This window comes from Oncorhynchus keta, chromosome 23, assembly GCF_023373465.1.
Source record: "Oncorhynchus keta strain PuntledgeMale-10-30-2019 chromosome 23, Oket_V2, whole genome shotgun sequence".
Lineage (NCBI taxonomy): Eukaryota > Metazoa > Chordata > Actinopteri > Salmoniformes > Salmonidae > Oncorhynchus > Oncorhynchus keta.
Window position 1 is genome coordinate 34,383,158 of NC_068443.1, and position 66,558 is coordinate 34,449,715.

General features: G+C 43.3%; 2 protein-coding genes and 1 long non-coding RNA gene across 11 annotated transcripts; 1 reads left to right on the forward strand and 2 right to left on the reverse strand.

Annotated features, from left to right (window-relative positions):
* Nucleotides 1-22,951: 22,951 nt before the first annotated feature.
* On the forward strand, nucleotides 22,952-26,073 carry LOC118402205 (uncharacterized). Its single transcript, XR_004829453.2, has 2 exons — nucleotides 22,952-23,584; nucleotides 25,368-26,073. It is a non-coding gene; the product is annotated as an uncharacterized LOC118402205 (long non-coding RNA).
* Nucleotides 25,723-60,119, reverse strand: LOC118402206 (probable serine/threonine-protein kinase kinX). Of its 9 annotated transcripts, none has more exons than XM_052477075.1 (12): nucleotides 59,909-60,119; nucleotides 57,055-57,102; nucleotides 46,244-46,399; nucleotides 45,228-45,272; nucleotides 43,596-43,664; nucleotides 33,707-33,784; nucleotides 32,465-32,536; nucleotides 31,261-32,319; nucleotides 30,572-30,685; nucleotides 30,405-30,443; nucleotides 30,180-30,224; nucleotides 25,723-29,342 (listed from the first exon to the last, which is right to left on the reverse strand). In XM_052477075.1, exons 3-12 carry the CDS (start codon nucleotides 46,320-46,322, stop codon nucleotides 29,287-29,289), a joined length of 1,656 nt encoding a protein of 551 aa, XP_052333035.1. In that variant the 5' UTR covers nucleotides 46,323-46,399; nucleotides 57,055-57,102; nucleotides 59,909-60,119; the 3' UTR covers nucleotides 25,723-29,286. The 9 variants fall into 9 exon arrangements, with proteins under 9 accessions (XP_052333035.1, XP_052333038.1, XP_052333037.1 ...); XM_052477078.1 differs by lacking the exons at nucleotides 57,055-57,102; nucleotides 59,909-60,119 and adding an exon at nucleotides 47,557-47,718 and having other exon boundaries at nucleotides 31,261-31,714; nucleotides 31,949-32,319; XM_052477077.1 differs by lacking the exons at nucleotides 57,055-57,102; nucleotides 59,909-60,119 and adding an exon at nucleotides 47,557-47,718 and having other exon boundaries at nucleotides 31,261-31,762; nucleotides 31,949-32,319.
* On the reverse strand, nucleotides 35,745-37,231 carry LOC118402207 (uncharacterized). The gene has a single exon (XM_035800223.1). The coding sequence runs from the start codon at nucleotides 36,590-36,592 to the stop codon at nucleotides 36,212-36,214; it is 381 nt and encodes a 126-aa protein (XP_035656116.1). The 5' UTR covers nucleotides 36,593-37,231; the 3' UTR covers nucleotides 35,745-36,211.
* Nucleotides 60,120-66,558: the final 6,439 nt, after the last annotated feature.

A 66,558-nucleotide genomic window follows, 5' to 3' on the forward strand; every position in this document is an offset into this window, starting at 1 on the left:
GTTTTCACTGACAAGTGGACTCTCCTTGCTCTAACTCCACCTGCAAGGGATATGGCCGGGTTATGTAAATGACATGTTATAAGTGTTTCCACTTGAGTAGCCGACAGTGGCAAAGCAATGCTTGCAGACTGTACTTTGTTGTTTAAGGTCTTCTTACCCTCGTCATTGTATTGAACGCTGAAACCAAAATGTTCCCACACAGTGGATTTGAAAGACAATGGTGCCTCCTCAAATTTGCTTCTCTGCCTCGCTAGCGCTTGCCATTGTAAAGTTGGAGCTGAGAGAATATTTGTTTTTAGTTCCCCTCTCTTCATGGGGCCCCTTTAGGGAGGTTTCCTACTGAGATGTCATTGCAAATCGTCCATTGGTTGTTTAAGGGGAGGGGGTTGCGATCTCTGTGGTTGCCACATATTGAGGCATTGCTGTGAGGTAAAGTTTGTCAGCCCTCAGGAGCCCCTTAACGGCTTGGGGCCCCAAGCTGTTGCCTGCCAAATCTGGTCACAAGCTGTATGTCTGGTTCTGTGGATCTGAATGTACAACGTGCGTGTACGGTTCAATACGCACATGTGAACTGCGGAATTACGATATTCCTGTCATTTTCCTAAACTTGCTTACTATAAGCAAGTTTAGGAAAATGACAGGAATATCGTAATTCCGCGGTTCACATGTGCGTATTGAACCGTAGGGGGTGTACTGAACAGTTCGACAACATATGTGTTGTTGTATGTGTTGAACTGCTTTGCTTTATCTTGGCCAGGTCGCAGTTGCAAATGAGAAGTTGTTCTCAACTAGCCTACCTGGTTAAATAAAGGTAAAATACTGAGCTAAAGGGTAGAGCTGCCACATTCAAAGACTGGGACTCTAACCCGGAAGCTCATAAGAAATCCCGCTATGCCCTCTGACGAACCATCAAACAGGCATTGCGTCAATACAATACGAAGATTGAATCGTACTACGCCGGCTCTGACGCCGTTGGATGTGGCAGGGCTTGCACACTATTACAGACTACAAAGGGAAGCTACCCAGTGAGACTACCAGACGAGCTAATTTACTTCTATGTTCGCTTCGAGGCAAGTAACACTGAAACATGCATGAGAGCATCAGCTGTTCCGGACGACTGTGTGATCACGCTCTCTGCAGCCGATGTGAGTAAGACCTTTGAACAGGTCAACATTCACAAAGCCACAGGGCCAGATGGATTACCAGAACGTGTACTCCGAGCATGCGCTGACCAACTGGCAAGTGTCTTCACTGACATTTTCAACATGTCCCTGACTGAGTCTGTAATACCAACATGTTTCAAGCAGACCACCATAGTCCCTGTGCTCAAGAACACAAAGGTAACCTGTCTACTTGTCTTGGTCATGGCTCACATCCACACCATTATCCCACTCCAATTTGCATAACGCCCCAACAGATCCACAGATGCGATCTCTATTGCACTCCACACTGCCCTTTCACACCTGGACAAAAGGAACACCTATGTGAGAATGCTATTCATTGACTACAGCTCAGCGTTCAACACCATAGTGCCCTCAAAGCTCATCACTAAGCTAAGGACCCTGGGACAAAACACCTCCCTCTGCAACTGGATCATGTACTTCCTGACGGGCCACCCCCAGGTGGTAAGGGTTGGTAACATCTGCCACATTGATCCTCAACACCGGGGCCCCTCAGGGGTACGTGCTCAGTCCCCTCCTGTCCTCCCTTTTCACCCATGACTGCATGGCGAAGCACGACTCAAACACTATCATCAAGTTTGCCGATGACACAACAGTGGTAGGCCTGATCAGCGGCGAGACAGCCTATAGAGAGGAGGTCAGAGACCTGGCCATGTGGTTCCAGGACAACAACCTCTCCCTCAACGTGATCAAATCAAATCATTTAAAAAAAATATATAGCCCTTCTTACATCAGCTGATATCTCAAAGTGCTTTACAGAAACTCAGCCTAAAACCCCAAACAGCAAGCAATGCAGGTGTAGAAGCACGGTGGCTAGGAAAAACCCCCTAGAAAGGCCAAAACCTAGGAAGAAACCTAGAGAGGAACCAGGCTATGAGGGGTGGCCAGTCCTCTTCTGGCTGTGCCTGGTGGAGATTATAACAGAACATGGCCAAGATGTTCAAATATTCATAAATGACCAGCATGGTCAAATAATAATAATCACAGTAGTTGTCGAGGATGCAGCAAGTCAGCACCTTAGGAGTAAATGTCAGTTGGCTTTTCATAGCCGATCATTAAGAGTATCTCTACTGCTCCTGCTGTCTCTAGAGAGTTGAAAACAGCAGGTCTGGGACAGGTAGAATGTCCGGTGAACAGGTCAGGGTTCCATAGCCGCAGGCAGAACAGTTGAAACTGGATATGATTGTGGACTACTGGAAATGGAGGACCAAGCACGCCCCCATTCTCATTGACGGGGCTGTAGTGGGGCAGGTTGAGAGCTTCAAGTTCCTTGGTGTCCACATCACCCAAAAACTATCATGGTCCAAATGCACCAAGACAGTCATGAAGTGGGCACGACAAAACCTATTCCCCCTCAGGAGACTGAAAAGATTTGGCATGGGTCCTCAGATCCTCAAAAGGTTCTACAGCTGCACCATCGAGAGCATCCGAAATGGTTGCATCACTGCCTAGTATGGCCTCCAAATGCAAGGCACTACAGAGGGTAGTGCGTACGGCCCAGCATATCACTGGGGCCAAGCTTCCTGCCATCCAGAACCTCTATACCAGGTGTCAGAGGAAGGCCCTAAAAATTGTCAAAGACCAGTCAGCCTAGTCATAGACTGTTCTCTCTACCACCGCACGGCAAGCAATACCGGAGTGCCAAGTCTAGGTCCAAAAGGTTTCTTAACAGCTTCTACCCCAAAGTTATAAGACTCCTGAACAGCTAATTAAAGGGCTACTCAGACCCCTCTTTTACGCTGCTGCTACTGTCTGTTATTTATCTATGCATAGTCACTTTAACTCTACATGTACATATTTCCTCAATTACTGCTGATTAATTCTTTGTTAAATACTTTTTAATTAAAAAAAATGTTTTTACTTAACACTTATTATTCTTAACCTCAAAGCATTGTTGGTTAAGAGCTTGTAAGTATTCGGTACAATCACATTTTATTAAATGAGAACAATATTCAGTCCTAAACCTGCCTTCCTGCCTTTGGGACAGAGTCCCATTGGTAGGGCGGAGGTATGAGCATCTCGTCATTATATACAGATCTCTGGTTTCAACCTACTGCGAATTGGACATAAAAGTTGGCGAGTGCACTGTTAGGATGCTGGACTGCCCTAAAGTAAATTGATGTTTAGCCAAAATGATATAATTACTTCGGTCTAAATAAAATCGTTCAAAATACGCACTACTTCATCAGGGAGCATGATTTAGCCACAGAAAATCATTAGCTTCCTACATTTTGTTGATGTTGCTGTGAATTATTTCACATCACTATTCTGTTTGGGGAAACTCGCGATTTGGGTAGTGCGCATGGCAATAGGTCTAGCTGATTGAGTTGCGGTGGTCAGTGAAAAGCGTCTAAAATATGTGTGTGGATAATGTCTTGAGTATAATTGAAAATGTTCCATCAATTAGAAGGGGAGGGGGATGTGACGAAGATATGGTGCGTCCCTCTCAAGAATGCATGCATTTGTTGTTAAGTGCCATCTTGGCAGTCTGATTTCTGATTGTCTTTACTCACCACGTACACCGCTAATTTTTACTTTGCCTCACACAAGTCAACAAAGTATGTTTTTTAAACATCCATTGAGAATGATAGTTCCTCAGTATTTGAAAAATCTTCCCAACACGCCCGGCCTCGATAATCACCAAGCCATGTGAAAGAGCAAAATATCATGATCAGATGATCACATACACTACCAGTCAAATGTTTTAGAACACCTGCTCATTCAAGGGTTTTTCTTTATTTTTACTATTTTCTACATTGTGGAATAATAGTGAAGACATGAACTATGAAATAACACATATGGCATTTTTATTTTACCTTTATTTAACCAGGCAAGTCAGTTAAGAACATATTCTTATTTTCAATGACGGCCTGGGGGCCGGAAGGTTGCGAGTTCAAACCCCCGAGCTGACAAGGTACAAATCTGTTCAGGGGCAGAACGACAGATTTGTACCTTGTCAGCTCGGGGGTTTGAACTCGCAACCTTCCGGTGACTAGTCCAACGCTCTAACCACTAGGCTACGCTGCCGCCCCATGTAGTGACCAAAAAAGTATTAACCAAAAAGTGTTAAACAAATCAAAATATATTTTATATTTGAGATTCTTCAAATAGCCACCCTTTGCCTTGATGACACACTCTTGGAATTCTCTCAACCAGCTTCATGAGGTAGTCACCTGGAATGCATTTCAATTAACAGGTGTGACTCGTTAATTTGTGGAATTTCTTTCCTTAATGCGTTTGAGCCAATCAGGTGTGTTGTGACAAGGTACGCTCCACGTTACCTCATTGGTTTTTAGGAACATATACCATATACCTACGTGTGTGATTTGAAAGATTAACTGGAGGGCCGCACTCCAGTCGGTTGTAGTAATGCTGTAAAGTTGGTTGCCAACCGTCATGTAAAGTCCAAAGACAAATAAGCCTGAAGGAAGGAGGAGAGATGAGAAATGAATGCAGTTTAACCAGTTGATCCTATGGGGGTGCTGTGTCATTATTGGATAAAAAGACGTGCCCATTTTAAGCGCAATATTTTGTCACAAAAAGATGCTCGACTATGCATATAATTGATAGCTTTGGAAAGAAAACACTCTGACGTTTCCAGAACTGCAAAGATATTATCTGTGAGTGCCCTAGAACAGAAGCTTCAGGCAAAACCAAGATGAAACTGCATCCAGGAAATGAGCAGGATTTCTGAGGCTCTTTTTTTCATTATCTCCTTATATGGCTGTGAATGCGACAGGAATGAGCCTGCCCTATCTATCGTTTCCCCAAGGTGTCTGCAGCATTGTGACGTATTTGTAGGCATATCATTGGAAGATTGACCATAAGAGACTACATTTGCCAAGTGTCCGCACGGTGTCCTGCGTGGAAATTGGTGCGCAAAACTCAGCTGCTGGTATTTTTCCATGGGATTCTGAGACGAAAGCAGGCTTCCACGAACGGCATATCAATGAAGAGATATGTGAAAAACACCTTGAGGATTGATTCTAAACAACGTTTGCCATGTTTCGGTCGATATTATGGAGTTAATTTGGAAAAAAGTTTGACGTTTTGGTGACTGAATTTTCGGTTCGTTTCGGTAGCCAAATGTGATGTACAAAACGGAGCGATTTGTCCTACACAAAGAATCTTTCAGGAAAAACTGGACATCTGCTATGTAACTGAGAGTCTCCTCATTGAAAACATTCGAAGTTCTTCAAAGGTAAATTATTTTATTTGATTGCTTTTCTGTTTTTTGTGAAAATGTTGCGTGCTAAATGCTACGCTAATGCTATGCTAGCTATCAATACTCTTACACAAATGCTTGATTTTCTATGGTTCAAAAGCATATTTTGATAATCTGAGATGACAGTGTTCTTAAGAAAAGGCTAAGCTTGAGAGCAGGCATATGTATTTCATTTGCGATTTTTAGAAATCGTTAACGTTACGTTATGGTAATGAGCCTGATGGTGTATTCACGATCCCGGATCCGGGATGGGTAGGATCAAGAAGTTAATGTTTTATCTGTGGAGTAATTGTCGGAGCAGTGGACCTTGTGCATTTCAGGTAAAATAACAACCCAATGTTTATATCCCAGGACAAATTAGCTAGTAACAGCAAGCTAGCTAGCTAATTTGACATACATGTTTAACCTCTTGGATTTAGGGGGCGCTATTTTAATTTTAGGATGAAAAACGTTCCCGTTTTAAACAAGATATTTTGTCACGAAAAGATGCTTGACTATGCATATAATTGACAGCTTTGGAAAGAAGACACTCTGACGTTTCCAAAACTGCAAAGATATTGTCTGAGTGCCACAGAACTGAGGATGGATCCTAAACAACGTTTGCCGTGTTTCTGTCGATATTATGGAGCAAATTTTGAAAAAGGTTTGCGTTATAGTTGTAGCATTTTCCATTTACATTACATTTAAGTCATTTAGCAGACGCTCTTATCCAGAGCGACTTACAAATTGGTGCATACACCTTATGACATCCAGTGGAACAGCCACTTGCATCTAAATCTTTTAAGGGGGGGGGGGGGTGAGAAGGATTACTTACCCTTACTTACCCTATCCTAGGTATTCCTTGAAGAGGTGGGGTTTCAGGTGTCTCCGGAAGGTGGTGATTGACTCCGCTGTCCTGGCGTCGTGAGGGAGTTTGTTCCACCATTGGGGGGCCAGAGCAGCGAACAGTTTTGACTGGGCTGAGCGGGAACTGTACTTCCTCAGTGGTAGGGAGGCGAGCAGGCCAGAGGTGGATGAACGCAGTGCCCTTGTTTGGGTGTAGGGCCTGATCAGAGCCTGGAGGTACTGAGGTGCCGTTCCCCTCACAGCTCCGTAGGCAAGCACCATGGTCTTGTAGCGGATGCGAGCTTCAACTGGAAGCCAGTGGAGAGAGCGGAGGAGCGGGGTGACGTGAGAGAACTTGGGAAGGTTGAACACCAGACGGGCTGCGGCGTTCTGGATGAGTTGTAGGGGTTTAATGGCACAGGCAGGGAGCCCAGCCAACAGCGAGTTGCAGTAATCAAGACGGGAGATGACAAGTGCCTGGATTAGGACCTGCGCCGCTTCCTGTGTGAGGCAGGGTCGTACTCTGCGGATGTTGTAGAGCATGAACCTACAGGAACGGGACACCGCCTTGATGTTAGTTGAGAACGACAGGGTGTTGTCCAGGATCACACCAAGGTTCTTAGCGCTCTGGGAGGAGGACACAATGGAGTTGTCAACCGTGATGGCGAGATCATGGAACGGGCAGTCCTTCCCGGGAGGAAGAGGAGCTCCGTCTTGCTGAGGTTCAGCTTGAGGTGGTGATCCGTCATCCACACTGATATGTCTGCCAGACATGCAGAGATGCGATTCGCCACCTGGTCATCAGAAGGGGGAAAGGAGAAGATTAATTGTGTGTCGTCTGCATAGCAATGATAGGAGAGACCATGTGAGGTTATGACAGAGCCAAGTGACTTGGTGTATAGCGAGAATAAGAGAGGGCCTAGAACAGAGCCCTGGGGGACACCAGTGGTGAGAGCGCGTGGTGAGGAGACAGATTCTCGCCACGCCACCTGATAGGAGCGACCTGTCAGGTAGGACGCAATCCAAGCGTGGGCCGCGCCGGAGATGCCCAACTCGGAGAGGGTGGAGAGGAGGATCTGATGGTTCACAGTATCGAAGGCAGCCGATAGGTCTAGAAGGATGAGAGCAGAGGAGAGAGAGTTAGCTTTAGCAGTGCGGAGCGCCTCCGTGATACAGAGAAGAGCAGTCTCAGTTGAATGACTAGTCTTGAAACCTGACTGATTTGGATCAAGAAGGTCATTCTGAGAGAGATAGCGGTAGAGCTGGCCAAGGACGGCACGCTCAAGAGTTTTGGAGAGAAAAGAGAGAAGGGATACTGGTCTGTAGTTGTTGACATCGGAGGGATCGAGTGTAGGTTTTTTCAGAAGGGGTGCAACTCTCGCTCTCTTGAAGACGGGAGGGACGTAGCCAGCGGTCAGGGATGAGTTGATGAGCGAGGTGAGGTAAGGGAGAAGGTCTCCGGAAATGGTCTGGAGAAGAGAGGAGGGGATAGGGTCAAGCGGGCAGGTTGTTGGGCGGCCGGCCGTCACAAGACGCGAGATTTCATCTGGAGAGAGAGGGAGAAAGAGGTCAGAGCATAGGGTAGGGCAGTGTGAGCAGAACCAGCGGTGTCGTTTGACTTAGCAAACGAGGATCGGATGTCGTCGACCTTCTTTTCAAAATGGTTGACGAAGTCATCTGCAGAGAGGGGAGGAGGGGGGATTCAGGAGGGAGGAGAAGGTGGCAAAGAGCTTCCTAGGGTTAGAGGCAGATGCTTGGAATTTAGAGTGGTAGAAAGTGGCTTTAGCAGCAGAGACAGAGGAGGAAAATGTAGAGAGGAGGGAGTGAAAGGATGCCAGGTCCGCAGGGGAGGCGAGTTTTCCTCCATTTCCGCTCGGCTGCCCGGAGCCCTGTTCTGTGAGCTCGCAATGAGTCGTCGAGCCACGGAGCGGGAGCGGAGGACCGAGCCGGCCTGGAGGATAGGGGACATAGAGAGTCAAAGGATGCAGTAAGGGAGGAGAGGAGGGTTGAGGAGGCAGAATCAGGAGATAGGTTGGAGAAAGTTTGAGCAGAGGGAAGAGATGATAGGATGGAAGAGGAGAGAGTAGCGGGGGAGAGAGAGCGAAGGTTGGGACGGCGCGATACCATCCAAGTAGGGGCAGTGTGGGAAGTGTTGGATGAGAGCGAGAGGGAAAAGGATACAAGGTAGTGGTCGGAGACTTGGAGGGGAGTTGCAATGAGGTTAGTGGAAGAACAGCATCTAGTAAAGATGATTTCAAGCGTATTGCCTGCCTTGTGAGTAGGGGGAAGGTGAGAGGGTGAGGTCAAAAGAGGAGAGGAGTGGAAAGAAGGAGGCAGAGAGGAATGAGTCAAAGGTAGACGTGGGGAGGTTAAAGTCGCCCAGAACTGTGAGAGGTGAGCCGTCCTCAGGAAAGGAGCTTATCAAGGCATCAAGCTCATTGATGAACTCTCCGAGGAACCTGGAGGGCGATAAATGATAAGGATGTTAAGCTTGAAAGGGCTGGTAACTGTGACAGCATGGAATTCAAAGGAGGCGATAGACAGATGGGTAAGGGGAGAAAGAGAGAAAGACCACTTGGGAGAGATGAGGATCCCGGTGCCACCACCCCGCTGACCAGAAGCTCTCGGGGTGTGCGAGAACACGTGGGCGGACGAGGAGAGAGCAGTAGGAGTAGCAGTGTTATCTGTGGTGATCCATGTTTCCGTCAGTGCCAAGAAGTCAAGGGACTGGAGGGAGGCATAGGCTGAGATGAACTCTGCCTTGTTGGCCGCAGATCGGCAGTTCCAGAGGCTACCGGAGACCTGGAACTCCACGTGGGTCGTACGCGCTGGGACCACCAGATTAGGGTGGCCGCGGCCACGCGGTGTGGAGCGTTTGTATGGTCTGTGCAGAGAGGAGAGAACAGGGATAGACAGACACATAGTTGACAGGCTACAGAAAAGGCTACGCTAATGCAAGGAGATTGGAATGACAAGTGGACTACACGTCTCGAATGTTCAGAAAGTTAAGCTTACGTAGCAAGAATCTTATTGACTAAAATGATTAAAATGATACAGTACTGCTAAAGTAGGCTAGCTGGCAGTAGCTGCGTTGTTGACACTACACTAATCAAGTCGTTCCGTTGAGTGTAATAGTTTCTACAGTGCTACTATTCGGGGGCTAGCTGGCTAGCTAGCAGTGTTGTTTACGTTACGTTGCGTTAAAAGAACGACAATAGCTGGCTAGCTAACCTAGGAAATCGCTCTAGACTACACAATTATGTTTGAAACAAAGACGGCTATGTAGCTAGCTATGTAGCTAGCTACGATCAAACAAATCAAACCGTTGTACTGTAATGAAATGAAATGAAAATGTGATACTACCTGACCGGTGATTGAATTCGAATCAGAAGACGTGTGGTGACGTTGGCTAGCTGTTAGCTGTTAGCTGTTGGCTAGCTAGCAGAGTCTCCTACGTTAAGGACGACAAATAGCTGGCTAGCGAACCTCAGTGAATTAAGATAATCACTCCAAGACTACACGCACTAAACTACACAATTATCTTGGAAACAAAGACAGCTATGTAGCTAGCTAACACTAAACTAATCAAGTCGTTCAGTTGAGTGAATAGCACTACAGTGATGCTAATCTGTGTGCGTTAGCTAGCGTTTGCTAGCTCCTGGGCGAATAGCAGTGAAGGCTACGTTAGGGCGACGAAATACGATAATTATGCAATTATCTCTGATACAAGGACGGCTATGTAGCTAGCTAAGAAGAATTGCTAAGATTAGACAAATCAACCGTTGTACTATAATGAAATGTAATGAAAAAGTTATACAACCTGCAGAGCGAAGTGCGAATGCGACCGCTCGCTCCAACCCGGAAGTGCTACTTTTCCGGTCGATTTTTCAGCCATGCATGCAATATAATATTTTTGGAAAAAAGGAACATTTGCTATCTAACTGGGAGTCTCCTGAGTGAAAGCATCTGAAGTTCTTCAAAGGTAAATTATTTAATTTGGTTAATGTTGCCTGCTGCCAGCAGAGCCTAGCATAGCATTATGCCATGATAATCTTACACAAATGCTTGTCTAGCGTTGGCTGTAACGCATATTTGGAAAATCTGAGATGACATTGTTGTTAACAAAAGGCTAAGCTTGTGTTTGAATATATTTATTTCATGAATAGGAAAAGTTTCTAGGGTTATTTATCTCTGTTGCGTTATGCTAATGCATTTGAGGCTATGATTACGCTCCCGGATACGGGTTTGCTCGTCGCAAGAGGTTAATGCTTTTTGACCTGTCCCCAAATTAATATAATTGGTTGAGTTTATTTTGATATTTCAACCTACGTGTCCTGGTCTCTTCTCGTGCTGGTGAACAAAATCAATGTGCGGACGTCCGGTTTGGTTAGCATGTTAGAGTTACTCGCCTCAGAAATTGCAGCCCAAATAAATGCTTCACAGAGTTCAAGTAACAGACACATCTCAACATCAACTGTTCAGAGGAGACTGTGTGAATCAGCCATTCATGGTCGAATTGCTGCAAAGAAACCACTACTAAAGGACACCAATAATAAGAAGAGACTTGCTTGGGCCAAGAAACCCGAACAATGAACATTAGACTGTTGGAAATGTGTCCTTTGTCTGGAGTTAAAATGGGAGATTTGTGCTTCCAACTGCTGTCTTTCTGAGATGTGGTGTGGGTGAATGGATGATCTCTGCATGAGTATTTCCCACCGTAAAGCATGGAGGAGGTGGTGAGATGGTGTGGGGGTGCTTTGCTGGTGACACTGTCTGATTTATTTAGAATTCACTTAACCAGCATGGCTACCACAGCATTCTTCAGCGATACGCCATCCCTTCTGGTTTGGGATTATTGAGACTATCATTTGTTTTTCAACAGGGCAATGACCCAACACACCTCCAGGCTGTGTAAGGGCTATTTTACCAAGAAGGAGAGTGATGGAGTGCTGTATCAGATGACCTGACCTCCAAGATGGTTTGGGATGAGTCTGACTGCAGATTGAAGGAAAAGCAGCCAACAAGTGCTCAGCATATGTGGGAACTCCTTCAAGACTGTTGAAAAAGTATTCCAGGTGAAGCTGTTTGAGAGAATGCCAAGAGTGTGGCAAAGGGTGGCTATTTGAAGAATCTCAAATATAAAATATATTTAGATTATTTAACACTTTTTTTTATTACTACATGATTCCATATTTGTTATTTCATAGTATTCACTATTATTCTACAATGTAGAAAATAGTTTTAAAAAACACAAAAAAATAAAAACCTTGAATGAGTAGGAGTTGACCGCCGTTCTGTCCCAAGCTCACTGGCGCTGGAAACTCTGAGGGCCCGGAATAGGCTAGTTGATAGAATGTAAGTTCGCTATAGAGACAGAGTCTGGCAGGACCAAGTGATGACTTGATACAATATTGCACTTCACTATCAATAGCTCAAATCAAGACAAAAAGGAAGGCTAACCACTGGCCTAGAACAACACATCACCACAGTTGCTCAAGGCAGTACCCTGCCCAACCACAGGTTACTGTTGTGAGGGAAGGGTAGCACCAAGCACATCTAAACTCACACTATGAGGGTCAGCCACATTTACCTGGTAAAACATTGCAACGGTACTGGGCGATAACAGCTGGCAGCCGCTCATATGTCCGAGAGAGGGACTCCCTTAAGCAGTGCCCAGGAGGTGGTAACTCCCCTGGTGGAGTGCACTACCACAGAGGATGGGGGTGGGTGGCCAGCTAGGCTATACGCTTGCAGGGTAGTGTCTACAATCCAATGTGACAACCGTTGTTTTGAGAGAGAGTACAGGGTAAGCCGATCTCCAAAGTACACAAACAGCTGATCAGAGTGACAGATCGCCTGAGTCCACTCCATGTACGCATTTAGGAATCTCCCAGGACACAGAGTGCGAACATCAAGAGCCCCAGGGTGCATGGAGGTGTACAAGGCTGTCAGCACCATTTCCTGGCGGCAGGAGTAGGATTAGGTAGGTAGGTAGGATTAGGCCGCAGAGTAACGCTTGTCTTACCCGGCCTAGATGATAACACTCATCACGTACAGATAAAGCATGGAGCTTGCCAACCCAGAAATGCTGTCTTAGTAGTTTTGGTTTACAATAAAGAACCTTTTTGTTTGGCCTATACCTGTTGTTCGTGTCCCCTCATTTTTGTCACAGGCTACGAGCCTGCCTGTGACAGTGTGGCCCCAGCATCGGCCACTTCTTGTGGAGTCCCCCAGGGTGCTGGATACCAGTTTCAGAGGGGTTTGGTGAACTACAACCACTGACCCCCTGAGAAGCTCTCCAACTGGAGATTGCCTCCCTTCTGGAGAAGAATGCAATCAGACAACTGGAACCATCAGAACAGCTCAGTGGGTTCTATGGAGAATATTTCCTAGTCCCCAAGAGGGAAGGCGGCTTTCACCCCATCCTGGACTTGAGGCCTTTCGATCAGTGGTTGAAAACCCACCCCTTCAAGATGCTATCTCCGTCCCGCATCCTACAGCCTATCATCCCAGGCCAGTGGGCTGTCGACATTAAAGATGCCTACTTCCACGTTCTCATTCACCCGGCTCACAGGAAGTTACTGCGCTTTGCATTCAGCGGCATAGTGTACGAGTATCAAGCGTTACCTTTCGGCCTCTTCCTGGCACCAAGAACATTCACAGAATGCATGGATGCCACTCTAGCACCCCTAACATCACAAGGGATGATAGTACTAAATTACCTAAATGACTGGCTAATCTGCGCTCAGTCACGTGAACAGACAGCAGCAGACACAACCTCTCCTGAGGCACATCTCAGAGCTAGGCCTCAGGTTGAACATGCAAAAAAGCCATGTGGTCCCCACACAAACTTTGATGTTCATGGGCATGTGGATCGACTCATTTCTATTGAGGGCTCCCTCACCGAAGAGAGAGAGTCCAGAAAATTGTAGATCACCTCAATCCTTTTGTCCAAGACCAGAAGATGACTGTTCTTCATTGTCAGAGACTAATAGGTCTCCTCTCCGCAGCCTCTCTTTGACCCCATTAGGCTTTCTACACTTGAGATCCCTGCCAAGGTGGTTCAATGCTCAAGGTTTACATCCCAAGGAACACAGGTATTGTTGCCTGACTGTGTCCAAGGAATGCACACGAGCACACTGGCAAGATGGTGATCCCTGAATTTCCTTTCAAGTGGGATACATCTTGGCAGAGTCCATCGTAGGAAACTGGTTCAAACAAATTCGCCCTTGAGAGACTGGGGAGCAGTATTGAGAGGGAGGGTGGCCATCGAGACATGGAGCCCCAGCTGGTCCAAACTCCACATCAACATGCTGGAGTTGAGAGCAGTCCAACTAGCTCTGCTCAACTTTCTCATACAACTGCGGGATAAATGTGCTGGTACAGACAGACAGCACCACAGTGGTAGCATAATAAACTACCAAGGAGGTCTGGGCTCCATCTGCCTCCACCAGATGGCACATACCCTTCTGCTGTGGTCACATAAGAATCTGGCCCCACTACAAGGGGTATACCTCCCAGGGGTCCTGAACACTGCAGCGGACATGCTGTCCAGGGAAGGCCCTACGGAAGAGGAGTGGTGACTACATCCCCGAATAATGTGGGGATTCCTTGGGAAAGCGGAGGTGGATCTGTTGGCCTCAGAGAGAAACACACAGTGCTCCCTCTGGTTCTCGATATCCAAACCCTCCTGGGCTTCTTGGCCTAGATGCAATGAGGAAGAGGCCATACACCTTCCCCCTGATCCCGCTGTTTCCAGTGACTCTGGACTGAATTTTTGCCCTAAGATGGCCGAGACGCCACTGATTCAGCAAAATACAGTCACTCCTAGCGGGGACATCATGGGAACTATTTTAGCCTGTGACCCGCAGGGGACGTAAACAAAATAATTAGCATAGTCGTCGCTACACAAACCGCACAAATAAAATATAAAACATTCATTACCTTTGACCATCTTCTTTGTTGGCACTCCTAGATGTCCCATAATCACTATTGGGTCTTTTTTTCGATTAAATCGGTCCATATATAGCCTAGATATCGATCTATGAAGACTGTGTGATAAACGGAAAAAAATAGCGTTTCATAACGTAACGTAATTTTTTTAAATTCAAAAAGTCGACGATAAACTTTCACAAAACACTTCGAAATACTTTTGTAATGCAACTTTAGGTATTAGTACACGTTAATAAGCGATAAAATTCATCAGGAGGCGATGTAAATTCTATAGGTGTCCGTCGGAACATATTGTCTGAAGAAATCTCAACCAAAACATCCGGTCGGTGACCGGAGGGAATCGGTTCCCTTGTGTCGGTTTGACCAAGAATCAAAGCCGAATCAAATGACAATACTCTAGACATCGTGTGGAAGCTGTAGGCACTGCAACCTCGGCCTCATTTAATCCGGTTCACTTTGAACAATTCCTGGAAGTAGCGCATGGATATTTATTTCCATTTTCAGTGATCAGATTTTCCTGCACTTTTCGATGAAACGCACGTTCTGTTATAGTCACAGCCGTGATTTAACCAGTTTTAGAAACGTCTGAGTGTTTTCTATGCACACATACTAATCATATGCATAGACTATATTCCTGGCATGAATAGCAGGGCGCTGAAATGTTGCGCGATTTTTTACAAAAAGCTGCGAAAAGCTGCTTAAATTCTCGACTTCCCTAACTTTAAACAAAGAAAAGGGAATGAGGTGTGAAAGTATCATAATGTAAGGTGTGTGGCAAAGAAGGGGGTCGAGTGATAAGTGGCAGATATGTGAGAGCAGAACTAATAAACGGGCTCTGCCCGATCACTAAAATGACCACCCCTTTCAGAACTACAGATCACAAAATGGCCGACCTCCAAAACTACAAGTCCCAGAAGCAAGGGGAACCCTCAGAAGGTGGAGCCGACTCACAGATAAAGGGTCAAGAAAAACCAGGAAGAGGAAGAGAGAGTGCTGGAAGGAGCTATGAACAATAGAGAAAGACTATAGAGATTGGCTGGATTTACCGTGTATGAGCTGGATTGTTTTGGACTTACCTGTTGGCGTTTGGACCTGGACCTACCGAGAACCCGATTCGTGTACCGAACCCTGCTATCCTTGACCTCGCCTACGGCCTGGGTGGACCAGGACGGAGAAACAAACACACAGGTACTGACTGTCCTGTTCGAAAGAACTCTCATTCTTGGGTGATTTGGTGACAGTTCACCACTTAGTTTGTGACAAACGCTCCTAACCTTGAAGAGGTTTGCCACAGGTGTATGTAAAGTGCAGGGATGCGTGAATCTGTGTGTGTGAATATGACCGAGTGAAAACTATGCAAAACTACAATGGAAGAAACAAAACAGGATCATACCTGGAGGAGCAGAGAGACAAGAGTGATTAGTGAAACAGTTTAAATACTTTGAGCCCAGGTGACTCCATCCACTAACGACCCTTCTCTGCCTGCAGGAGGAACCGCCCCTGCACTGCAGAGGAGCGGCCGTGAAAACACCCATCAGGATGAGTGAGGTGGCCCGTCTATCTTCGGAGCAGAGGGACGGTGCTTGTTATGCCGCTGCCTGTGCTGGTGTTGGCGTGGCTGGTCAGGACGTGGCTGGTTTGGGGGTGGGCCCAAGCGGCCTTTCATGACAGGGGAGAGCTGAGGTCTAGACTGAATGGTCTCTGGGTAGGGTAACGCGGTGCAGAGGGACCCATGAAAGACTGCAGGGTCTCTCTGTGCTTCTGCAGCTTCGCCGTTTGGTCCAAAATGGCGTCCACACCAGGACCAATAACTTGGCCTGTGGAGTTGGGGAGCTCCATAAATGTTTTCTTCACGGAGGCTGACATCTTTGTCTGTGAGAGCCAACAATAGATGAAATGACAGTATGCAGGGCTTTTCCATTAGCACGTGACATCTCAGCGTTTAATAGGGAACGAAATGTGGACACCAGAGTCATTTCAGTCGTCAGCTCAGGGCGACCATCGGTGGACAGGCAAGCTATCAGACTGTGTAGGTATGCCTGCAGAAGAGTGGTTTCATTCATGAGGTGAGCCACCATTGCCAAGGTCATGAACGTGTGATCGTCAGCAGCCCAATGAGCTCCCGGAGGACAGCGGGGAGACCTACTAATGATCTTCCTGTCTGGGAGGACCGAGTTCACCTAAGCCCAAGTTTGATGCAGTTTATTGAATAACTTGGGGCACTGAGGAATATACACTCTTCCCGGGCAGCTGTTAGGGTCTAGATTAATATCCAGAGCTTTCAGAACCCTAGAGAGGAGCTCCTGCATATTAGCTGATGAACAGGGCGCTTCACTCTCAGCCCTCTCTGAGCCGTGGTTCGCTGACCCAGAACCGGTCTCGGAGGTCGCTCTGTCTAGGTCATTACAAGCTAGGTTGGAGATAGCATCAGGATCTTGTCTTAAGTCTTCAACTTGCATTATTATGCACCATAGTGGTATTTTTGCATTTTCGTGCTGGGAGAGTTCAACCAATTACGTCGTTGGTTGATTGAGCCTGCTGTCTGATCTAAAAATTAACGGAGTCATGTTTTGTAGCAATTAGTGTGGCCTTTGTGTTTCGCCGATTGCAAGAGCACGCTAGCAGGAAGTAGATATGGGTGGCATTGTTCAGTAGAGCCATTGGACTTGTCTCAATGATGTTCCCATTGTTCACAACATTGCAGGATATCTAGGTTGACATTTCTTCTTTGACTTTGTGAAGACTACTGCCTGACTGGAGCTCTATTATTTTATCCAATTGTGTTCCAACCCTCTAAGTCAGGCTTTTCAAAACGGGGTACTAGTTTCTACAGGTTCATCGGAGCTATGTTACCGTGCACTGTCTATCTGAGATGGCAGAGAAATAATTACAAACAATGACTGCTTCTGATGATTACTCTTTCTAAGAAGAGCTGGATAATGAACCCGTTTATAACCAGTTATTATGCTGTATTTAGTATATTCCTTGTTTTTGTATTGTTTTTAAGCTTCTGCATTGCCTTTGTCTAAAGTATACTACAATTCCAAGGGTGCATTTTTAATCTCCAATGATGCAATGCTCCGCCTAGTTAGCTTAGCTGGCTGGTGGTGCACGACTCCAGGCTTTTTGGAGTCGACCCCGACTCCTGTGATTGGAGTCAAAAGGAGTCGACTCCCACAACACGGATGCGCACACACACACCAGTGGAGGGAGGGGAGGACCATCCTCCTCAGTGAAATTTAATAAAAATAAAAATGGTGAAAAAACAAAAAAAAGTTATCCTTTTTAGATAAAACTATACTAAATATATTAATATGTCACCAAATAGCTGATTAAAACACACTGTTTTGCAATGAAGGTCTAAAGTAACTTCAGCACTCTCTGTGGTAGCACCAGGACAGCTAGCTTCTGTCCTCCTCTGGGTACATTGACTTCAATACAAAACCTAGGAGGCTCATAGGCCTCACTCCTTCCATAGACCTACAAGGTAATTATGACCACTTCTGGAGGACGACCTCCAACCAATCAAAGCTTTTGCAGTATGAACTGACATGTTGTCCATCCAGTCATAGGATTAGGATCATGAACCTAGTGTATTGGGGTTGTGCTGCAAAGCATTATTGCGGTGTTCTTATTTTTATAAATGTATATTTCATGTATTTTGTTTATATTATCAAAACCTTACACCCCTACATCAAAAATGAAAATACTAAATACATAAACTCAGCAAAAAAAAAAAACATCCTCTCACTGTCAACTGTGTTTATTTTCAGCAAACTTAACATGTGTAAATACTTGTATGAACATAAGATTCAACAACTGAGACATAAACTGAACAAGTTCCACAGACGTGACTAACAGAAATGTAATAATGTGTCCCTGAACAAAGGGAGGAGGGGGGGGGTCAAAATCAGAAATAAGCCCGTATCTGGTTTTGCCAGTTCTTGCTGTGAGATGTTACTCCACTCTTCCACCAAGGCACCTGCAAGTTCTCTGACATTTCTGTGGGGAATGGCCCTAGCCCTCACCCTCCGATCCAACAGGTCCCAGATGTGCACAATGGGATTGAGATCCGGGCTCTTCGCTGGCCATGGCAGAACACTGACATTCCTGTCTTGCAGGAAATCACGCACAGAACGAGCAGTATGGCTGGTGGCATTGTCATGCTAGAGGGTCATGTCAGGATGAGCTTGCAGGAAGGGTACCACGAGGGAGGAGGATGTCTTCCCTGTAACGCACAGCATTGAGATTGCCTGTAATGACAACAAGCTCAGTCCGATGATGCTGTGACACACTGCCCCAGTCCATGACAGATCCTGCACCTCCAAATCGATCCCGCTCCAGAGTATAGGCCTTGGTGTAATGCTCATTCCTTCGACAATAAATCCGACCATCACCCTTGGTGAGACAAAACCTTGACTCGTCAGTGAAGAGCACTTTTGGCCAGTCCTATCTGGTCTAGCGAGGGAGGGTTTGTGCCCATAGGCGACGTTGCCGCTGATGTCTGGTGAGGACCTGCCTTACAACAGGCCTACAAGCCCTCAGTCCAGCCTCTCTCAGCCTATTGCGGACAGTCTGAGCACTGATGGAGGGATTGTGTGGTGTAATTCAGGCAGTTGTTGTTGCCATCCTGTACCTGTCCCACAGGTGTGATGTTCAGATATACCAATCCTGTGCAGGTGTTGATACACGTGGTCTGCCACGATCAGCTATCTGTTCTGTCTTAGGTATCTCACAGTATTGACATTGCAATTTATTGCCCTGGCCACATCTGCAGTCCTCATGCCTCCTTGCAGTATGCCTAAGGCACGTTCACGCAGATGAGCAGGGACCCTGGGCATCTTTCTTTTGGTGTTTTTCAGGGTCAGTGAAGGCTTCTTTAGTGTCCTAGGTTTCCATTGCTGTGACCTTAATTGCCTACCGCCTGTAAGCTGTTTGTGTCTTAACGACCATTCCACAGGTGCATGTTAATTAATTGTTTACAGTTCATTGAACAAGCATTGGAAACAGTGTTTAAACCCTTTACAATGAAGATCTGTGAAGTTATTTGGATTTTTACAAATTCTTTGAAAGACAGGACCCTGAAAAAGGAACATATCTTTTTTTGCAGAGTTTATAAATGATTGGAGACAGGCGCAGGAATACGTAATAGGGTTTTTTAATACTCCAACCAAAGATACAACATGCCATGAAAGGCACGGGGAGAAGCCCAAAACAAACACGTATACAAAAACACAGGGATGTAACCCAAACAAAAGAGTGAGGTTAAACCTCTAATAAATACACGGGACGAGACCCATAACAACAAGTGCACAATACACGCAGCACGAAAGCTGAAACCACAGGTAGTCAGTCACAAGACCAACCCGACATAGGAACAATAACCGGCCAAACAATGGTGCACAGAGGGTACATATACACAATTACTAATCAGGGGGAATGGGAACCAGGTGTGCATAATGAGACAATTCAGTGACGCCTAGTGGCCAGTGACATAGAACTCCGGAACTAGTGCACAGAATGAGCATCATTGCCGGGGGAATCTGTGACAATACCCCCCCCACGGGAATCAAGGAAATGCAACAGATTTTCCAACTGTCCTTATTCCACTTGTTATGTCCTGGTTAGTAATTTCTCAATACTTAGGATAGCATTCATTATTAGTTGTACATAGATTGGATGAACGTTGACTGAATTGAAACTGACACTGGAGAATTCGGATGCATTTGTTATTTTACAAGACTAAAGGTGAAATGTATGTTTACCTGTATTGTGGTTACACGTTCACTTTTTCTCAGACACACCTCTCCCCCACTCCTCTCTGTACATCAGAGCTCCAGTGCCCTGCCCTCTCTTTATGGCCATGTCTGGAGCTCTTCTACTAGTCTAGGCTTTGAGTAAGTCCCTGTATCGGTCTGCAGTTGTGCCAAAAATACATGCTCTTGTTCTCTTACAGATTGCACATTGATTTTTACACGCACACACCTTTTTCAATTGTTTTTATTTTTTGTAACCTTTTAACAACACACGTGTACCTGTCATGTTCTTTCCTGTACTTGAATTCATTCTAATGTTTCCTAGTCAGTTGTTAAATTTGTTTATTTAGACTTTTTAAAAAAAAAAAATTTTTTATTTCACCTTTATTTAACCAGGTAGGCTAGTTGAGAACAAGTTCTCATTTGCAACTGCGACCTGGCCAAGATAAAGCATAGCAGTGTGAACAGACAACAGAGTTACACATGGAGTAAACAATTAGCAAGTCAATAACACAGTAGAAGAAAATGGGCAATCTATATACAATGTGTGCAAAAGGCATGAGGAGGTAGGCGAATAATACAATTTTGCAGATTAACACTGGAGTGATAAATGATCAGATGGGCATGTACAGGTAGAGATATTGGTGTGCAAAAGAGCAGAAAAGTAAATAAATAAAAACAGTATAAAAACAGTATGGGAATGAGGCAGGTGAAAAAGGGTGAGCTATTTACCTATAGACTATGTACAGCTGCAGCGATCGGTTAGCTGCTCGGATAGCTGATGTTTGAAGTTGGTGAGGGAGATAAAAGTCTCCAACTTCAGCGATTTTTGCAATTCGTTCCAGTCACAGGCAGCAGAGTACTGGAACGAAAGGCGGCCAAATGAGGTGTTGGCTTTAGGGATGATCAGTGAGATACACCTGCTGGAGCGCGTGCTACGGATGGGTGTTGCCATCGTGACCAGTGAACTGAGATAAGGCGGAGCTTTACCTAGCATGGACTTGTAAATGACCTGGAGCCAGTGGGTCTGGCGACGAATATGTAGTGAGGGCCAGCCGACTAGAGCATACAAGTCGCAGTGGTGGGTGGTATAAGGTGCTTTAGTGACAAAACGGATGGAACTGTGATAGACTGCATCCAGTTTGCTGACTTAATCTTCTTATTTCTTCTTTGCAGATCTTTGCAGATCTAAGACAAGATGAAAGTAAAAACACTTCCAATTTTTTTTCCACCTGTATTTTGTCAGACCAGTGAAGATGGTGGTAAACTGTACTATTTGTATGGACCCTAGGTTACCCTTTCCACATTGTTATCATACTAATTAGGGGGCTCCTAAGAGTCGTTTCACTCCACGGCATACTGCCATGGGACTGCACCTGCTGGCGATGAGAAGTTAGGTGGTCAGCTTCTCCCTCACCTGGAGTGTCTGTCTGGGGGCGTTGTTGGCACCTGCCCTGGTGACATCAGGAAGGGAACCATTTGGAGCGGCTACTGGAATGACCTCCGCAGGTAGTTGTGGAGAACACATGTGGCCTTCACGCAGGCATCGACATTTGAGGAGCTGAGACCAAGTCCTGCCTCTCCCATCGCCTCATTGGTTTATAGAAGCAGGTACCCAAGTACCATCTCCTCATTGGTTATACGCATGTGGATGACTGAAGATGATCTGGGTCAGTGGCAGTAATGCACCTAATTTATGAAAGCTGCCAATCGCAATATAGAGTCAAGATAAGAATGGATTAATTGTTGGAGTAGAGGACCTTGTGCATTTCAGGTAAAATAACAACTCAATGTTTACATCCCAGGACAAATTAGCTAGCAACAGCAAGCTAGCTAAATAGGACAAATTCGCTAGTAAGTGCAGCAGCCTAGGCTACACCTAAATGTTAGAGATCTGACATGCTATATGGTATGAAAACGAGACCATTTTTCAGTCTGATCAACTGTAGGCTACTAATAAGAGCATGTGCATACAGCCTATGTGCACTGTCCGTTTGGTCAGGGTAAATAGTTGGTAACTTTATGTATTTCTAGTCCATTTGTGTGTCAGGAGAGAATGTGATTGTGATCCAATTTGGTTTATATTCAAAATTGGGCTGTCTTAATTTAATCCAAAATTATTAACTGGAATTAATCAATCAACATACGTGATGACAGATGTGAGTACATTTTTTTTTACAAGGCCGACAGTTGCATATGCCTGCATGATGCAAACACATAGAGCAAGCTCAGCCCTGTGAGTTATATTGCCTATCAGTTGTCTCTGTGTCTGGATAGCAGAAATCCCCCTCCTAAATCTAAATATAATTTATATGAACAAGAATAAGGTTGCTGCAGTTTGACAGAGGACTGACATGAGCATGATGCTACCTATAAAATGCCTATTTTTCTAATATGGGTGTTGTGTAGGAACTAGAATATTTCAGTGATATTTCTGCTGTGTGCAGTCTTGACGGATCCAATGGGATGATGTGGCGCACTCTTCGCTGATCAACGTATTCTTTGCCATGTTAAACTGTAGCCATATTCGGACCGGTATTATTCAAGCACGTGCGTTATTCCAGGGGACGATTCACACACGATTCGTAATTCTTATTTTTTTCAAATTGAATTGACTCTTATGACGGACTTTATTGCATCCGTGAAGATATGTCAACGTCATTTCTAGACGATAATAGGTTACACACTGACAACTCGTGCTTGGCTGCCAAATGTATAGGTCTCCCCATTATATTTAAATTGATTAAGTGTGATCATAATTATTTTAGCTATACATCCATGGTATACGTCCTTCCTAATAGCGATGCCCTACATCCTGATGATTTGAGCTGCTGAACAGTGGCGGTTGTAGACCATTTCAACTGGGGGGCCAAGCTGGGGCCAGTTGTACTGTTACGGGGCCAGTTACATTAGACGTTATTGTTGTCACTGTTTTCTTCACTGGTATTTCTTCAAAATACCATGTTCATAATCATCTTTGCCACTGTCTAATAATGGATGTAAAAAAAAAAAAACGATAAAGATAACTAATCTTTGCTATGTAAAAATGATTTCATACTCCACATTTAGGGGGTCCAAAAATGTTGTCACATGGGCACTGCATATTTAGGCCTAATTAAACATGCATTTGGCGACGTTCAACTTCAATTCACTGGTACTATGAAGAATAGCTGAGCCATACTCACTGATAGCCTAATATATACTTGAATACAGTTTTGGTGAATTTACGAAGCATTGTTAGATACAGATTCCCACGATATAGCCTACGTGTACGGTTCTCATCCTCTCTCTCCAGCAAAAAAAGCTAGTGTTTGGTCTTCGGACTGTTGCTTGTAAAATAGCTCAGTTTAGTCATTGATATCCCCTACTTTAATTAATTTGCGCGAGAGATTGCAAGCCAAGAAATTTCGAAAAACAGCATTGCGATAGCCTATATTTCTGATTACCGATACACGATTCTGTTGTGCTGCCTGGTGGCCGACATACCTACCTATGCCCCTCTATCTCTCTTTCTTTGCTGTGAAATGTTCTCGAAATAGACTACGGAGAATAGTTTCCTCCGTTGCAAAAATACAGAAATGTAGGAGTAGATCGAAGCTTGACATCCAGTAGTGGGAGTCGACGGACTCCACACCATATAGCAGGTAATCAAACCAAGATTAAGTTTGTCATACATTGAGTGCATTTCACATTGCTCTTGGGTTATAATCGTATTATAATGCTTGCATGCACGTTGTTTCACAGAGTCAGCCATAATAGTACGGCTTCAGATTGAACAATGAGACGATATTAGATGCCAACAATAAATTGGTGTCTGATGCTGGTTAGCTAGCATGCTAGCCAGCCGACTGCTACATCTGAAATAATAGATTACAACAATTTCACCCCAGTTTAATCTTAGCGACTGTCTTAAACAACAGTCCAAACAACATGTATTATGATTGAAGACTTCTGCATCTTTGGTGCTAACATTGACAACGCTAGCTAAGTAGCTAACCCTGTTGCCTCTGTATTTGTGTTTTCAAAAATTATCTGCCAAATACAGCCTTAGCTACTGTCCAAGCAACCAACAACACTGTAGGCATATTGGAACTAATACAACAATATGCATTTCACAAGTCATTTACTACGAAAATATAGGCTCGCTCGCCTGTAGTCTTAAACCCCGGAAATAAGTTACATCTGGTCTGTTCAGCCATCCCTATGGGGAAAGAATAGGGTTCCGGGAATAAACACCGAAAATAAAGTCAGAGGTTAACACGGGATTTTTTTAAATATACGTTTAGTTCTGAGATAAGAGGTCAGTTAACATGAACGTTATGAATTAAGAAGCCTTTATGGGATTTGTTTTAGTACTACATAAATTCTTCAAAATTCACAAAAAGTGAAGTTAGTTGATGAAGATTATCCGATAGAACACAACATATAAAATCTTCTAAACCTAATTTTCTGCGTTAATCCATGGGCTATGTCCAACGAACGATGGCGGAGTTAGTACCTACTAAAAAGACACCATTACTATTTTTCTCTCTTTGGAAAGGGCTTCGACAGTGATTGTGCCGAATGGAATCATGGGAGTTTGAGCCTTGAACAACAGAAAAATATTGTAGCAAGCCAACTATAAATATCATACTATAGGTTTTTGAGCGTCTATTTAAAAATGTTATTTGAAGACAACCAGAGCAACATGTAGCAGGGAGTTCCAATATGATCAGAAATCTATAGACTGGTTATATAAATAGCTGAAAATGACTGTCCATAATTTACTTTCTTAGTTATCTCAGGGATTCTACTTGAAAACCTCACAGAGAAGCAATATCTGGTTTTTGCTCGCGACTAAACAGTCAATAAACATGAAAACTACACTAAAACCGTGTAGGACATCACTAAATAAGTCATAATAACAACCCAAATGTTAAGTGGCGAAGTTGCCCTTCAAAGGTCCAAAGCAGCCATTTTATCTCTTTGGAACTCTTTCTTAGTGATGTCACCAGGCAGACCAAAACCCCATCCCACCAAAACAGGCTGAATTTCAGGCAGGCTATTCAAACAGCTCTTACATTAAAAGGGCATTATCATTTTCACAATTTCACTGTAATTATTCCAACTCCATAGTGTGGAAATTCACTGAGTATATAAAACATTAAACACCTACTCTTTCCATGACAGACTGACCAGGTGAAAGCTATGATCCCTTATTGATGTCACTTACTCCACTTCAATCAGTGAGATGAAGGGAAGGAGACAGGCTAAAAAATATTTTTAAAGCCTTGAGACATGGATTGTGTATGTATGTATGCCATTCAGTGGGTGAAGGGGCAAGACAAAATATTGAAAATGCCTTTGAACGGGGTATGGTAGTAGGTGCCAGGTGCACCGGCTTGTGTCAAGAACTGCATCACTGCTGGGTTTTTCCACACTCAACAGTTTCCCGTGTGTATCAAGAATGGTCACCACCCAAAGGACATCTAACCAATTTGACAACTGTGGGAAGCATTGGAGTCAACATGGGCCTGCATCCCTGTGGGACTCTTTTGGCACCTTGTAGAGCATGCCCTGACAAATTCAGGCTGTTCTGAGGGCAAAAGGAGGGCATGAAACTCAATATTAGGAAGGTGTTCCTAATGTGTGGTATATATAAAACACAAGCAAATCACATTGACAACACCGGGCCTTTAAAGGGTACCTTAGTGAAGTGTTATCACGCATGGGATGGCGGACTAACTATGCCCATGTCAAGGTATTCCAATAAACAGTTACACAATGATAAACGACACCATGGTGTTGTCCCAAACCTTTATTGCAGCCATCGAACAGAACATTTACAGCACGTGTCAAACTCATTCCACGGAGGGCTGAGTGTCTGCGGGTTTTCGCTCCTCCCTGGGTGTCTAGGTCCTCATTGAAAGAAAAAAAAAAAACTAAAACCTGCAGATACTAGGTCCTGCATGGAATGAGTTCGACACCCCTGATTTATAGAAACTGTGTCAGCCGTCCAACTCTGCATACAGAATGCATTTTCACAAACATTTAAAAACCTGTTAGCCTATACAGCTGTTTACCTCTATGTATAACATGTTTTTGTGTGTAAACCCCTGTTCATATGTGAACTGCAATAAAAAATAAACACTGAGATTGTAGTGATGTTTTCGGTTACTGCTGGTTGTGGAATGTCCATTCTGAGCAGAAGAGCCTCAACTGTCACATATGGCTTTGAAAAAGTGAAGCACTTTTTATTCATTTAAATTTTCATAATTAAAAAGATCTGATCCTAAAGTGTATTTTTATTTAAAAATCTAGAACAGATCTATCTTGTAAAGTTTTGTATAATGTAAAATTAACACCACGTTAAAAATTCACATTGACTTCAAAAGTGTTAGGGAATAGAAAAAGACCCACTAGTGTTATAGAAAAAAGACAAAATAAGTCCTAAGAACTAGATTGCAACCTTGTTTTCGTGTACATCGAAACAAACCGTTATTTGGTTTCCTCAGAGAAGATTTGCATTGCAGCATTCCCTACAGTCCATCACCTTATCACCATTATATCATCCGGCAGGCCCCTTATTACCACAATGTACAGAAAACTTCTACAATGGAAAAATGTCAAACAAAAACGCACTCATCTGAATTCACAGAAACATTACATCGTTGGAGGAACACAAACTAAGCACACGACTGAGTTTCCTTGAAAAAAAAAAAAATCATTTTTCTTTTTCTTCACCTTAAGTTCAAAGCATGAGCTAGCATCATCCTTGTAGTAAAAACAAACCATGACAATATCAATATTAAATACTAGCACAAGTCAAGTTAGATGTCGCTAGGACAGAGTGAGCAGGTTACACTGTCAAGTTCCCTTCTAGATGTACAACAGTGTTTCTCTTTGAACAGTTGGTGTGGGGGGTCACGCACTGAAACACATGCAGAGGGACAAAAAGAGGTGGTCTGGGTGTCTGCTAAATCAGCAACAATTACAGACATTCAAAAACCTTTGTTCCAAATGAAGCACTTACCCTGGGCTTGAGCCAGTTAATAGACAAGTGAAAGTGGAACTGTACATTTAGAAAGAAAGGGAACAAAAGTTTATGAACATTACTGACGCAGACTTTAAATATATATTTTTTTACAGTTTACGTGTACTGAATGATGAATTTCGAATAATCATGTTCCTGTTGGACCACGTGTGTGCGTGTGGAGAGCAGATCTATTGGAGGACCTGGGACAAGGCACAGCAGCCTGTTTTATCAGGAGACTGGGTTGGGTCAGACCATTAACCCATAACAGCTACGCCCACACTGAGCTGCACCTAAGAGTTACTACCAGACCCTGAGACATGCCCTTCCTTCGTCTCCAGGTAAAAATCTGTTTTCCCCAGAACAAATGGCATATGCCAACATTTCTCCCATTTGGAGAGTTTACATCCAACCCAAATACAGTATTTTTTTTTTTGAAAGACCACAAAATAAATAAAATAGTAAAAAAAATGGACACAAGCCTGGCTTGGGGATAACTCATTGTGTTCCGTTAGATGTTCACCGTTCTGGCTGGAGGTATGAGTAAGTCAAAAACACTTTCAGTATTAAAGAAGTAACAGTGAGAGCGAGGTACTAGGAGTTGGAACAAACAAAACTGAAATTGAAACGAGTCTCAAACGCATCTTAATGAGAACTACGGCTCATAGGATTGTTTTATAGACATACAGTCTATAAAATGCACACACGCAAACATACACTATATATACAAAAGTATGTGGACACCCCTTCAAATTAGTGGATTCGGCTATTTCAGCCACTGCCGTTGCTGGCAGGTTAATAAAAATTGAGCACAAAGCCATGCAATCTCCATAAACAAACGTTGGAAGTAGAATGGCCTTACTGAGCAGCTCAATGACTTTAAACGTAGCACCGTCATAGGATGCCACCTTTCCAAAAAGTCAGTCAAATTTCTGCCCTGCTAGAGCTTCCCCAGTCAACTGTATGTGCTGTCAGCACAATAACTGTTCGTCCGGAGCTTCATGAAATGGGTTTCCATGGCCGAGCAGCCACACACAAGCCTAAGATCACCATACGCGATGACAAGCTTTGGCTGGAGTGGTGTAAAGCGGACCGCCATTGGACTCTGGAGCAGTGGAAACGCGTTCTCTGGAGTGATGAATCATGCTTCACCATCTGGCAGTCCAAAGGATGAATCTGGGTTTAGGGGATGCCTGGAGAACGCTACCTGCCCCAATGCATAGTGCTAACTGTGAAGTTTGGTGGAGGAGGAAAAATGGTCTGGGGCTGTTTTTATTGGTTCGGGCTAGGCTCCTTAGTTCCAGTGAAGGGAAATCATAATGGTACAGCATACAATTAAATTCTAGCAGATTCTGTGCTTTAACTTTGTGACAGCAGTTTGGGGAAGGCCCTTTCCTGTTTCAGTATGACAATGCCCCCATGCACAAAGCAAGGTCCATATAGAAATGGTTTGTCGAGATCAGTGTGGAACAACTTGACTGGCCTGTACAGAGCCCTGACCTCAACCCCATTGAACACCTTTGGATGAATTGGAACACCGACTGCGAGGCAGGCCTAATCGCCCAACATCAGTGCTCAACCTCACAAATGTTCTTGTGGCTGAATGGAAGAATGTCCCCGCAGCCATGTTCCAATATCTAGTAGAAAAGCCTTCCCAGAAGAGTGAAGTGGTGGCTGTTATAGCAGCAAAGGGGAGACCAACTCCATATTAATGCCCATGATTTTGCAATGATATGTTCGACGAGCAGGTGTTCACATACTTTTGGTCATGTAGTGTACATCTATAAACATTCTCAGTCATACACATATGGAAGCTCACACACTCACCCTACATCACCAGACTCGTCTGTTCACCTGTCAGCATTACTTTGCCCTAGATATACAACATCTTGACATGTAGACTCAATACATACTGGTAATACAAAACTGCAGCTTTGCATCTTCACATTTAACAAAAAACTGAACTCGGCTCAGACGTGAAGTTCTTTGACTAGCAACATGTACCTCTGCTTGCTATACACAGGAAATGGAAAATAACCTACATTCCATTAGCGAAAAGCTACCCTCCCATTATCTACCTACATTTGTAAGAGAAATTCATTGCTACTTGTCATTATAAAATAAAATAAAAATAAAAAATATACATAGGGTAAATGAAAAAAATCTAACAAGTTCTGGATGTGAGAAAAACAAGTTTCTGGGTATGCGAGTGAGAAATAGGACAAATAGGAGAGAGTGTTGAAGGCCGTGATGGCGCTTTTCATTCTCTGGAGGTGGGAAAGCGCGACTGCATGCGCTCAGTGGGATGCGATGTGGGCTGGTCCTCAATCATCCTTACCGCGCTGAGACCGCAGGCTCTGCGTTTCTATGGAAAGAAGATACTGACCTCACTAAGTGACAGTGAAGGAATAAAAAAGCAGTTACCATTCCATTTCATTCATAATACAATTACATGATGTAGACAAAACATTTTGACAATATAACACTTTACACGATTGATACATCATATAATGAAGAATTCACCACACAATCTAACAGACAAAAACAGGATGGAGGCCTTCTATTTCAGTTGTAGTCACATCACAAGTCATTTAACAAAAATCCTCAAACAATATCATGATATGGAAAATGCATGGAATGACTAGTTGACTAGTTAGTCGACTCCTGTGAGAGCCATTTCATAAGCTGTGTTTCATAAACCAGCCTCAAGGGGGAGCTATAGCATACTCTACAAATAGCTTCACTGGCCTTCATTACTCACCACAAGGGAGAGTTAAGTCTACCTGCCTTGATAGGATTAATCCACAGACTACATGTGGCCTACACATATTAGAGCACACGCTACCTACTAATCACGTGTTTCCTCACTGGCATGGGCTTCAAAGTCAGGAATATCTTATTGTACGACATACAAAGAAAGACCGCCTATTTGTGTCTGCTGTGGATACATGCCCACAGGTCAGCTTCACTGAGAAAGCTGGGCATCTTAGATGGCATGAAACCATACAGCTAGTTATTAGCCAAAGTGGAAACTGTCTATTAAACAATGATTATGGACTAATTACAGTAGGCCTGCATTCAGCTGTGAAATGTCGATTCTATGAAATGATGATTCTGAACTTGTTGAATGTCTGATTCTAAACTTCCTGCTGTGCAGTCATACAATAGAGTAAAAAGGAATGAGAAGATGCAACTGCGTTCTGACAAGTTTTTAAATTAAAGTGTACCTGTTGGCTCATCTTCCATCTGTTCTTCTGCCTGGGAAAGCTCTTCTGTTGAAACGAAACAAGCCAAAGTTAGAATAAAAAATCAAATAAAAATGCTTCAACACACATGCTTTTTACTGGACATGCTTTCAGAGAACAGGGTCAATGACCACCATGAAAGCTTATGCAGGAGAACTGTTCATAGTAATAACATTGGACTGGAGTTAAAATAATCTTATCACCAACCCATCAACGCCTCCAGCTCATCTACTTCAGCTTCTTCCTCTGCAACAGAAAACCAGCAGTTGCAGTTAGTTAAAACGGAGAGAGGGGAGGCACTGAAGAATGACATCTGAATATTCTTGCCCTCAACTGAGTGGAGGTATACGTACATAAAATCACCCGACACGTACCTGCATACTCTTCCCGAAGAGCTTCCTCCTGTTGAGTTTCTTCTGACTCAGCTTCTGATTCTGCTTCTTCTGTTTGTTCTGAATCATCTGCTGCTGTTTCTTCTACCAGGTCTTCTGTGGAGCAAAGGAACAAGTTGTATTAGAACACTGTTTTTCTAAAGACAATGAATGACAGCCTCACATTGAGAATTGACGAATTCATCCACAAAATGAGCAGAGAGACTTAAGTTTCAAGTTTTATTAGTCCTATGTACGGGATACGCATGGTATACATTATCCAACGATATGCTTACTTGCAGGTTCCTTCTCCACTATGCAAAAACAATAAGAAATAATACAAAATGAGGTGACATGAGCAACACAAAAAGCAGATAGGAGAGACAGAAAAGTGAGTACCCTATCCACTACCCCAAGATTAGATGGGAAAGGGGCCACTGCCCGACCTCTACAAACATGTAGCTACTCTTATCAGAAAAGACAATGTGTGCATACACTTCTGCAATGCAGCACCTGGTGTTCAACTGTGCTCGTTTTAAACTGTGTGAAGACAAACACCTCATCAGCAAAAACCGAGGCCGTGAGAGGATTTTCTTTCAATAATTTCTGGACCCAGATTAAGCCTACCCCTGGATTAAGCCTACCCCTGGACTAAAAACCTTTTGTTCTGTTCCTGGATCATTTTTCCTTACCCTCTGTTGCTGGCCCCTCCTCTGCCTCTTCCGCCTCCTCCATGGCCTCCTCCTCAACTGGTGCAGCCTCTTCCTCAACAGCGACTTCCTCCTCAACTGATGCAGCAACTTCCTCCTCAGCGGCCTCCTCCTCAACAGCTTCTTCTGTGGGAGAATCCACTTCCTCAACCGGGGCAGCCTCTTCAGCAACTTCCTCCTCAACTGGTGCGGCTTCCTCCTCAATGGCGGCGACATCCTCCTCGACTTGGGCGGGTTCCTCTACCTTTTCAATGGGGGCAGCGTCTTCCTCCTCGACTTGGGCGACTTCCTCTACCTTTTCAATGGGGGCGTCCTCCTCCTCCTCGACTGGGGCGACCTCCTCCTCGACTGGGACTGCCTCCTCCTCCTCGACTGGGGCGGCTTCTTCCTCCTCCTCGACTGGGGCGGCTTCTTCCTCCTCCTCGACTGGGGCGACCTCCTCCTCCTCGACTGGGGCGGCCTCCTCCTCCTCGACTGGGGCGGCCTCCTCCTCCTCGACTGGGGCGGCCTCCTCCTCCTCCTCGACTGGGGCGGCCTCCTCCTCCTCCTCGACTGGGGCGGCCTCTTCCTCCTCCTCGACTGGGGCGGCTTCTTCCTCCTCCTCGACTGGGGCGGCTTCTTCCTCCTCCTCGACTGGGGCGGCTTCTTCCTCCTCCTCGACTGGGGCGACCTCCTCCTCCTCGACTGGGGCGACCTCCTCCTCCTCCTCGACTAGGGCGACCCCCTCCTCCATGACTGAGGCGACCTCCTCCCCCTCCAGAACCACAGGATCTTCCTCAATGATTTCAGGCTCATCCACCTCAGGCTCTTCTTCCTCCTCCAGAACCTCAGGCTCTTCCTCAATGATTTCAGGCTCATCCACCTCAGGCTCTTCTTCCTCCTCCAGAACCTCAGGCTCTTCCTCAATGATTTCAGGCTCATCCACCTCAGGCTCTTCTTCCTCCTCCAGAACCTCAGGCTCTTCCTCAATGATTTCAGGCTCATCCACCTCCGGCTCTTCTTCCTCCTCAACCACCTCAGGTTCTTCCACAACCTCAGGCTCTGTAAGGAAGTGAAAGCATTATGCAACTTAGCTGATAACTGAAAATGACACTATGTGATATATGTCTGATACATGTCTATGATATTGGCTGACTTTTTCCTTTAAAAAAAAGACAATTTCAATGTCTTCTTCAAGCTTACAGACCTGGTAGGGGAGCAGCAACTTCCTCTGCTTCTGTGGCCTCGATCACTTCTTCAACAACGGGTTCTGGTGCGGCTAAAGCAAAGGGATGCGGGGAAAGAGATAAGGGGGGTAGAGGGGAACAGTAAAGACCACCCTGATCGCAGTTGATCCTTTTACTTGAACTACGGCCTTATCTGGCATACTTCATAATTTTCTTCTCGCACAGAACATTCCAAATGTCTTACGGCACATTTAAGAAAGTGCACTAACTTTATGAGGTGACTTTCCATGGAGTGTCAATAATGAAAAAAAAGTGTATGCTCCTTCAAATATAGATTTCTAACCCGTAGCCCTTCAGAATAGAAACCGCTGACTTAAACCATGGTATGTACAGTGGGGCAAAAAAGTATTTAGTCAGCCACCAATTGTGCAAGTTCTCCCACTTAAAAAGATGAGAGAGGCCTGTAATTTTCATCATAGGTACACTTCAACTATGACAGACAAAATGAGGGAAAAAAATCCAGAAAATCACATTGTAGGATTCTTAAGGAATTTATTTGCAAATTATGGTGGAAAATAAGTATTTAAAAATCCTACAATGTGATTTTCTGTTTTTTTCCCCTCCTCATTTTGTCTGCAAGCCAACCACAGAATGTGACAAATGAACTGAAGCAAATCGTACAATCTGGCCAGGTTGACGTCAAGATTTTTTAAAATTCGGTAACGTCACACAGTGCGGCATCTAATAATCGTAAAAGACGGAATCCGACGTACATTGCAGGAAGGCCTTAACAGCTCGTGACGTTGTAGATGGATGCTGTTGTCTAGTCAAGCCCACAGTTCAAATCCAATGAGAATAGTGATGAATAACTTGCATGTTTAAGCAATTAGGATACTGCATAAACATCTGACAAAGGGATGTTGAATGGAATTGTAATGAAGAAATTAAGTAGTAGGCTATGTTTGAGTATAAAAAATTTAAAAAATGGTCACATTGTTTATGTACAGATGAGAACAGTGTAGAAGATGCCTTTGTTGTATCCAGTACGGTGCTACTGGAGCCTTCTCCTGTGTGTGTGTGTGTGCGTGTGTTTCATTACACACATTTCCTCTCATGACCTTTACCATCAACCACAGTTAAGGTGTGTGTGTGTGTGCGCGTGTTTTATTACACACATTTCCTCTCATGACCTTTACCATCTACCACAGTTAAGGTGTGTATGTGTGTGTGTGTGTACACGTGTAGACCAGCAGGAGTTCTACCTTCTTCCACAGGTGCTGCAGGAGCCTCCTCTGGTGCTGCATCTCTGGTAATGACGACGGTAGCCTTCTCTTTCAGCCCTGAGGGTTTTACAAGTGACGCAGGGGGATGAGGACGACATGGCAACAGCTCTTGTTCAGGAGAAGTGCCTTTACAGAGACTACAACTCTGTATAATGTATACTGTATTTGGCATAGTAATATTCATGTAAACTCAGCAAAAAAAAGAAATGTCCCTTTTTCAGGACCCTGTCTTTCAGAGATAATACGTAAAAATCCAAATAACTTCACAGATCAGCCTAGTTAAATAAAGGTAAAAAAAAATATATAAAAAGTTTTTATGAACATGCACCCGTGGAATGGTTTTAAGACACTAACAGCTTACAGACGGTAGGCAATTAAGGCCACAGTTATGAAAACTTAGGACACTAAAAAAGGCTTTTCTACTGACTCTGAAAAACACCAAAAGAAAGATGCCCAGGGTCCCTGCTCATTTGTGTGAACGTACCTTAGGCATGCTGCAAGGTGGCATGAGGACTGCAGATGTGGCCAGGGCAATACATTGAAATGTTTGTACTGTGAGACACCTAAGACAGCGCGACAGGGAGACAGGACGGACAGCTGATCGTCCTCTCAGTGGCAGACCACGTGTAACAACACCTGCACAAGATCGGTACATCCGAACATCACACCAGCGGGACAGGTACAGGATGGCAACAACAACTGCCTGAGTTACACCAGGAACGCACAATCCCTCCATCAGTGCTCAGAATGTCCTCAATAGGCTGAGAGAGGCTGGAGTGAGGGCTTGTAGGCCTGTTGTAAGGCAGGTCCTCACCAGACATCACCGGCAATAACGTTGCCTATGGGAACAAGCCCACCGTCGCTGGAACAGACAAGACTGGCAAAAAGTGCTCTTCACTGATGAGTCACGGTTTTGTCTCACCAGGGGTGAAGGTCGGATTCGCGTTTATCATCGAAGGAATGAGCGTTACAACGAGGCCTGTACTCTGGAGCGGTGTCGTTTTGGAGGTGGAGGGTACGTCATGGTCTGGGGCGGTATGTCACAGCATCATCGGCCTGAGCTTGTTGTCATTGCGGACAATCTCAACGCTGTGCGTTACAGGGAAGACATCCTCCTCCCTCATGTGGTACCCTTCCTGCAGGCTCATCCTGACATGACCCTCGAGCATAACAATGCCACCAGACATTCTGCTCGTTCTGTGCGTGATTTCCTGCAAGACAACAATGTCAGTGTTCTGCCATGGCCAGCGAAGAGCCCGGATCTCAACCCAATTGAGCACATCTGGGACCTGTTGGATCGGAGGGTGAGGGCTAGGGCCATTCCCCCAAGAAATGTCAGTTAACTTGCAGGTGCCTTGGTGGAAGAGTGGGGTAACATCTCAGAGCAAGAACTGGCAAATCTGGTGCAGTTAATGGGAAGGAGATGCACTGCAGTACTTAATGCAGCTGATGACTTATTTTTGATTTTGACCCCCCCTTTGTTCAGGGACACATTGTTCCATTTATGTTAGTCACATGTCGGTGGAACTTGTTCAGTTTATGCCTCAGTTGTTATGTTCATACAAATATTTACACATGTTAAGTTTGCTGAAAATAAATGCAGTTGACAGTGAGAGGACGTTTCTTTTTTTTGCTGAGTTTATATGGCTAGAAACAATACAGTAATGTACATTGGGATTTAGGTCTAGGAGGTCATATGCATAAACTTTTAGAAATTAACATAATTAAAAACAATAATATAACATTGAAAGACTGATTTGGGTTTACATTTGCACTTAAACACTGAATTGGTATTGTGTTCTGATATGCTGTGAAAAGGTGAGGTCTGCAGTGCTAAGAGATAGCAAAACAGGGGAGCAAATAAAAAAGGAGAGAGTATTCCAATAGAAACGACTGGGAGGGAATGCCCATTTAGGCACAATGTCTAACCCAAACCGTGTGGATGTATGCATACAATTGGCCATTTGTGTAACACCAAAACATCTTATTAAAAAGTATTAAAAAACAGGAAACCTGCCAGAATCCAGCAACTTTATTAACAAAGAACAAGCACATAGCTGATCCTTTCAAATCCACTTCTCCACCAAATGCAAAATAAATCATTGTCTAATTCTACAAATATCTTGTCTAGCGACTTTAAATAAAGCTATATTTTCTGATGTAAATTAACACAAAACTAAACCACATCGGAAACTAAGCTTACAGCACCTTGCCATCCTCTTGGCGCCTTTCCTTGTCCAGTTCATACTTCTATAGAGGACAGCATTATGATTTTTACCACAAGCAGGAAGTGGCTAAAACACTATGCAATATACATTGCGGAAATGGCTGTCCTGCACAGTATGGGGTTTCCTACTCTCATTCGCAGGGGTCTGTCACTGGAGACCTCTCACAGGTGGTGTTTCTCCTGAATCTTTTAACATCTGTGTCAGCAGAGGGAGTGAAAGATCACCGACATCAGTGCAGGTGTGAAGAGTTTAGCAATCATTTCCGGACCCCCTTACCAGACATCTTGAGCTTTTTAGCAGCCGCTTTGGGGGACTCTTTAGTTTTGGAGACTTTGGGGACCTCCACCCTCTTACCCTTCACCTCTTTCACTGACTTCTTGTCTGGCTTTGTCACATTCTTCTTAGCTTTCTTGCCCTGTTCCTGTTTCTTATTTTCTCCCCCTTTCTTATTTTCTCCCTCCTTCTCTTTGTCTCTCCTAATCTTGCCCAAGGCCTTCTTAAACTCCCCCTTCTCTGGCTTGTCCTCCATCCTAGCTGCCGTTGCCACCTTAGCCTTCTTTGCCACCTCGTCCCTCGTCACCCCTTGGACCTTCTCCTTCTCCCTGGCCAGGATGTTCCTCACCTCGGCCAGCGCCATCTTGGCAATCTTTTTGGCCTCCAATCGCTCATGGATGATGGCCAGCTGCTGGTTCAGGGCCTCCCTTAGCTTCCAGCCCACGTCTTTGGTAAGAGGGTTTTCTGGGACACGAGAATACCATTTAGCGGCTTTGACAGTTTTTTCACTTGCCAGGCTGCTAGGGCCACAACGCAAGCATATTGCTGACCACACTTAAAGCGTTTAGTAGGTTGCAAAGCACCCTGGGTAATTGGATTTGCTGACTGGGTATGTTAGGATAACAACAACTGGCATTTTGCTGCACTTTGGAAAGGTTTTGCTTTCCAGACAACATCTGTGGTCAAACACGTTTTACTACACAGATGGGATTCAGTTGGTCCAACAGTTATATGATGTTGTCCAATATTACACCCAGCACACCACGCAGACATAATGGATTTCAATGATTTCATACCAAATACCTTATAACTACAAAAGGGGTAGTCAAATACAGCATGCGGCTAGAAAACAATTCATGATTGTATGTCAAGAAGCAATCATATTTTTTTCTACTAGTACACTTAAATTCAAAAGATCCCAATGTGGTTATTAGAACTATGGTAAGCAAGATCTTCATAGCTCAAACTCTACTGCACACTGGAACCCACACGGTTCCTCATGCAATACCTTTTTTGGCTTTTCTCTTGGAAACATGTCCTGGATTTTCATCTGAGGTTTAGGAAAACAAATAGTTAAAATATGGATATAGTCTCAGTAAGACTGATGTATCTGCTTGGTGCTCAACCGCCAATAGGAATAGCCGAATCGCAGAGCTTGCCTATAGTAGGGGAGAGCAACCGTTACAACAGAACAAAACCAGGCTCAACCAATAACAGATGGAGGGAAGTCTTGTACCTCTCTCAGCTTTCATTGACACCCGTGGCAAGCTCACTCATGGATGGGGCTAAGATTTTCTCTCACAATCTAATAGTAAAGCCTTTGACATAGAGCTTTCGGGAGTATTGGTAGTAATAATGCAGGCAGAATCTACTTGGGTCGCCCCTCGTCTGGCATTGCCAAATAGTGGCTGCGGGTGAAGTCACGAAATCAGGGGCAAATTCAGTACGAATTAACAAAACTAAAAACCAGCCAGACCTCAAACAGATTCTAAGTTACCCCCCCCCCCAAAAAAAACCTAAATGTGCATGTTGATAACATGGAAACGCAGACAAAACGCTTCAACACATTTTGAGAGCATCGACTAGACTACAAAGCAATCTGGACACTCATCCACAACAAAGTACCTTTGGTCTCAGTAGACACCTCTTTTTTCTTGACCTTTGTTTTTGGAGATTCTGGTTCGATTAAGCTGGAAGAAACTAATGACCACCAACATAAATCAACACTAACCTAGCAATGTTCTATTTCAAAACTTTAGCAGAATATACAGGTTTCTTTAACGAGCAGACCTGCTTTCCATGAATGGAATGCCATGCATTCACGCATCTGAAAATTGACATGTGGCGTAGTCGGCTACTCAGAGCTGCTTGAAGTTTTGCTCTCAGCAGAGAATAAAAAAGGGGAGCAGGTGAAGTACCTCTGTGTCTCGCTCTTTTCCGATCGGGTCGAGGTTCATCTGATATTTTTCAAAAGGAATATGGCATTAGAATCTAACAATGACCATTACTTACTGTGACCATTACTAATGAACACCAGGCAAAACTAATATCCAAAAATGACCAGAACAAAATTTGACAACTCAAAACATGCCCATGCCAAACCCCAAAGGCAGACGGACAGATGCTACCATTCAGGGCTCTACGCTGACCATGTTTACGAGCAGCATGTGCGCCTAAGTTGAAAAATGTAGGAGCACACCAGGAAATTTGGGAGCACAATCCAAAATATTTTGAGGTAATATAGCTAGAATCCTTCATTTTTCTAGGCGCACTGGTGCTCCTAAATACAATTCCAGGTCTTACAGCAAAATATTTAGGTGCAAAATACAAGTAAAATGGTCACACTGTGGACCCCTGCCACACATTCATGATTGCATTGTGTTTACCCGTACCACCTATTCTGATGGTTTTATTACATTACTTGTAAGAGAATGACTTGGAAATGATGACCATGTGAGTGTGACATTACTGTATAACTCATTTTACACTTTATCAATACATTTGGAATCATATTTGTCAATGGTGCCAAAGACCAATCATCATCAAAGCCCAAACAATAGATACAGTGCCTTGCGAAAGTATTCGGCCCCCTTGAACTTTGCGACCTTTTGCCACATTTCAGGCTTCAAATATAAAGATATAAAACTGTATTTTTTTGTGAAGAATCAACAACAAGTGGGACACAATCATGAAGTGGAACAACATTTATTGGATATTTCAAACTTTTTTAACAAATCAAAAACTGGAAAATTGGCCGTGCAAAATTATTCAGCCCCCTTAAGTTAATACTTTGTAGCGCCACCTTTTGCTGCGATTACAGCTGTAAGTCGCTTGGGGTATGTCTCTATCAGTTTTGCACATCGAGAGACTGACATTTTTTCCCATTCCTCCTTGCAAAACAGCTCGAGCTCAGTGAGGTTGGATGGAGAGCATTTGTGAACAGCAGTTTTCAGTTCTTTCCACAGATTCTTGATTGGATTCAGGTCTGGACTTTGACTTGGCTATTCTAACACCTGGATATGTTTATTTTTGAACCATTCCATTGTAGATTTTGCTTTATGTTTTGGATCATTGTCTTGTTGGAAGACAAATCTCCATCCCAGTCTCAGGTCTTTTGCAGACTCCATCAGGGTTTCTTCCAGAATGGTCCTGTATTTGGCTCCATCCATCTTCCCATCAATTTTAACCATCTTCCCTGTCCCTGCTGAAGAAAAGCAGGCCCAAACAATGATGCTGCCACCACCATGTTTGACAGTGGGGGTGGTGTGTTCAGGGTGATGAGCTGTGTTGCTTTTACGCCAAACATAACGTTTTGCATTGTTGCAAAAAACATTTTGGTTTCATCTGACCAGAGCACCTTCTTCCACATGTTTGGTGTGTCTCCCAGGTGGCTTGTGGCAAACTTTAAACGACACTTTTTATGGATATCTTTAAGAAATGGCTTTCTTCTTGCCACTCTTCCATAAAGGCCAGATTTGTGCAATATACGACTGATTGTTGTCCTATGGACAGAGTCTCCCACCCAGCTGTAGATCTCTGCAGTTCATCCAGAGTGATCATGGGCCTCTTGGCTGCATCTCTGATCAGTCTTCTCCTTGTATGAGCTGAAAGTTTAGAGGGACAGCCAGGTCTTGGTAGATTTGCAGTGGTCTGATACTCCTTCCATTTCAATATTATCGCTTGCACAGTGCTCCTTGGGATGTTTAAAGCTTGGGAAATCTTTTTGTATCCAAATCCGGCTTTAAACTTCTTCACAACAGTATCTCGGACCTGCCTGGTGTGTTCCTTGTTCTTCATGATGCTCTCTGCGCTTTTAACGGACCTCTGAGACTATCACAGTGCAGGTGCATTTATATGGAGACTTGATTACACACAGGTGGATTGTATTTATCATCATTAGTCATTTAGGTCAACATTGGATCATTCAGAGATCCTCACTGAACTTCTGGAGAGAGTTTGCTGCACTGAAAGTAAAGGAGCTGAATAATTTTGCACGGCAAATTTTTCAGTTTTTGATTTGTTAAAAAGTTTGAAATATCCAATAAATGTCGTTCCACTTCATGATTGTGTCCCACTTGTTGTTGATTCTTCACAACAAAATACAGTTTTACATCTTTATGTTTGAAGCCTGAAATGTGGCAAAAGGTCAAAGTTCAAGGGGGCCGATTACTTTCGCAAGGCACTGTAGGTAGCTGCAATGGAAATATTTAAGATGAGTAAAGTTCATATTCAGTTTAGAGTGATTAACAAAATGTTTAGCAAATGTATATATTTTTCCCTTTCTGTAACGCACATGATATCCAGTGTTCTGTTTTTAACACACTGGTTGGTCACATGTTATGGATTAAACTCATATCTGTTGATAGTGATTGGAGGTACAAGGACCGAGGACACTGATTATTATTGTATTCTGTGAAACAATGATTCTGTAGCAGCTGACAGTCACTGCCTTTAGTTTTTTGCTTCCTTCAAGCATCTTGGGCTGGTGTTGTCTCCCCGTTGCAGCTTGTATTAAACCAAATGGATTTATGATCGACTTTATGTGCGACTGCTCTTCTTTTGTTCACCTGGAAATATATTTTTACAGTTGTCCACAATCAAAAGGGGCGTCAAAAGCACCATTTGTACAATGGCCACCCAGGAGTCACTGGTTGTGCGCATACTCCACTTGCCTCTTCGCCAGCCCCGACAACATCAAGTCCTTCAGGGCTTGTTTGACAGGGTAATGCTAATAACCCAAAAGGCCACGCAACATGACCACACCTCACCAATTGGGTCACTTGTCTAGTTCTATTTTAAAATGGGCAGTTAAGTATTACATGACCCGCTTGAGCTGCGGCGACATAATCTACTACAGACACTATGACTTATTTTCACACGAGAGCATGAATCTCACCAGTTCAACCTGTTCCTAGCTATAAGGTCAATGCTTGGTCATTGTACTTGAGTACTAAGTCAAGCCTCTAAATGAGTGAAAGCCCATACGAAATCCAAATGGATTCCACCCAAAAGCTTGCTCAGCAGGTTTATTGTATCTTTGACAGTGCCATTCCTTATACCTTTTGTGCCAGACATGTGTTTGCGAGAACTTACAAGAAACCTGTCTTCGTTTGCTTTCAATGTTGTCATAGACAACACATTTTTGACCATACATACCATTACAAATGACTGGAATTTCTTGAGTTCCATCTATAGACCGCAATGTTTAGAGTTTGAAATCTAAACGAGCTGGGTAAGTCTCTTTAGGGCGAGTGGGAGTCAGCATTGACCCATTTCAGAGATCTGGGGTTCAGGTTATGATCTGCGTCTCAAAGCAGGTAAAAGGTCCACGGAGTGTGGAATTCGGTAAAAGTCCTTGAACTCATAGTCGGGCTCAAAAAACATGGAATCCTCCACATCGGGGAGCACGATTTTCCAAAACCACCTCGGGCTAAGTATGCAACATCATATTTCCTAACCCTGTCCCAGGACGTCTAGAAAATTGGTTGAAGGAACAGTCGAAAGCTCGTTTCTCAAAGGGTTGGCTTTAACAAAAGTGGACAGCTAACAAGAAATGATTTAACACCTGTGCAGTGCTCCAGCAAGCCGGTCTCTAAATATCTTATGTGCAAAGTTTCAACCCCCCAAAAATCTATACTTTACCATGCAAGGAAAAAAAGAACATTCACAAAAAAACACATAAACCTTAGCGAATACATCATCTGAAAAACACGTTTTTAATTGTGTTTAACGAAATGGATGATGAAGACCGGGATTGGGGACAAATAGCAGACCTGAATACGTTGAAAAACCAACAAACACAGAACATGAATAGTAATCCTAATATGGACAACAGAAAAATAAACATGATAATGAGGGAATGCTTCACTGATAAAGAAAAAATATAATCTTCCAAAAAACTTTCAATAAAGTAAAAACTTAGACGAAAGGTCAAACTAAAGTAAAAAAAAGTATAAATATAATTCCTGCTAAGTGGATAAAAATGTGCTTAACGTTAGGGCCCTAGGGCATGCAGTACTGTGGTTGGAAAAAAGAGAACCGATCTGTTACCCAAGTGCAGCTGTTCATTGCATAAAATCGGGTGTTTGCAGTCTGTTAAGTGGAAATGCACATCATACAAAAGCTGGCTGGCATTTAAAACTGCTGCAAAAATCCTGAAGGCATAGTCTTCATCCCACCGTCGAACACCTTCAAAAAAGACTTGAGGGGTCAACATCTACACGACTTAAACCTTCAAATGATTCTTCCAGGGAATGGTGATTTTTACGGAGTGTTTTTCAACAAACGCACCTCAAGCAATGGGAAACAAGTCTAAAGGAGCAACAAGTCCACTTGGGACTTCATGCCACGGGGGATATGGCTACTGGTTATGGTAAGCAAGGCCTACTGGTTGTGGAGGCCTAAGATCACACAACTCTTTCCCTGAACCCCGTCAGTCTGAGAAGTGCCAGCACTTTCGTCCTCCGCCGCTCCATCCTCATCCTCAAACGGGTTTATGAGGCCATAGAGGAAGGTGAAGAAGCCTTGAAACCAATCGGAGCCCTCCTCCACTAACATATCCGGGACCTCCTCGAGGGAGTCCGACCTTTCCTGACTGCCATCTTTGGTCAGGCCTACGTAAACAGAGGGGAAAACAAGGAAAGGGAGATAGGGAGAAGAAGAAAGAAGAGAAAAAGGTGGTAGAGCAGGGGGAAAAAGGGAGGAAAGGAAAGGGTGGAAAGTTTTAAGCGAGGTCAGGCAGTGAGGGAAACTATGCAGGTCTAAGATTGCATGAAGCAGGGTTGGAGACTAAAGAGAGGAGAGAATAGCAATATCATAGCCTAGAGGGGGGTAGGCGGGCGGGCATGCAGGGGGACTCTATAGAATCTATCACTAGCAGCAGGGACCACAGCTGTGCCAGACAGGCAGTGGCCTGGGTGACAAAGCAGAGCAGTAGTCTTTATGGCAGACAGCAGCAGAGTAGACCGAGTACCAGAACATGGAACCAACTCATTGGACCAAACACTCCTGAAGTAGGTTCTTCCCTTTTGATTAGAAAGAAATGAGCAACTTTAAGATCGTATAACAAGTGACTTAGAGATGAGAGAACACAGAAGTCTTTGTTATGACTGAGTCATGCAGCAATAGGTGTTATGTCAGTGGAAGTGAAACGCAACAGTCAGTATGGAATCAAACTCGAAACCCCTTTTCACAACAGGCACATGCAGACTTTGTTGATTCATTGTCCAGTTTGGTAGAATTGACTAAAATACTATCTTGTGGCAGAGATCGCTTAAACCAGTCAGTCATGCAAAAGAAAACCCAAATCAGTTATGTAATCACACAAACACAATAAATAACAATCCAGTTCAAATCGATGAACTTGCCTAGCAGTACTTTAGCATCCTCCACATCGAAGTCACCATCTCCATCAGCATCATAGGACGAAAGTTGACCTAGTAAAGTAATTGGAGTTAGTCTTTATCCCCGGGTCAGTGGGATAAAGAAGTTGTTAATGTTCTTTGAAAATAGACACGTGAAAAGATTCTGGGGGTGAGCATGCGCATCTTCAGTAATTACCCATTCTTCCTCTTTAGTGCATTTAACAATATGTCTCAAGTAAAAGCCTTGGGTGGCGTGTTGATACAATTAAAACCACCCTCAGACTTGGGGAGACGTAAAACGTTCATTTTTATTTGCCCATATAAAGTCTTATGGCAGAGTATACTTTTTGAAAGAATGCCTTCAGTGCACTTCCAAGTCCGCTCGGATCTCAATTTCGGGATCAGAGAATAGCATGAGCTTACGCGCAGAATCTGCCCATGAGAGATTAGCCTTATAGTAAGTAACATGTTAGCATTTCAATATTTAAATGTTTTAATGATGAGCTACACATTTTTCGTTCTGAAACAAACCAATCTTTTTTTGTTCTGTTCCTAACGGAAAAATAAAAAAGTCCTGAACCAATTCGAACAAAAATGTACATTAGCCTGACATTCAATTATTTCACCAATCAATGTGGATACAGGCGCTTGCTATGGAGCGTGCACGGTATAGGCCTAGTCATTTTGGCCTGGGTGCTATTGGCTGCGTAGCAATAGTTGTTTACAATGCGCAATGGACAATCAAGTGTAGGGCGCTAGATGGGACTGAAATTTTGCAGGAGAGAGCAAGAGTGGGTGGAGGAGGAGGATTGGCTTGAGGCACTGGGCATCTTATGACATGCATTATCGGAATTAGACCCACAGAATTACACCTACAGAGGAACTTTAAATGTCTTTCAACTTCTTGGACCAGAGCTAGCTAGTTAACAAGCTTGTTAGTGCAGAATTAAAAACGTGTCTCAACTTGTAGTAGTTAATATATCCAATGTGAAACGTGATACTATATTATCCATAAATAGCATTGAAAAAGTGAATCCATTCTTCTCTAATTAAAAATATTCTCAATTTCTGAACTACGCTTGTAATGTCAGCAGGTTACAGTAGCCTAAGCTTCGGAGGGGGAGAGGCAAGTTGCACACACACACACACACACAAGAGCATGCAAAGATTTTCAGCTGGCAGGCAGACCCTGGAATAAGTTTGAGTGACAGAGTGAGGGATTTGGCACATGCGAGTTGTTGCGTTTGTGGGACCCCAAAAAAATGCCCCGAACGTAAAAGAACGTTATTAACTGTTCCCTGAACCGGTTCCAACCCTTATCACAACATAGCCACACTGTCTTATTTAAATAAACATTACTAGCTCAGCATAAAAAAAGCAAGGAAGCAATGATTCAAAATATTATTTTGCCAGCTTTGCATCATTAAAAAAATACAGTGTTACTATTAAAAAAAGGTTAAATCTCTTTTATGACAAATGCAACTTAAAAATGTATTTTCTTGCAATAAGAATTTAGTCAAAAGCAAGTGATTAGACGATATGTATGGGAAATAAATGGATTATTTCAATTGGGACTGGAGGGCGGGTGAGTCTCATGGTTATTTGGGGGCATGATCATGGGCGCAAATAACATACCTTGCAGTGTCTCAGAGAGCTTAATGTGCAAGTCCTTTGCATTGGCTGCATGCAAGATTAAGACCAGACAAAAACATTCACATTGGAGAAATACAAATATTTGCAAGATTAATAAATGATTTAACTATCAATTTGAGATCCAAACATGAGTTAGTAAACAGACATATTCAGATCCACCCACTGAGCAAGTGCACACATGCACTATAGATAAAACTACGTCATGGTTGAGAAGTTGAAAGTTCAATGTTAAAACGCATCAAAGCACTCAGTATCACTTTGGGTTAGCCCTCAATGGCATTCATGACTGTAGCAAAGGCTGAAGGTTCTACCAACTGACTGTGACAGACTGCTGTAGCTAGCAGGAAATGTAGCCCTGCTACAGTACTGTAGCATTTGTGTTTCCTGTTAAAAGGTTCAATGAAGCCGTTGTTATCTCAATATCAAATGGGTTCTGGGTTACAATTAAGTACCTTACTTTGATTTCTTTCAATTGAAATGGCCAAAAAGAAACAAAAACAGCTTCTTAGCAAAAAAGCCATTTCTCAAGCAAGACTTTTGCTAGGACTGTCTGGGAGTGGCCTGAGTGAGGGACCTTATTGGGGGAGCCTATTTGTAGGGATATGTAACCTGAAAACTAGCCATTATTGGCAGAGAGGAGGGCAAACTATTTATTGGTCTATTAACTTATACTGCCTGGTGATATCCCAAAACATGTCAGGCTGTCTTTTCAAACAGCTCTTACACTGATAGTGCATTATCATTTTCACAATATTATTACAACCTCAGTATGTGTGTGTGTGTGTGTATATATATATATATATATATATATATATATATATATATATATATATATATATATATATATGTATGTATATATATATATGTATATATGTATGTATATATATATATGTATATATATATGTATGTATATATATATATATATATATGTATATATAAAAAACACACAGGAAAATCACATTTTTAACTGCACTGCTCCTTTAAAAGGTGTCACTTACCGATGACGCCTTGGTAGTCGACCAGGTCGAAGTAGACGACGGCCACAGAGGTCCAGACGCCCAGGAGGGCAAGAACCATGAACCAGGTGAAGAAGGAGCTTCCTCCTGCTACCTCAGGCTTCTTGCCATTCTTACTGGCCAGCTGTGCTTTGGCTTCTGTGATGGTGGGTGGAAGAGAGATGAGTCAGAGAGTCAGACCTGAAACTAATACTATACAGGATAAAGACATGTGTATACATGAGCCACACACAAATGCAATGTGTTCCATTTGAGGTGTAAGGTGGTCAAAATACAGGCCTAGGCCTAAATGTTCCAGAAATCAGAAAGCTTTTGTGGTTAAAAGAAGCTGACGGCAAAGAGATATCTTGCGATAATACTCGTGACTTATGCATTTTTTTGTTTTGTTTTGCAGTCAGAGATCTAAAATGGGAAGTTAAAATGGGTAAGAATGGAGAAATCTCATAAGCCACTGACCACATTTTTGATACTTACAAAAAAAAGTAGATAAAATGTTGCCTATATATAGCATGAAAACCTAAGAATGCCACATTGCAAACCTCAAGAGGCCTGAACATAGGCCTAGAGCTTTCGAGTAACTGAACTCAGAATTCAGTATGGTCCCCAGAGAGGCAAAAATACAAAAGCAGTGGAGTAATCATTCAGGTTTCTGTTGACACTGAACACAGAGCACTGTATGGGTAAAAACAACAGTATATTCGAAGAGACCGCAGTGGAATAAAGAACAGGTGCAGAGTCTGCTAACCCAAAGCTAGGTCAAACCATTTCACACATACAGATCAAATTAACTGATATTCGTCACATGCTTCATAATCAACAAGAGTAGGGTAACAGTGAAACGCTTACTGGACACCATATATAGACACACAGCACCTGCTTATGTCATTGACAGTTCTTTATATTTTTTTTTACATGAATAGTCCTGAAAAAATCTCCAAATGCCATCAGTCATAATCAATGCACCCATTGGTCATTCGACTTCACTTTCATACAAACCTCATCTGCACACTATAGTTTGAGATTTTATTTCCAAAAGTTCAATAAAGTGGTTCCACATCTGCACCGAAACCAATCCAAAAACGAGGCACAATCCTATGACCTTATCGACAGAGCTGTGTCGTGCTCCACATCATCCCTCAGTTGAGTATAACAAACGCCCAGATGTGCACCCCTCATAATAACAACGGTGTGTCTACCATCGCTGAAAAAGGAACATTTCACGGGTCGAACCAATGTCTATAAAAGTAACCCTCATTCCGGAGAAGGTTGTTAACTGACGACATCGCTCCATCTACCTTCTGTGTGTTCGACAACCACCACGGGTTCCAACACCGGGGTGGGCTTGACTATCGGCACTTCCATCCGTGCAGACCCTCCCTGACCCGTCCGAATGGGAAAAGCTTCAGTGAGTCTTATCTCCCTTATCCTTCCCCCAAACCCCTTTGCAACAGCTACCCTCCTCTATTTGTTCCAGGCAAACTCAGCAGGAACCCGATATGGGACCTGAACCGGCTAATAGGGCTATTTTTAGAGCTGTCTGCTCGTCCACCAGAAGACATTCAGGCATTGATATGGAGAGGCGGTGTTAACGCCATGCCAATGTGACATTATTCAGCATCCCTCAGGACAGAACCCCAGGGATTCAAAGGGTCATAAAAAAATGGCTGTCATTTTTACCTCCCACCCCAGTAACAATAAAACAGCAACAGGCAGAGAAGGGGAGAGCTTCACTAAGTGAACTGGCTGACACTCATTCACACACTACCGTGTGGTGGAGCGAGCTGAGGGGGAGGGATTTAAAGGCTACAGGCCACAGCCCATGCAAATCCTGGCAGACATTCAGGGACTTTGCTTGGCTGCCAGGGGGATACTCATTAGACCTACATGGGTGGTTTAAGCAGGCTCTCCGAGAGAGTAGAGGCATTTCAAAACTTCTCTGCACACTCAGGATTGAGGGACGTCATTCACAAACGTTACATCACCTGCCTGACATAGGTAGAGTACAAAGGAAATCTGCTGCAAAGAAGTGTGTGCATTTTGGGGAAGGAGCTGGGTTATTGCCAATGTGTTAAATGTTGCTCATCCAAGCCTCCAGAGGAGCGCAGCGGTCTAAGACACAGCATCGCAGTTCGATCCCAGGCTGTTGTCACATCCGGCCGTGACCGGGAGACCCGTGGGGCGGTGCACATTTGGCCCAGCGTCGTCCGGATTAGGGGAAGGTTTTAACGGCCGGGATTTCCTTGTCTCATCGTGCTCTAGTGACTCCTTGTGGCGGGCCGAGCCCCTGCAAGCTGACTTTCGGTCGTCAGTCAGGCGGTGTTTCCCCTGACACATTGGTGCGAGCAGTGTGTCAAGAAGCAGTGCGGTTTGGCAGGGTTGTGTTTCGGAGGATGCATGGCTCTCGACCTTAGCCTCTCCCGAGACCGTAGGGGAGTTGCAGCGATGAGACAAGATTGTAACTACCAATTGGATATCACAAGAGAGAAAAAGGGGGTAAAGTAAAAATGTTGCTCATCCAGAATACTCTCACATGACCACAAATCACAGCAAAACGCACAATGGGCCTCACATTGCCAAGCACACATGGAAATCACCAGGGCCAGGAGATACTAGTATCGCAATACTTGTTAGTATCGTTGCAAGGAAACAAAGCACAAAGCGGATTTGACTTCTTTAGGAAAACATCCCTAACATTGGAAACAAACATTATGTTGTCATCAAGTCTCACAGTTCTTTATTTTCCAAGCTATAACATACAGTATTTTATTGTTTTGAAAGGACCAAAGAGAGCTCTGCTTCTGTGTTATCATTTTTGCCATGGAAAAAAATTGTTGCAATACTGGTACCGTCCCGGTCCTAGAAATCACATTAAAATATAAAACACAGGAAAACACAAACTACTATGTCATGCGCTGTCACGACCCTGGTCGGAAAGTTGTTGGTCATGTTAAAAGCAAAGGTTGCACGAGAGAGAGATTCCACAAATCTAACAGCATAGATTGATTATATTCTTATGCTTAAGCTTATTTTATTAAACACTTATTTTGCAATTTGCAATCCAAATTCCATTTATAAAAACTCCAACAATACATTGCTTCTTTGACATCAACAAAGGAACAGCCGGCTGGTCGCGTCGGTGATGTTGGCCAATCGAGAGGCACTAAAGTGTCCATAGAGTTATGTTCCTATTTGATCAAAATAAAAAAATAGCTGGCTATCTAAGAGCACCGGGCCATGCAAAACAAGCTAGCCCACTCGGATCTAGCAGGTGTTTGGGGATGGAATAAGCTTGCTAGATAGCAAGCTACAACAACTCCAACACTGCACGTTTTACAGAAATTAATGTTCAAATACCAAATCAGATTAATGTCACTGTTTATTCCAAGATATTTATTTCTGCTGATCTGCCTGATCTTTATTGGCCGATATAACTTGCAGGAGATCATGGTAGCCAATGTTTGTGTTAGCAATTATCTGGATTTACTTTTACTACTGCTAGTAAAACGTTAGTAATGTTAGCATGTGGCTAACTATATATAGCACTGTCAGCTAACAACAGAGTTTTAGCCAGTTTGGTTATAGATGTTCAATGTTTACTATGATGGTAAAGGTTCATCTTGATTTTGTGTAACAATATGAGAAATGCTAATGTGATGAACTGCTAATAAGTGAGGTGTTTTAAGGCTGCTAGTGGTCAGCGAGTAGGGGTAAGCCAGCAGGGGTGTAAAATATGGCCTTTTTCAAGCGTATGGGCTATTCACAGATTTTAAAAATGTTATCTCTAAATAAGATTTGTTGTACAATTAAAGGTCAAATACACTGTACTTTAAACAGTCAGCAATAATCTTATTTATTATTATTAATTTTTGGGGTCTATTTTACCCTCCTTTCTCTCCCCAATTTCGAAATTGTCTTATCGCTGCAACTCCCCAACGGGCTCGGGAGTTGAAGGTTGAGTCGTGCGCCCTCCGAAACCCGCCAGACTGCGCTACTTAACAGCCACTTAACCCGGGAACCAGCCACACCAATGTGTCGGAGGAAACACTGTTCAACTGACGACCGAGGTCAGTCTGCAGGCGCCCACAAGGAGTCGCTAGAGCGTGATGAGTCAAGTAAAGCCCCCTGCCAAACCCTCCCCCAAACCGGACGGTGCTGGGCCAATTTTGCGCCGTCCTATGGGACTCCCGATCACGGCCGGTTGTGACACAGCCTTGGAACGAACCTGGGTCTGTAGTAACACCTCTAGCACTAGCGATGCAGTGCCGTAGACCGCTGCACCACTCGGGAGGCCTAGTCAGCAATAATCTAATGAATTCAGGGCTTGTGAAATTATACTTAAGACTAAATAAGCCTTCCACAAACACAAGACCGACGAATAATTACATTAATTTATCAAAATAGTTGCAATAATCACTGATCTGGCTTTCAAATCTGTCCATGAAAATCCCATTTTTGTTACAATTTTAACCAGTACCATGTATAATGCACATTTAGTTCTTGTAGCTGGCATTATGGAAAATGAACACTAAGTTTAGCCAACTTCGATCTATTTGCTAGTTAACAAGGCAGAACATCTGAATTGTTATGAACACACCGTTCTGTCCTTCTCCAACTGTTTGAACAGCAGGCTAGCCTGTCCACTTTGTTCAGATGTTGAAATCAAGTGGCCTATGACCCATTCTGATGGACCAAACCTCAAATGCAAATAGCAAGTTAAAACTTTTTGTCGGGGAGGAAGAAGTGACCTCTCATTGTGTTGTGGGAGTGGCGGGGGGGATAAACAGAGAGGAAGAGGTGAGGCAAGGTTTCACTCATCAAAATCTGTCCAAAATAAGCCCAATGCATTTTATCAGCTTATTTTGGACCTAAGCGTGTCACCGGCCTTCTCGAGTTTGAGACGACTCCCCCAATTGTTAGAGGAGTGGGATTTTTCCTATGGAAAATGTCTCGGTTCTTCCATGGCCTGCATACTCACGAGACATGTCACCCAATGAGCATGTTTGGGATGCTCTGTATTGAAGTGTACGGCAGCATGTTCCAGTTCCCATCTATATCCAGCAACTTTGCACAGCCATTGAAGAGGAGTGGGACACCATTCCACAGGCCACAATCAACAGCTTGATCAACTCTATATGAAGGCGATGTGTCGCGCTGCATGAGGCTAATGTTGGTCACACAAAATAGACTGGTTTTCTGATTCACGCCCCTAGCTTTTATTTGTACTTTTTTTATATAGTACCAGTCAAAAGTTTGGACACACCTACACATATTGAATCATGTAGTAACCAAAAAAAAGTGTTAAACAAATCAAAATATATTTTTTATTTGAGATTCATAAAAGTAGAAACCCTTTGCATTGATGACAGCTTTGCACACTCTTGGCATTCTCTCAACCAGCTTCAACTGGAATGCTTTTCCAACAGTCTTGAAGGAGTTCCCACATATGCTGAGCACTTGTTGACTGCTTTTCCTTCACTCTGCTGCACAACTCATCCCAAACCATCTCAATTTGGTTGAGGTTGGGGGATTGTGGAGGCCAGGTCATCTCATGCAGCACTCTGTCATTTTCCTTCTTGGTCAAATAGCCCTTACACAGCCTGGAGGTGTGTTGGGTCGTTGTCCTGTTGGGAAAAAATGATATCCCACTAAGCCCAAACCAGATGGGATGGTGTATCACTGCAGAATGCTGTGGTAGCCATGCTGACTAAGTGTGCCTTGAATTCTAAATAAATCACTGACAATGTCACAAGCAAAACACACCCACGCATCACACCTCCTCCTCCATGCTTTACGGTGGGAAATACACATGCAGAGATCATCCGTTAACCCACACCGCAAAGCACAAAGACACGGCGGTTGGAACCAAAAATCTCCAATTTGGACTCCAGACCAAAGGACAAATTTCTCCAGGTCTAATGTCCATTACTTGTGTGTGTATGTGTACATACATGCATACATATATATACACTGCTCAAAAAAATTAAGGGAACACTTAAACAACCCAATGTAACTCCAAGTCAATCACACTTCTGTGAAATCAAACTGTCCACTTAGGAAGCAACACTGATTGACAATAAATTTCACATGCTGTTGTGCCAATGGAATAGACAAGAGGTGGAAATTATAGGCAATTAGCAAGACACCCCCAATAAAGGAGTGGTTCTGCAGGTGGTGACCACAGACCACTTCTCAGTTCCTATGCTTCCTGGCTGATGTTTTGGTCACTTTTGAATACAGGTAACGAGTGGAGGACAGAGGAGCCTCTTAAAGAAGAAGTTACAGGTCTGTGAGAGCCAGAAATCTTGCTTGTTTGTAGGTGACCAAATACTTATTTTCCACCAATTTGCAAATACATTCATTAAAAATCCTACAATGTGATTTTCTGGATTTCTTTTCTAATTTTGTATGTCATAGTTGAAGTGTACCTATGATGAAAATTACAGGCCTCTCTCATCTTTTTAAGTGGGAGAACTTGCACAATTGGTGGCTGACTAAATACTTTTTTGCCCCACTGTACGTACGTATGTACGTACATACGTACATACATACATACATACATACATACATACATACATACATACATACATACATACATACATACATACATACATACATACATACATACATACAACCGGTCAAAAGTTTTAGAACACCTACTCATTCAAGCATTTTTCTTTATTTTTACTGTTTTCTATATTGTAGAATAATAGTGAAGACATCAAAACTATGAAATAACACATATGGAATCATGTAGTAACCAAAAAAGTGTTTTATATTAGAGATTCTTCAAATAGCCACCCTTTGCATTGATGACAGCTTCGCACACTCTTGAAATTCTTTCAACCATACATACATACATACATACATACATACATACATACATACATACATACATACATACATACATACATACATACATACATACATACATACATACTAGAGGTCGACCGATTATGATTTTTCAACACCGATGCCGATTATTGGAGGACCAAAAAAGCCAATACCGATTAATCGGCAGATTTTTTTTAATGTACTTGTAATAATGACAATTACAACAATACTGAATGAACACTTATTTTAACTTAATACATCAATAAAATCAATTTAGCCTCAAATAAATAATGAAACAGGTTCAATTTGGTTTAAATAATGCAAAAACAAAGTGTTGGAGAAGAAAGTAAAAGTGCAATATGTGCTATGTAAGAAAGCTAACGTTTAAGTTCCTTGCTCAGAAGTTTTATGTTGTAGTTATTTTAGGAATTATAGGACTATTTCCCTCTATACCATTTGTATTTCATTAACCTTTGACTATTGGATGTTATTATAGGCACTTTAGTATTGCCAGTGTAACAGTATAGCTTCCGTCCCTCTCCTCGATCCTCCCTGGGCCAGCAACACAACGACAACAGCCACCATCGAAGCAGCGTTACCCATGCAGAGCAATGGGAACAACTACTAGAAGGCTCAGAGCGAGTGACGTTTGAAACGTTATTAGCGCACGCTAACTAGCTAGCCATTTCACTTTGTTTACACCAGCCTGATCTCGGGAGTTGATAGGCTTGAAGTCATAAACAGTGCAATGCTTGACGCACAACGATGAGCTGCTGGCAAAACGCACGAAAGTGCTGTTTGAATGAATGTTTACGCGCCTGCTTCTGCCTAAAACCGCTCAGTCAGATACTTAGATACTTGTATGCTTGAATGCTCAGTCAGATTATATGCAACGCAGGACACGCTATATAATATCTAGTAATATCATCAACCATGTGTAGTTAACGAGTGATTATGATTGATTGTTTTTATAAGATAAGTTTAATGCTAGCTAGCAACTTACTTTGGCTTACTGCATTCGCGTAACAAGTGCTTCCTTGTGAAGTGCAAAGAGAGAGAGGCAGGTCATTATTGTGTTGGACTAGTTAACTGTGAGGTTGCAAGATTGGATCCCCCGAGCTGACAAGGTGAAAATCTGTCGTTCTGCCCTTGAACAAGGCAGTTAACCCACCGTTCCTAGGCCGTCATTGAAAATAAGAATGTGTTCTTAACTGACTTGCCTAGTTAAATAAAGGTATAAAAAATATATATATATATATATTTTTTTTTTAATCGGCGCCCAAAAACACTGATTTCTGATTGTTACGAAAACTTGAATTTGGCCCTAATTAATCGGCAATTCCGATTAATCGGCCGACCTCCAATAAATAAATGAATACCTACCTACCTGCCAACCAGTATTGATGCACGGACCGGTTTGGATTTTTACTTTGTCATTATGGGATATTGTGTGTAGATTGATGAGGGGAAAGAACTATTTCATCCATTTTAAAATAAGGCTGTAACGTAACAAAATGTGGGAAAAAGTCAAGGGGTCTGAATACTTTCCAAACACACTGTATATCATAAAAAACGGTATACCGCCCTGCCCTAGCATCACCTCATTACATACAGATCTCTGGTGTAAATAGGAAGGTGGACACAGCACAGAAGAAGCGAAGGAGACGAGACCAAAAAGAAAACACGAGAACAATCAAGACAATCGCTCATAAAAAAAACAGAAAGAAAAACGTTATTCTTGCTAAACAAGGCATTTGGGAAATTTTGTGAAAACATCAATTCAATTTGATTCGATAAAAATCGCCCAGCCCTAGTGTAAAAGGGGACATGCTAAAAGCCTGCGTACTGTATAAGTGATACACACATTTTTAGCTGATACAGAATACAGAAATGACAGGATATTGGCAAATGATAAATTGGCTGTAACACAACCGGCCGTGATCGGGAGTCCCATAGGGCAGCGCTCAACGTCATCCGGGGTAGGTCGTCATTGTAAATAAGAATTTGTTCTTAACTGACTTGCCTAGTTAAATAAAGGTACAAGGAAACATTTTACTATCCGTTTTCAATAATAAAACTATTTGCATCTGTTTTGTGTAAGGTATTTGCTACTCGCTCACATTTTCAAACACTTAGCCTTCACAAGATTACAAGAGAATGAAAATAGCCTACCAAGTGAGCCTAAAAATAAATGCCAACAAACTGTCTAAACTGTTTGCATTCCCCGTTGGAACATGGGTACTGACAGTCCTGAAAAGGTTGCAGCCCTAATCTAGCAGACCTACGTTTTAAAGCCCCTAAGCCATTTGTGCAGGCGTTTACGGATTTTGCATGTCATCCTTTCAGAGGGGCCATGCTAATCTCTGTATCAATCCAATTTTTGCTGCCGAAGCGTTTACTACAACCTTCCCTACCGACTCTCTCTGGAGAGACATACCCCCTCACTCACACTGGCCAGACTTGTTTCTGGCCACAGACAGACTACCAACTGAATACTGTTACTTCCTTTTTAATTGTGTAGTTAGTTGTAAGAAACTCGCTCTCTCTGTTCTCTTTCTCTGCTGGTGTCATTTGTGGGTATGTTGTTCTGTTTGAGCTTGCATAAGGATCCTGTGGAATGTCTGCTTTGACACAGTCCCCTTCTCTTTCAAACACATGCTCTCTCTCTCACACACACACACCTCGATTTTAGGGACTTAAGTTGGTGCATGTGGTCACATTGACAAGATAATGTTACCACCTTCCTCGACTCCCCCACCCCCTGGCTCTCACACAAGGCCAGTTTGATTTAATCATGATCTGTTTGGTTTCCCAACTAATACCACCTGGTTACTTCATACACTGTCATGGTTTGGCTAAAAGGGCCAGTCACAAGTTACCAAGTCCACAGAAAGGGGAGTGGAAGAGACTCCCAGACCAGATACAGGAAAGATACAGGGTAAACTAATCAATTGGCTACATGTCCCCCTCCTCAAATACCTCGACTAACCGGTGCCCCTGCACATTGACCCTGTACCGGTACCCCCTGTATATAGCCTCGTTACTGTTTTTTTACAGGTGCTCTTTAACTATTGGTTATTTTGAACTTATACATTTTTTTTGGGGGGGGGGACTTAACACTTATTTTTCTTAAAACTACATTGTTGGCTTGTAAGTCCGATTTTACTGTAAGATCTACACCTGTTGTATTCGGCGCATGTGACAGATAACATTTGATTTGATGCTGCTAAATACTTCCTTCAAGCACATAGGGCCAACACACCAGCCTCCCTTCATAACCAAAGTGACCTTTAGAGATACTGCTCACATTACCAGTAACATAACAGCATTCTATGGACTATGTGGGAGCATCAGGAAATGAACTATGATTCTCAGTTGAAATCTAAAATGAAGCTTTTTCGCTGATGTAGCGCCAGAAACAATTTAAAAGCAATTAGCCTAAATTGTTTCAAAGCCACCTTACTGACTCTCCATAAAGACATGCTTGTGTCCTTTAACGTCTGTAGAACAAAGACATTCAGAACCATAGTGCAAACTGAACAAACAGAGTCCGGTCTCTGAGACGCAGCAGGACCACATACTGTACAAAGGACTCTAGTAATAAAGTGGGAAAATGGACTTATTCAAATACTGATACTTCGGTGCCATCTATTCAATAGCAGTAAAATTAACTCAAGGATCAGTGAGAGCAACACAAAAAAAACTTCCGCATAGCTGACAAGAATGTGCGAAATGTTCACAACCCTCATTCATCAGTTATACAACATTTTCAGTCCTACAACTCTTGTACAGCTCGGTGCAAAATCCAAAGCAGAACAGGCAAGCAAAACAACATCCCCTACAAACAAGCTCACACCACACATGCAAGATTATTCCCTCACTAAGAATAGTATTTAGTTTGGGGGGTGGGAGATACACTGCAAAGAAAACACACAAGGTCACATGTCAGTTGTTGCCTTTACCAGTTCTGTGGCCTTCGTCCAATTAAACCATCAGGCTGAGAGAAGAGGCTGAAGGGAGCAAATTCATTGTTCATAAATAATAATATGACAAGACATAATCAAATATGGCATGTCAATAGAAACACTGTGTAGAATATCAATGACAATCCAACCTCTGAACAAACAATATGTTGAAAGGATGCAGATTCAAAAGGAACAGCTGTTTTTATATTTTGGTCATACAGTATAGTAACTGACTTCCACATACTTCTTCTGTATTATTACATAAATGCAGCATGTTGAAAGGGAAACTAGGAAATAGCTTTCACGTTGAGGCATCAATAAGTCCCTATAGCTTTCAATTATTTTTGAAATGTAAACTTTATTTAGTTAGACAAGTCAGTCAAGAACAAATTCTTATTTACAATGACAGCCTACACCAGCTAAATGCGGATGACGCTGGGCCATTTGTGTGCCACCCTAAGGGACTCCCAATAAAAGGCGGTTGTGATACAGCCTGGATTCGAACCCGGGTGTCTGTAGTGATGCCTCTAGCACTGAGATGCAGTGCCTTACACGGAACCCAATCCCGGCTGCGCGCATGCCCCATCGTGCATAAATGTATTTTGTCCCCCCACACCAAATGCGATCACGGCAAGCAGGTTCAATTATATTAATTTGGGGACAGGTCGAAAAGCATTAAACATTTATGGCAATTTAGCTAGCTAGCTTGCACTTGCTAGCTAATTTTTCCTATTTAGCTAGCTTGCTGTTGCTAGCTAATTTGTCCTGGGATATAAACATTTGAGTTGTTATTTTACCTGAAATGCACAAGGTCCTCTACTCCACCAATTAATTCACACATAAAACGGTCAACCGAATCGTTTCTAGCCATCTCTAATCCTTCCAGGCTTTTTCTTCTTTGACTTTATATTGCGATTGGCAACTTTCATAAATTAGGTGGATTACCGTCACTGACCTCGTTTGTCTCTCAGTCAGCCATGTGGGTATAATCAATGAGGAGATGGCACGTGGGTACCTGCTTCTATAAACCAACGAGGAGATGGGAGAGGCAGGACTTGCAGCGCAATCTGCGTCAGAAATAGAACTGACTTCTATTTTAGCCCTTGGCAACGCAGACGCTCGTTGGTGCGTGTGAGCAGTGTGGGTGCAATTATTCAATAATATAGATTTCAAATTTTATTTTGCAATGCTTGCACACTCGACACGAGAGGTGTAGTCAGCCTGTTAGACCACTGTGCCACTCGGCAGCTATAGGCACGCAGTTGATAGTCATCAGATGTTGGGAAGTGAGTATGAGGCCTGTTCAGGGGGGGTGCAACATAACCCATGTTAACTAACAGAAATGTATCACAGATGTGTCTTTCTTGTTGAATAGTGAATAGTGTCAGTTCTACAAATTAAATTTCTATCAGCAACTTCCTGAATAGTTCACCTAATGAATATGCCCCTGTACAACTTCAACATACATGTAAGGGGAGGAGCCTTGAGTTGTGAAACGCTCCGATAAGAACAGTACATAATGTTCCAAAGGACTTTTTATTAATACAACCACCGTTTGATCATGCATAACATGCAAAGTGTGTACCTTCAACTCATTTGCAACCACTTGAAGTTGATAAAAAGTTTGCATGACTTCTAAACGTTCCCTTATGGCAGGAACCATAATATTCACACCGATATGATCGATTTGCATGATAGTGGCCTGATGATTATCATCTTATTGAAAGTGTAACAAAACATGGTATAAATGCTGCGTTCTATATCAGATGAATAAGAAAAACTAGTTATGGAAGTAGCCTAAAAATGAGGGGCACTGAAACACTGATAGTAACAGAAGATTGCCACAATCTACTTACCTTTGTGCAACACATTCTAAGGTTATATAAGTCTACAATAACTAGATGTCCACGAAAAACAGCTGACTTGCCTGGTTAAATAAAGGTTAAATATATTTATTTTTTAAATACAATAACATTTCGGGTAAACTTTTCTAAGGACACGTGTCACAATGACACTGGAGTTTTTGAAAAGGGGCCCAATATTTAGCATGACTTGTACAAGCACCCCCTTGCAGTCTGCCCTGAAAATAATAGTTTAGACAGTTTAAAGCAGGGAGTTTAGGCCATGCCAATATAATTCATCATCTCGATAACTTGGGGAGCGGTCTTGCGATGAGAAAAAGGGGTGTCCATATAATTTCAAAGGGATCCATATGGGTCCTGGTTCGCAACAGTGACGATATAAGCCACGTGTAACCCCTCCCACGTTCTCCCACTATTGACACGTGAGCACTTGGGAGAACGCTGAAGTCTACGAGGTTGATATTGTAATTGGTCTCGCTGCGTAAAATGACACATATTGTCATACGTGAGCACAAGATGATTACAGATACCATAGCCAATCTAAAAACCACGGGCTATGGTCGTGCAAACTATTCTTTGCAACCTGACGAATTGCACGAACATTGTTCAAATCGAACAAATGCCCTGTTATGAATAGTATGTATAATGTATAGTAAGATAGGGAAAGCGTCTGAAATCTGGATATAAAGAGACACTGTTTGTGTTGTTTACTATAACTCGAAACAATGTACTGTACAGTTGATGGTTCCGTAAAAAGGGGCACAAATGCTGGCTTCCGTTGTTGGTATATTGTTGACGTTAAGCTACATACTGTCCAGTTTTATAGGCTTCGTATTATTTATTGTATTTGTTGTATCGTATTGTTGTAGGCTAACTTGCAATGCTTAAATTAAAATGTCAATATTGCCCCCCCGATTAACTTTTAAAGCCATTCTGCAGCTAAGTGAAGGTTGGTTCCATGCACCACTGCCACTACTAAAATTACGAACCTTTCATTTTGTGTCCTCGTGCGTTTTTCTTCGGGGCCATGGCTATTCGAAGTTGCTTGAATTCAAGTAGAAATGTGCAAATTCAAAATTAACGAGCTTCACTCTCAAATTCTTGCACTAAAGGTGGCCCAATAGAAATCAAATCTCTGCCCTCATAACCCGAAGCCCATAGCAACCCCGTCCACTGTTTAGTGAATGCGCCCTCAACCAGTGCGAGCTTCACGAAGACAAGGTGGGCGGAGAAAATGAAAATCTCGTCCAATTCGCTTTCAGAGGTGGTTGTCTTATTCAATCGTATGGATACAATCATTGGGATACCCCCGCAGGCTAGAACCGCCTTGTTTATCCCCCCTTTATGTGGTTTTAACTATAAGGGATACAGCTTTTGTAAAAATTGACTTTTCGTAGGTTATGAGAACTACGCTGAAGAAGACAGCTTGTCTGTCGAAACGTTGGTTATTATTTTATTAAATTATTTCATCTGAGCTCCTAGTGCGGCAGTTTTTTAGAAGAACTTACGCAGCCTGTTAGTAGCATATGTTAAGGTTAGGGTTAGCTAAAAATGCAAAAAATATATTTTTAACATTCATTTGACAAAAGCTGTATCCCATCTAGACATAAACGTTTTACGTCAGCGCTCGAACGTGGCAAGATGGAAGATACACCCATCGCGAGAACTGACTGTTTTTCACAGTACTGTATTAGCTTGTTATTACATAACCTATGTAATCTCTGAGCCTTTGCAGTTGTAACCAGTTTTTAACAAATATGTGGCTTAAAACCACGTAATCTTGTTGTGGAATGTGATTGATGGATGTTTTATGTGCATTTGATAGAGAACTCTCAGTATCACAAAGATGAGACCGTGCAGAGAATGACCACAGTCAGCGTCACACGGATCAGAGAACGTGCAGAGAACGAATCACATAGAGTAGCCTAGCTTCCATGAGCTCAGTAGTGCTTGCGCAATTAAATCCAGTGTCAACGGTGGTGATTCTACTCTTATTCATCAGAAACCAATGTATATTATTATCAAAGTAGAGAACCCCCTTTATAAATTGCAAATATTCCATCGACAGCATACTAAATCAAAATCATTACTGTTGGATCCTGTATTTTACATTATAGCCATTACCATATATATGATTGAATATCATCTGCTGTTGGCTTGTGTGGATGTATATATGTGTTATGCAACATAGCTGACTTGAAACATTGTTAAAAGTTTCATGGCCATGGGCCTTTCTCATGATGGAAAAGTAGCATGAAGACAGGAACTGTTCAATGAGTTGGGGGGCACATTCAGAGCTGGGTGTTGCGAGAACAAGCAGTCTTTTGTTAGATAACAGGAGCCAGGTGCGAGATAACGGTATGGAGCATGAGAGCCTGGATGTTCTTCACAAGCAAGTTACATCTATCAAAGAAGCGCCAAGAGGCGGTGACCCGCCTTTAAACCACGCCCAGTCTCTACTGTGATAGGCCAACAGACGGGTTGGAACTATGTCTATCACAGTATAAAGAATACTGTTTTACATACGTCTTGTCTTGTCAGTTCTCTGTTCTGCCCTGCGTGGTATTACAGTGAGCCCGTATATACGAAAGTTGCATTTGCCATTTATTACTTAGCTAATAAAAAATACATAGTATAAAATCGGTGACTCATTGTTATATTTATCCTGATACCAGATTTGAATTTACGCAACCCTAACATTACTGTCCAGTTCAATATTCAATTCTGATGTAGCCTACACGTGCTAGCCTAGTATACTGTGTGTCTGTAGGTTGATGTTCCATACATTGTGCCCTTCCCCAATTTATTCAATTGTCCACATCATCAAAGACAGTGCAGATGGGTCCTTTCCAGGCAATGTGAAAATCCTAGACACACTTTGCCTGTATAAAACTACACATACATATACACAATTTTTTGATTGAACTAAGGACATTTAGTTTTAGTTGAAGTCGAAAGTTTACATACACCTTAGCCAAATACATATACAACATGATGCTGCCACCCCCGTGCTTCACGGTTGGGATGGTGTTCTTTGGCTTGCAAGCATCCCCCTTTTTCCTCCAAACATAACGATGGTCATTATTGCTAAACAGTTCTATTTTTGTTTCATCAGACCAGAGGACATCTCTCCAAAAAGTACAATCTTTGTCCCCATGTGCAGTTTCAACCCGTAATCTGGCTTTTTTATGGCAGTTTTTGAGCAGTGGCTTCTTCCTTGCTGAGCAGCCTTTCAGGTTATGTCGATACAGGACTCGTTTTTACTGTGGATATAGATACAGTGAGGGGGCGAAAGTATTTGATCCCCTGCTGATTTTGTACGTTTGCATACTGACAAAGAAGTAGTTGGCCACCAGGTTTGCACACATCTCAGGAGGGATTTTGTCCCACTCCTCTTTGCAGATCTTCCCCAAGTCATTAAGGTTTCGAGGCTGACGTTTGGCAACTCGACCCTTTCAGCTCCCTCCACAGATTTTCTATGGGATTAAGGTCTGGAGACTGGCTAGGCCACTCCAGGACCTTAATATGCTTCTTCTTGAGCCACTCCTTTGTTGCCTTGGCCATGTGTTTTGGGTCATTGTCATGCTGGAATACCCATCCACGACCCATTTTCAATGCCCTGGCTGAGGGAAGGAGGTTCTCACCCAAGATTTGACGGTACATGTCCCCGTCCATCGACCCTTTGATGCGATGAAGTTGTCCTGTCCCCTTATCAGAAAAACACACCAAAAGCATAATGTTTCCACTTCCATGTTTGAGGGTGGGGATGGTGTTCTTGGGGTCATAGGCAGCATTCCTCCTCCATTCCTCCTCCTCCAAACACGGCGAGTTGAGTTGTTGCCAAAGAGCTCCATTTTGGTCTCATCTGACCACAACACTTTCACCCAGTTGTCCTCTGAATCATTCAGATGTTCATTGGCAAACTTCAGACGGGCATGTACAGGGGGCAATTGTGCAAGTTCTCCCACTTAAAAAGATGAGAGGCCTGTAATTTTCATCATAGGTACACTTCAACGATGACAGGCAAAATGAGGGAGAAAATATCCTGAAAATCACATTGTAGGATTTTTTATGAATTTATTTGCAAATTATGGTGGAAAATAAGTATTCCATTTGCAAATAATCGCACCAACTGTTGTCACCTTCTCATCAAGCTGCTTGGCGATGGTCTTGTAGCCCATTCCAGCCTTGTGTAGTTTTACAATCCTGTCCCTGACATCGTTGGAGAGCTCTTTGGTCTTGGCCACAGTGGAGAGTTTGGAATCTGATTGATTGCTTTTGTGGACAGGTGTCTTTTATACAGGTAACAAACTGAGATTAGGAGCACTCCCTTTAAGAGTGTGCTCATGATCTCAGCTCGTTACCTGTATAAAAGACACCTGGGTGCTAGAAATCTTTCTGATTGAGAGGGGGTCAAATACTTATTTCCCTCATTAAAACGCAAATCAATTTATAACATTTTTTACATGCGTTTTTCTGGATTTTTTGTTGTTGTTATTTTGTCTCTCACTGTTACAATAAACCATATCATTAAAATTATAGACTGATCATTTCTTTGTCAGTGGGCAAATGTACAAAATCAGCAGGGGATCAAATACTTTTTTCCCTCACTGTACTTTTGTTCCTGTTTCCTCCAGCATCTTCACAAGGTCTGCTGTTGTTCTGGGATTGATTTGCACTTTTCGCAACAAAGTACATTCATCTCTAGGAGACAGAATGTGTCTCCTTCCTGAGCAGTATGATGGCTGCGAGGTCCTAGGGTGTTTATACTAGCGTACTATTGTTTGTACAGATGAACGGGATACCTTCAGGCGTTTGGAAATCGCTCCCAAGGATGAACCAGACTTGTTGAGGTCTACCATTTTTTTTCTCAGGTCTTGGCTGATTTCTTTTGATTTTCCCATGATGTCAAGCAGAGGCACTGTTTGACGGTAGGCCTTGAAATACATCCACAGATACACCTCAAATTATGTCAATTAGCCTATCAGAAGCTTCTAAAGCCATGACATCATTTTCCAAGCTGTTTCAAAGCAAAGTCAACTTAGTGTATGTAAACTTCTGACCCACTGGAATTGTAATACAGTGAATTATAAGAGGAGTACTCTGTCTGTAAACAATTGTTGGAAAAATGACTTGTGTCATGCACAAAGTAGATGTCCTAACCGACTTGCCAAAACTATAGTTTGTTAACAAGATCATTTGTGGAGTGGTTGAAAAACGAGTTTTAATGACTCCAACCTAAGTGTATGTAAACTTCTGACTTCAACTGTAGTTTGCCCCCGGAGATGCGTTGTGCAAGGGGCAGGTTCATGCATTTGGTGCATTACTGATGTTAGAATGCTTTTCAGTGAATGTTTTCTTTTACTTTTATATTTTAGTCATTTAGCAGACGCTCTTATCCAGAGAGTGCATTCATCTTCAGATAGCTAGGTGGGACAACCACATATTACAGTCATAGTAAGTACATTTAGCCTCTATCAGAAAAGTCAGCGCTACTAAGGGGGTGTTATGGTTGAGGTGTAGGGTTTGAGCGTAGCCTGAAGGTAAGGAGGGGCAGTTCCTCGTGCTGCTCTGTATTTTATTTTATATTTTATTTAACCTTTATTTAACTAGGCAAGTCAGTTAAGAACATATTCATATTTACAATGAAGGCCTACCTCGACCAAACCCTAACCCGGACGACTGGGCTAATTGTGTGCCACCCTATGGGACTACCAATCATGGCCGGTTGTGATACAGCATGGAATCGAGCCAGGGTCTGTAGTGACACCTCTAGTACTGAGATGCAGTGCCTTAGACCACTGCGCCACTCGGGAGCAAGTACCATGTTCTTGTAGTGGATGTGAGCTTTGACTGTAAGCCAGTGGAGTGTCCTGAGGAGCATGGTGACATGGAAGACCTTGGCAAGGTTTAACACCAGGTTGGCTGCAGCGCTCTGGAAAAGTTGCAGGGGTTTGATGGCACAAGCGGGGAGGTAGTGTCATACTCTACGGATGTTGTAGAGCATGAATCTGCAGGACCGAGTTACTGCTTTGATGTTTGCAGAGAACGACAGGATGTTGTCCAGGGTCACGCCAAGGTCCTTTGCACTTAGGGAGGGGTCACTGTGGAGTTGGCTACCGTGACGGAGAGGTCTTGGAGCTGGCAATGCAGAGAGCCTCCGTCACATAGAGAAGAGTGGTCGCGGTTGAGTGACCCACCTTGAAGCCTGACTGGTTAGGGTCAAGGAGAATGTTCTGAGAGAGATAGCGAGAGAGTTGGTTAGGGACAGCACAAGAAAGCAGGGGTACTGGTCTGTAGTTTTTGACGACAGAGGAGTCAAATGTTGGTTTCTTGAGGAGGGGAGCGGCTCGGGCCATTTTGAAGTCAGAAGGGGACGCAGTCAGTGGTCAGGGATGAGTTGATGAGGGTAGTGAAGAATGGGAGAAGGTCTTCAGAGATGGTCTGGAGAAGGGAGGGGGGTGGGGTCGAGCGGGCAGGTTGTCGGGCAGCCAGACCTCACTAGTTGCAGGATTTCATCTGTAGAGAGAGGGGAGAGAGAGGTCAAAGCGTAGGGTAGTTCAGTGTGAGTGGGATGGACTCAATAGGCAGAGTGAATGAGGAGCAGATGCCGTCAACCTTCCAACCTTCTTTTCAAGGTGGCTGACAGTCGTCCAAGGAGAGGGAGGGGGTGGAGGATTAAAGAGGGAGGAGAAGGTTGGACCGTTGGCGCAAAAGCTTGAAATTTCGAGTGATAGAAAGTGGCTTTAGAAGTGGATACAGGGGAAGAGATGGGGGGGGACAAAGTAGTGATCAGAGACCTGGAGAGGGTTGCAGTGAGATTAGTAGGAGAACAGCCTCTAGGAAAGATGAGGTCAAGCGTATTGCCTGCCTTGTGAGTGGGAGGGGTCTGGGGAAGGGTGAGGGTGAGGTCAAAAGAGGCAAGGAGGGGAAAGAAAGAGTTGTGGTCTTATCACTCATATTTTCAATCTTCAAATTATAATTTATTTCTCAACTATTGCAGAAGATGGGACCCCCAAGTGTAACCAGTGAGTACATATTCAGTCAGTTGTGTGTGTCAGGATTTAGGTTCTGTTGTCAATGTAAACCAAGCCCTGGTGTGAATGAAGCTAGTTGAATGTAATGTATTTTGGCACCTCCATGTCAGTTTTCATAAAGACCAATACCAAACTATCCCAACAGTAGACCCAGTAATGAGATTCCGTTTGCTTGCCTGCCTATCCAAACAGTCCCCAGATTCACAGATAATGCTGCCCCAGGCAGTGGCCTGGGTGGAGTGGGGTCGGGGTGCGGAGGACAGGGGAGGGGGTCAGGTACGATGTGGGGGAGGGGTCTGATATGGTAGTGGGTGTGGGTTTGTCACATACTGTATGAATGACAGAGACAACAGGAAGGACAAAAGGTCCTGATCACCTCACCCACTTTTGTATTTTGTTGGGGTGTGGACAGGGTGTTGATGAAAGTTCTAGAGGGATGATCCAATCACCTGGATGGAATGTTGGAGGGGGGATAGTGGGGACCTCTTTGGCCCTCCCTGCCTGAGTTTTGTAGTCCTGTTTCCAACACCTCTGGCTAAATACTGTACAAATAGGCCAAGTCTATGTCTATTCCTCCCGAGTGGCGCAGTGGGCAAAGGCAA

Bases quoted from the DNA above. Each gene is read 5' to 3' on its own strand.
- LOC118402207 (XM_035800223.1), bottom strand. From the start codon at position 36,592: ATGGCGCTGGCCGAGGTGAGGAACATCCTGGCCAGGGAGAAGGAGAAG.
- LOC118402206 (XM_052477070.1), bottom strand. From the start codon at position 47,623: ATGGAAGTGCCGATAGTCAAGCCCACCCCGGTGTTGGAACCCGTGGTG. The intron at 32,320-32,464 runs GTCTGTAAGCTT...ACTTCCTTACAG, and splicing joins AGTTGCTGCTCCCCTACCAG to AGCCTGAGGTTGTGGAAGAA. The intron at 30,686-31,260 runs GTAAGGAAAAAT...TTTGCTCCACAG, and splicing joins GGAGGGGCCAGCAACAGAGG to AAGACCTGGTAGAAGAAACA.